Source organism: Dreissena polymorpha, chromosome 1 (assembly GCF_020536995.1).
Source record: "Dreissena polymorpha isolate Duluth1 chromosome 1, UMN_Dpol_1.0, whole genome shotgun sequence".
NCBI classification, from domain to species: domain Eukaryota; kingdom Metazoa; phylum Mollusca; class Bivalvia; order Myida; family Dreissenidae; genus Dreissena; species Dreissena polymorpha.
In genome coordinates this window covers 107,693,681-107,744,170 of record NC_068355.1, presented here as the reverse complement: position 1 = coordinate 107,744,170, position 50,490 = coordinate 107,693,681, and the positions used below count along the sequence as shown (strand labels likewise).

The following is a 50,490-nucleotide window of genomic DNA, read 5'->3' as shown; positions in this document are numbered from 1 at the left end:
TGAATCACCGCTTATTTGCTACAAATATAGTAAACCTGTAAGAAGTATCGTTTTTAGTTATAATTCTATTTCCACAGATATAAATGTAATAAGAAATTTTCCTACATTATGTGACTGTTCTAGTTCCAAATATATATAAGGTCCAGTTGGATATGTTACTACTGGGGACCTTAATATCATTCAAAATAAAAACCTTAGAAATTTACTACGCAGAGGCCCTAAGTACAGACTGCCTATTCCTGTTGATTTTGATGACTGCATTAAGAAAATCGTAACATCCTTACAGGATTATTGCACTAAATGGTGCAGGAAGGAAAATGCTGAAATTACTGCACTCAATGATTGGAAAACAAAAATATTTAGTATGGCCATGAATAAAATAATTTTTTATGATAAAATCCTTTGGCCCTACCACATTCACCTAAATTTAATAAACAAAATCTCTGTAAATTGCTTAAAGACTTAAAATCTAAATTCGTCATAGTTCCTGCTGATAAGGCTGCTAATAATGTTATAATAATATGATGAGTGTTTTATGTTCAAACTATTTCACAAGAACTTTCACAAACTACATCATATTGTGAGTACAATAAGCTACCTAATGAAATTATTACCGACCATATTGCCCAATGCAAAAATTAAATGTAATAGTCAATATTACTGACAAGAAATTGCCATCACTTTACTGGATACCTAAATTACATAAGACGCCATATAAAAGTCGTTTTATCACTAATTCAGTGTCTTGTACTACCAAACAATTATCAGTGTATCTTACATCTGCATTGAGTGCTATTAGATATCATATAGCTAAATTTTTGTAATAAAGTTTATGAAAATAGTTATATTAACCTATTTTGGTCAATAAAAAACTCCTTAGAAGTTATTGATAAAATTGAAAAGAAAAAATATAAGGTGTCACAGGTAAGTACGTATGATTTTTCTACACTATATACAACGCTTCCTCACGCTTTAATAAAATCCAAACTTGTTTCTTCGATTGAAAAAAAACTTTTGCTAGAGAAAAGTGTTTGTATCTAGCTTTAAACACTAAACCAGCTTTTTTTTACTAATCAGATATTAGATAATTACATCATTTGGACTGGTATTGACTTTTGTGCAACACTTACTTTTCTTCTGGATAACTTGTTTGTTGAATTTAATGGTAAAATATTTAAACAAATTATTGGCGTTCCTATGGGTATTGTGCGCCACTTATAGCTGACCTTTTTTATATTGTTATGAAAGCGACTTTATGTTAGAATTATCTAAAACTAAGCAAGTAGATTTGATTCATTGTTTTAACCTTACTAGTAGGTACATTGATGACATACTTAATTTAGATAATCCATTATTTGAACAATATATTCACAAAATCTACCCAAAAGAACTAGTCTTAAATAGATCGTGTATATCCCATACAGACGCTGCGTATTTAGACATACATTTAACTATTAATAATAATTTGATCAAAACTAGTTTATACTACAAAAGAGACGACTTTAACTTTGAAATTGTGAATTTTCCGTTCCTAGATGGCAACATCCCTAAAGGACCTTCCTATGGTATTTACATTTCGCAGTTGGTACGTTATGCCAGAGCATGTTCATGTATTAAAGATTTTAATGATCGTAATCTAATATTAACAAAAAAATTGCTAAAACAAGGCTTTTTGTATCATAACCTAAGAAGTAAATTCGCTAAATTTTACTCCAAGTATGATGATTTAATTTCAAAATATAATGTTTCTTTCAAATGGCATTTAAATAATGGAATTTCCCATCCATCATTTTATGGAGATGTTTTGAAGCGTGTCCGCAAATTAAAATATGTTAAACCAAATGTTCTTATTAAACTTTTCAATTTAATTAACTTGTTTTTATCAAAAGGATACGATGCTTATGTACTTAAAAACACGTGTTTGATGGTTTTCGACTCACTATATCTTTCTTCTCTTAAAATTTGGAATCATTAGTGATATTATAGGTATTTTTCACTATTGAACAAAATTGTGTCTTTGTGTCGTATGCACAAATCTGCATGAAAACTACATTTGGACTCACATCGTACATCAAATCATTTCTGTCGTCAGTTGTCAAAACACCTATATACTGTTTGATTTCAATAATGTCGCTTTAATGGAATTACCATTTTTATACATTTGATTCTTAATATTTAATCAACTAAACTTGTTTTATTAGTAGTTCAATTTTGCAGTAGCCCCCCATTAATAGTTTTATTATTACTTTACAGTACTGCCCCTGGATTTTGTTCACGTTATTGTGTCTTCGCTTGTCAATTACGTCATAACTCTTTTTCTGTTCCTGGGTACATGGATTTTTTGACGTCATACGATCAACTTTCCAGTTGTAATCTACATGCACAGGTCATTGGGTTTATAACGTTCAATTTTATTTACATTTTCTCTCTGATAGGCGTTTCTTGTTTGATTTAATTATTATTATTTTATTTTTTAGCAGTCACATAAACAACTAAGCAATGTAATAAGGAATTTTTACACCCATTAATGCTGCTTCTTCCAGTTTTTGTCGCGATGATTATCTGAAATATTTACTTAATGATGCTATATTCTTAAATCTTTCTATAAAGAAAGAATGTAGTTGACACTTGTTTGTAGTTTCATTTGATCGTTCGTCAAAAAGTTGTAACTCTGTTGCTCTGGTATCTTCAATACCATTGAGTAATTAAATTGTAATTAAATTGAATGCGTTTTAATTCACTTTTATTATTGTTTAATTTGAGTTACAATGCTATGACGTTATATTGTATGTACACTTAAATGTATTATGAATATTGCTTGGCCAAGTATGAGGTTGAGCGCTCTATAACCGGTTTAAACCCCTCAAGGCGGTGACCCCAGATTTATTCATATTTTGTGTTTATGTTGGTTTGTATTGTGCTGTTTTGTACTGTTTGGGCAATTGGTCACTTGCCTTAAAGGGATCTTTTCACGCTTTGGTAAATTGACAAAATTGAAAAAAGTTGTTTCAGTTTCGCAAATTTTCGTTTTTGTTATGATATTTGTGAGGAAACAGTAATACTGAACAATTACCATGCTCTAATATAGCCATTATATGCATCTTTTGACGATTTTAAAACCTAAAAATTATAAAGCGTTGCAACGCGTAACGATTGAATAATTTGGAGAGTTCTGTTTTTGTCGTTAAATTTTGTGAAACTACGAAGATTGCTTATATAATGTATAAAATACGTTAAGAATGTGTACTCGGCGGACTAGCTCAGTAGGCTAAAGCGTTTTTACTTCAGGACTCTGGCAGGACTCCAGGGGTCACTGGTTCGAAACCTGCTCCGGGCAATGTTCTTTTCCATTTTTAATTTTATTCTTGATTTTTTACTGGAGCTTTTACGATCCAATGTTTACATTTATCAATATAAAGCATTTAATGAATAAGTTAAAAAATGCCAAAATCTGTGAAAAGGCCCCTTTAAATAAAGGACCAACTAATAGTTTATAATGAGAATTCAATACTGCTCCAGCAGCTGGAGTTTCACTTCTTTATATTTTTTATATCGGACATTACTTTGTTTTAATTTACCTACTCGTAGCACAGTTCATTTACTTTTGTTTAGTTTAAGACCCGATGTCATTCCGTAAAGGGTTAGTGACTCTATTAGGTTATGGAAAGAATCGTAATTGTCGTTTAAGAAATAAGTTGCATCGTCAGCAAATAGGGACTGTTTGATATCTTCATCAGGTTGTAGTGATATGCTTTTTATGTGTTTATTTGATTGGATGTGATGTGATAGATACTCGATGCAAATAATAAATAGCGATGAAGAGAGTGGACATCCTTGTCGAACCCCTCGTTCGATGTTAAAACTGTTTGAAAAGAAGCCATTGTTAATGATTATACTGTTAATCTTGGTATAGAATAGTTTGACCCATTGAATGAGAATTTCACCAAAGTTCATATTTTCTAAGCAAGATAACATAAATGAATGATCAAGCGAATCGAATGCCTTTTCAATGATCAAGCGAATCGAATGCCTTTTCAAAGTCTGCATAGAATATTAGACCAGGATTGTTTGAATTGTTGAAATAGTTTATGCATTCTTGGATAAGACGAACGTTTTCACCAATGTAACGTCCTTTTATGAAACCAGATTGAAATTTTGAAATGATTGATGGTAATATTTTTTTTAATTCTGTTTGCTATACTTTTAGTTGCAATTTTATAGGTCACATAACCCCAAACCGGAACTCCTGTTTACAGGGTTACATGCAGTCAATTTGATATATAGCACACATTGTTCAGTGAATGTTGCCTAGGATTTGTAAATAGAATGCAAATGGTACGTTTTGGTATCAATTTGAAGGTATATTTGTAAGCAATAAGATAAAGAGCCATTTTTGTGCTCTACTTTTTCTGTTGATGGTTCCCGGCTTTGAAAGTAGGTCATACTATTTGAGTAAAAATGGTCGCCTCCACATGTGTCAAAACTGGTGTGCCTATTCTAAGGTAAATATTTTGAGTTACAACACATAGAATTTGATGGCATGCATTTTTTTTAAAGATTATGAATTTATCTTTCCAATGATGTATGATGATATAGTGTTGAAACGCTTGGTCATGGTAAAAATTGATATCGAACATCAACTACTTTATGTAATATAGAAGGAAATTAATTGCGCATGCGTAACCTTTAAGAACTTCCGACCAAGTAAGTCGTCTGCCAGAATTTTGATAATTGACCATCACAAACTCTCTGTATTGCAAAACATAACTGCCAGATGTCATTTTGACCCAAATTAGGGCTGTTTGCAATTGGGCTGTAGCGCTTGGGGTAATAAGGGGGGTAAATGCTGGAAAATCACACCGAAACCTGTTCCGGAGACATATTCTAAGACTACTTAAACACTCGGTATTGTTTTTCAGTGACATTTTGACATTAATTTGCATCAATCTCAAAAATGAACCTTATGCATTTCTTTATTTCATCTGTATTTATTATTATTGTTTACTTTTTGAACATTTTACTGTTAAAAATGCCCGCCAATTTTGGACCGACACTGCTGTTTGCCTTCGCCTTCAACCCCGTCAGGCAATTCTACTCAGAATAAATTTTAATAACACTACTTTGCCTTATTTTTCCTGTTTGGATATCTTGCTGAGTTCAAGCAAAATCAAGTGTTCAGCTGAAAACACAAAAATGATAATAATATTATGCTTTCTTTGCTGGAGGAATGTTGTTGTTATAGACCCCGCATGAAAAACACCAGGGAATCTGTATTTAAGTGACCTCATTATCACTATATTTATGCGTAAACCTAAGCGTGCATTTGTAGGCGGTGTCGAAATGGGTCAATAGCTCTGTCTGAACTGTCGTCCAATTGGTTTACAGGTCCGGCTGAAGTGACAGGCCATCAATATAAAGAAGTGAAACTCCAGCTGCTGGAGCGGTATTGAATTTTCATTAAAAACAATTAGTTGGTCCTTTATTTAAGGCAAGTGACCGATTGCCCAAAACTGTACAGCATGACTGATTCGGAGACAGCCCTCAACACTCGCCCAGTCGTGTCGAGAGGATCGGTGTCTTTGTAGGTTAGTACACCGTTATTTTCAATTAAATCTATTGTAAAATGATTTCTTTAAAATCTTGGCACACTTTTGTCCCCAAAATTAGGAAAATTTGGTGTTTTACATTTACTGCAGCTCTGAAACAACATTTTAAGGCGATAACTTTGCCAGTGTGCCCGACAATGTGATTCCGGCGTGGTGACTTATCCCGTTGCAGCAAATAAAGCAACAAAGACTATTGAAAGCTTACTCTAATTGTATCCCACTTACATAAGTTGGCACCGTTATTGGTAAATGTGCACAAAAAAAACTTTTTTTCTCAGATTACACGGAATTGAGCACCCGGGCCAGACTGACACTTTCCGGAGCCTGTCCGAGACGGAACTCGAGCCTAGGAATCATAGGTTCAGGTGTGGCAAAAGACTCAAAGCTCATGTCTGACGATGACTTTTTTTGAGTCAGCAATTCAATTGTGTTGTTTTTTCATGCAAGTAAGCCCTTTTGTTGAGTCAAATGACATCAGAAATGCTGCTTCTACATGGATTTTACCTAAAATGTTCCAAAAAAAAGTTTGTTCGAAACCTGTTCAAAACCTGCTTTGATGCACAAATATTGCCATTGATTATTTTTTTTCACTTATTCAGTCATCTGTTACATCAACTTTGCCTATTAGAATCGAAAGTGATGACTTGTATGGAGTCTAAGTGCTGCATGTATGATGTAACCAAGTTTGGCTTTTCTACCATAATTCTTGACGCGAAACGCTGTTACGCATGACGCTTTCAACGGCAATTTTTATGAATAAATATGTGTGTCATTGTACCGGAACTTTGTGATCTTTCTCAAAACAGATTATACCTGTGGGGAAAATGCCTTTAATTCAAATTTGAAGGGGTTGGGTTCTCTTAAAGGTCACATAACCCCAAACCGGAACTCCTGTTTACAGGGTTACATGCAGTCAATTTGATATATAGCACACATTGTTCAGTGAATGCTGCCTAGGATTTGTAAAATAGAATGCAAATGGTACGTTTTGGTATTAATTTGAAGGTATATTTGTAAGCAATAAGAAAAAGAGCCATTTTTGTGCTCTACTTTTTCTGTTTATGGTTCCCGGCTTTGAAAGTAGGTCATACTATTTGAGTAAAAATGGTCGCCTCCACATGTGTCAAAACTGGTGTGCCTATTCTAAGGTAAATATTTTGAGTTACAACACATGATGGCATGCATTTTTTTCAAAAGATTATGAATTTATCTTTCCAATGATGTATGATGATATAGTGTTGAAACGCTTGGTCATGGTAAAAATTGATATCGAACATCAACTATTTTATATGTAATATAGAAGGAAATTAATTGCGCATGCGTAACCTTTATAATCATTGTTTAGTAAACTAATCGGGCGCCAGTTTGATAAGGATTCTAAGTTTTTTCCAGGTTTTGGAATAAGTGATATAATACCTTGTTTTTGTAGCGTAGTTAAGTTTTCGTTGTTAAATGAATAGTTAAGTGAATTAATTAGATGTGTTTTTATATCATTCCAGAATATTTTATAAAATTCGATTGTGATGCCATCAGATCCTGGGCTTTTGTTATTTTGCATTTCTTTTAGGGCTAATCCACATTCATATTCATTAAGCAATCCGTCGTACAGTTGTTTTTCCTCTTGGTTTAAAGCGTGATGTGTATTTTTAAAAAGGGTGTTATCTTCAACATTTTTTCGTTTATAGAGGGTTTCGAAAAATAAACGTTGTTCTTCTAGTATTTGAGTTATGTTTGTTATTTCTTTGCCATTGACTACTAATTTGTGTACAGTTTTTTGTTCGCTTCTACGTTTTTCAATGTTTGCGAAGTATTTTGTATTTTTTTCATTGTGTTCAACATGCTGTGCACGCGCTCTTAGTATTATTCCATTAAGATGTGTATGATAGATTCCATCTAATATTTATTTTTTTATGTTTTTTCATTTTCAATGTCGGTGGTATCATTTGTGTTTGTTTGATGCAATTGTTTTTCAAGTGTTTCAATGGTTTTGATGGTTTCAATTTCAAGTTTGTGTGTTTCTTTTTGTTTAAATGATGTGTATCTAATTGTTGTGTTACGTATATTTCCTTTAATTACTTCCCATTAGGTGTTTGGGTTTGCATCTTTATTATTTTGAACTGTATTTAATATTTCCTGTTTTATTTGTGTTTGATATTTTGTATCCAATAAGATGCTGTTGTTAATTTTAAAGTATCCTGAGCCTCTTTCAGGTTGTATATTGTGCAGTTTAATTTCAACTAGAGAGTGGTCAGTCATAAATCCTGGTTTTATGTTACATGTGTCAATAATGTTGCAAAGTGACTCAGATATTAAAAAATAGTTTAATCTACAAAATATTGTTGGTTTTGTGTTTGAGTGCCAGGTGAATTTGCTTTCGTTCAGATATACTGTACGCCAGATGTCTATCATATTGTAGTTTTCAATTATGTTATTTAAAATGTTTCTATTTTTAGGACGAGTATAAAGGTTTCCCTTCTTTTTATCTATTAATGGGTTAAGGACAGTGTTGAAATCACAACCGACTATAATGTTTTTATCTTGGTTATTAATTATAAAGGATTGTAATGTTTCGTAAAAAGTGGAATCATCAATGTTAGGGCCGTAAACGTTGATTAATGTTAATTGTGTTTCGTGTATTTTGATATCTATACTTGCTTGTCTGCCAATTATTATTTCGTTAAAGTTTTCGACTGTGATCCCTATATTATTTTTATCAGAAAGGCAATGCCTTGTTTATTAGTATGTTGTCCACTAAGATAGATGTCTCTGTCCCATTCATCTTTTAAGGTTTGTGCTAAAGTATGTGTCAAGTGACTTTCTTGTAGTAGGCATATACTTTTTTTTCGTCTAACCATTTGAAGATTTTAATGCGTTTATCTTTATTGTGTAGTCCTTTTACATTCAGAGTGCAGAATTTAATCATTTAAAGAGAGTGAAGTTGTGTAAATATTATTGTGTGGGTTTGTCCAGTAAGTTTCTATTTTAAAACATGTCCAGTAGGTTTCTCTTATAGGACATAAGACGTCCATACCTACATACAAAAATAGAAAACAAAAATTAGAGATACAAAAATATGAATATTCCATAAACATGAAGAAGTGAAAAGAAATAATCACAAAAGTGAGAAGAAAACACAATAAAAAACTTATCCCCAGTAGAGACATACAAAAAAAGAGAATAAAATACAACATGTGAATATACAAAAACAGGCAAATGTGCTAATGCAAGGTAAATTGCCCTAAGTATAAGACATAAATTATATGTATCTAATGTTCAATTATATACAATGATTTCTCAGATGCATACGTATAACTAATTGGAATGATAATTTTTAGCAATTCATTATTGATTTACGTTATTTTATTGTATTAGTTATATTTATTATAAATTCGTATATACATTCCTATACACACATATATATACTTATATGTGCAATTATTTTAAAAATAATTATTTATTTAAACATTATGATGCTTTTAACTATTAGAGTTGGTTCAGTACACCGCCTTTTAAAATGACATTACTTTGATGTTACTACCCCGTGTACATTTATTCTCGGGGACCACAGAAAAGTTTCGAAGGTTAACAGTATATCTGTACATAAAACCACAATTTCTTTCCTTAATAACATTTGAGATTAATACCTTAAAATCATACGGTACAAAAAAACGGAATGCTCGTGCAAGAACTTCTGCTCGCCGTGAATGAAACATGGTTTCGTCATTTGTCATGTTTAATATTGCACAAAAACAAAATGTTTGGAAAAGTGTAAGATAAAGATACCGGGTAACTGATGAAAATGCTGATCGAGATCTCTATTTTACGAGCGTTATTTTACATAATTTACATGATACAATCTTTACATTATCCATTCGTATTATAAACGATTACATTTTCGTTGCAACACCATATATATATATATATATATATAATAGTATTCTCATTTACTGCAGTCAATACACAATTCATTTGATATTCATCCAAACAAACAGGCATTGAAAATTTAACACAAACATACAATGTAAACAAGAACATTTAAACATACATTTTAACAAGAACATAACAGCAGGTAAAATAGTACGATAAATTGCCCTTCATATTAGACAATACGGTGTGGTTGCTAAGTAATTCAATATGTAAAAAAGAAATATATAATTATAAACATAAGCAAGTGTAGTAGTAATCATTTCCACTTGTCTGTCTATAGAAAGTTTTATTCGTAAGGCTTTTAAAACAATTTTACTTTCAGAGGCTATTGAATAACAACAGAATGCAAATATTGGTATAAAAATTAACAAACACAAAAAAAAACTTTTTACAATTGCTTTAATAGCTGAGACTATAAAGTAGCACTCCTTTAATCAATTTAAAACTAACAACAATTACAAATGAGCCGTGTAAAACAAGAGCAGCAATGTTTTGAGACAGAAAAATATGTACCATTGATTTAAACTTGCAGAAACAAACAAAAAACAACGAGTTGAGTGTGTTTTATCATCCGAAATGATACAGATAAATATGTACACTTAATTTTAGCTCGTAAAAATAGTCTATATGCAAGAGTTGAGCATGTATTTTATGATTCTGAATGAAAGATACATATTATACCGGGCACACATTTCATGACAATCAAAAATGCCATTCTGAATTTAACTATGCAATAAAATACTGATCAATTAATTATCTACCATCGGTCTATGCTGAAAAATTACTCAAGTATGGCATGTCCACTCTCTGTTAAACTGCAGAGTACAGTTATTCACGGAGACCATGAGAAGCTTTAGAAAATCATGTGTGTTTTTATAAAGAGTGACCTTTAGATAAAGATCACTGGTCTATGAATTAAAGGTACATTTACTCGTAATAACACTTACTGATCCACGAAAAAAACATGTTTGTATGTCTAAGAAATGAATTAGTGTAAAATATAAGTATAGCAAAATATTCAAACAATTGGATTGTTTTTTAAGAGTGTGTGAGATAAGATGTAAGATCTTTTTATTTGGTACATCTAATAATTCATTTTAGAGCTTAAACATATCATGCATTAAAAAAGTTAACAGATATTAAACGAAATATAAGAGTTGAGGTAATATCAAATCAGTATAAAATGTAGTAACTACATTGATCACATTATGTCATATGATATAATTAAATATTGTCTACATAATTATTAATAAATTAGTAGAAGCATGCAGCAGATAAGTTGACAGACATATGTGATATTATAAGCTATTTTAATGAAATGGTATTTTACAAATTTGTGTACAGTTTAATCCCATAGTATTTATGTATATCAAACGGCAACCAATTCGTTTTTATGTTAAAAACAACTCAATGATTAATACTTAAAAGGAGATTATATAGTACAAATTGATTAGTGTGTAACATACCGAATAATACTTTAACGGAGATTATATAGTATAAATTGAATAGTGTGTAACATACCGGTTGAGATATGCACAAAAAATAATTTCCACAGTTTGTAGCTACAGTAACTCTTGTTGTCACCACACTACATACTGCTTCCCGTCTTGAGCTTCCTGTTGCGGTTTCGGAAATCACTTATGGTGTTGTCTACATTGTCGAAAATGTCAAACTTTATCCGTTCATCGGAGGTGGTTTGCCCGAAAACCGATCCGTTAAAGAACCATGCGCTCTTTATATCAGGGTGTAGAAGCAGCCTACTGATCAGTCCTTGATTGCGCTTCGTGACATCATCTACTAGCCTGAATCCTTTCGTTTTCATAGGTGTTCGTTTTTTCATTATGGACGATTTTGCATTGTTGTTTCGCAGCTTAATTATGACGGGTCGAATTGCACCCTTTTTGGTAGGAATGCGGTGTATTGCGATGATATCTTCTCGCTTTAGTTCGACGTCTGCTGTTGTCCTTAAGATGTTGGATACAGTTTGCGTTAGACTGGTTTCTGTTTCATTGGATGATTCTATGATGTTTAGTATTTTAACGTTGTTTTTTCTTGAATACTGCTCGTTGTAATTTGCCAGCTTAAGTGCTTCTCTATTTGTATCATACAATTTTCCGACTTGTGTTTCCAGCTCAGTTATTGATTTTGTGGTACTGCTCTTAAGCTCAACAATCGTTTGCTTTAGCTGCCCAATTTCGAATTCAAGACCCGCTATTTGTTCTTTAAATGTATTTGTTCTATTCTTTACTTCATTTTCAATCCGTTTGAGCATTGATTCTTCAATCTTTTTCATTATTGTGGAAACGGTGTTTTTTCTCAATTCTTCTATTTCTTCCCTTTTTAACATGCTTTTGAGATCCTCCCTCAATTCACTTATTCCATTTGTCATAGCTTCTAGCTGTGTATGAATGTTTGTCAGCTCTTCCATGCTTGTGTTACTGCTGTTATTTGAATCAGCACACTGCTTCTTGGTGGCTGGTTTTGTTTGAGGCTTTTGTCCTTTGAAATTTAAATGAGCTTGGTCTGATTTACCGTTAACACTCATATTGAAGTATTGTGATATTTAATCCAATCAGTATTTAAATAAGGGCACACAATTGCACAGGTAGTGTTTTTAATCTGTACAGCTATTTTATAAGTCCACAATGTCCACTGTGTATAAGGGTCTTCTCAATGTGCTTATAAAATCCAGTTTTTCAACACATCTGAATACTAATTTTCACTAAATATCACTATTAATGTCTTCTTTTTTAAATAACTATTTCATCCCATGTGTTACAGACATGATTACTTAATGTTTAGAATCAAACTGAACTATTTTCTGCCACTATTTTATAATTTAAAGAGCAATTTAAACAGGAGCTCTAATCAGCCTAACATCACTGATCAAAGCGACCTTGACCTTCTATTTGTGACTATTTGTAGCTTGTGCTTGATCTGTTTCGTGAGCCCACAATACCACGAAGAGGGTGCATAATCTAAATGGCATTGTATTAAAGAATTACATAACTTATTCTAAGACTTTTATTTAAGAAAGCACTTTGTCTATATAAAAAATTAGGTCTAGAGTTAACCTTCTTGACGATATTATTTACAATAGAAGTACCAGACAAATCAGCATCCAAAATCGAACCAAGATATTTTACATGCGACTGAGATTTTATAACATGATCATTACATTGTATATTAAAATTGTCCACCTAAGGGAGTTTACGTTTCGAACCAAAAAGAATACACCCTGTTTTGCCTACATGGAGGGATAGCTTATTGTTTATTAACCACTAACTACTGGACTCGAGCTCTTTGCCTAAAACTTGACTAATGGTACTAGGATCTTTAGGTGAATACAAAATTGCACTATCATCAGCATAGAGTATTAGTTTACAATTCGATGATATACTTGTTTTCGTATCATTAATGTAGGTCAAAAACAAGAGAGGACCCAGTATACTCCCTTGGGGGACTCCACACACAACCGATTCGAAATCCGATTTAGCGGCATTAACATGCACAGACTGCGTCCTATCAGTTAGGTACGAGCGAAACCACTCCACATCAACTTAAACACATTTGAAAGCACTAACAAGAATTAACAAAATATTGCCCATGTGGATCTATCAGAAATGCCAGTTTGTGGGCAAAACATAGATTTTTTGATAAATCAATAATGTTTTAATCATATGCTTAAATAGGCGGATAAATCGGATAACGGACATTAGCTCTCTAGAACGTTATCCCCTAGGACGTACGCAACTAGATCATTTGCCCCTATGAGTAAATTGGCGATATTATCACAGCGATATTTGAACAGTACAAATATCGTGCGTCGCCGCGACTGTCGCGCAAAATATCGAGTATCGCTTCGTGTGTCCAGTGTCGAGGTCTGAAATTAGACCGCGATACATGAGATTCGGGTAAAATGGGCGATATTTGAATAATAAAATATCGTGCGTCGCTTCGTGTGTCTAGTGTCGCCCTTTGAACGCGAGACACGACACACGAAGTGATACACGATATTTTTCGCGACAGTCGCGGCGACGCACGATATTTTTCGCGACAGTCGCGGTGACGCACGATATTTTTCGCGACAGTTGCGGCGATGCACGCTAGTTTGCGCGACAATCGCGGCGACGCACGATATATTTAACACGATATATCGCCTTTCGGGCTACCTATACAAGGGCGATATATCGTGTTTAATATATCGTGCGTCGCCGCGACTGTCGCGCAAAATAGCGTGCGTCGACGCGACTGTCGCAAAAAATATCGTGCCTTGCCGCGACTGTCGCGAAAAATATCGTGTATCACTTCGTGTGTCTAGTGTCGCCCTTGATGAAAGAAGGGCGAGATTATATATGGCACTATATACATGTATCCGGATTCCGTAGGAGTAAACCCTCAATGCTTTGTATAAACCGATCCAAGCATTTTATCTCAGTCGTTTTTATTATGTTCCTAGTTGGTTTTCTGTTATAAAAGAAATAGATACGAACAAGAATATCTTTCGTGGCATTGTTTAAAGTTTGCTATATTTTATATAACCCATGTTATGATGATCGAGCAACTAATAAAATGCAATTCCCATTATTTATCATATTATAGTATAATGTACCTCTAGTGTCACTCATGCCTTTTTCCTTTAAAATTTTATGTTATACAATTTAAGTACAAAAAGGCTTTTCATAAATATATTTACGACAACGTTCGTGGATTATGTACGTCGCAATCAACACAGTCTAATACATGTACGTCAATGTACGGCTTGTAACGGCAGTTATTGTAAACGATTCCGTACAAGATGGCTGCCAAACAGGGCATGATTGACAGTTTTGTCAAAATAACTGGCGCAGATGAAAATAGAGCCAAATTTTACCTAGAGTCTTCTGCTTGGAATTTAGAGGTATTTATATGTTAGCACATGCACTTTTGATAACTCATTAGAATTTAGATGCTGCACAAATTTATCCACCGGTGTACAACTTAGTCTCAAGCCAGTCAAGGGAGTGGGTGGGGTATAAAGTTGTTGTTTTTATTCGGCGTAGCTGTATTTAACTTTTAAGCCAGCTTTTCACCTTACCCGCATACATGCCATACGTCCCGATCTCGGCGGGACAGTCCCGCTTTTGGGCCCTTTGTCCCGCCGTCCCGATATGAGATGATTTGTCCCGACATTCGTAAAAAACAATGAAAGGTCTATAGTTTCCCAATAAAATTCGCTATTCAAGCTCTGTTTCGCTAACACTTAACCCCGCTAATCCCTTTATTGCCCCCAATTAACAATCCGATTCTACTTATCGTGTGTACCAGTGTTGTTTATGACACCTTATCAGCGATTTATCGGCTAATTATTGATTTCATCAGGCATTCACACCATGGTGGTCTTCAAGATAGTGGTCGCTTATTGCTATCATAGTTGTATTATAATGAAATAAATGTTGAAAATGTGTTTATGTTTGTATTTGTTTGAAACGGTTTACAAAACAATTGTTTTGTAAAATTAACTCTACATCATTAATGAGTCTTTTACATTCAATGTTTAGTTCATAAATAGCGGGATAATCCGAATGTGCAATATACCAAAATCGCAACAAACAGTCCATAAGTGATACCCATCCTGTCTAGTGTAATTGGGTGTAATTGTAATAAAAACAACGAGGTGCTATGCATGACAGTTTGACCCTACTCCAATTAAGCTAAAAACCACGAGGTGCTATGCATGACAGTTTGACCCTACTCCAATTAAGCCTCGACAATTGACAAGTAACAAATTGCGCATGGATACATGCTTAAAAAAACATTGCAACAAACAGTAAAAGTGGAACCCATCTTGTCTTGTGTTATTGTAATAAAAACAATGTGTTGTTATTCATGACAGTTTGACACTACCCCAATACAGCGCCTGACAAGTCACAATTCAGTTTAATCTGTGTATATAAGAAGACAACAAAATATGATTATTAACATTATAGAAAAATAATTCGAGTAAAGCATCCATAGACTTCTTTTGTCCTTTTGTTTTGTTGGTGTAAAAACGGTTGAGGCGTTGTTGAGAGTTAAAATGAACACAAAGACGGTTTGCTTCCACCAAAAACCTACCTCTGAAATGTGTACGGCCGCGCATTCCGTGTGTAACTGATGTTACTGTTCGGTAGATAGTTTACTGTTACCCGTACTTTCAGTGTACTGGATAGCCTCCCCTGCGTTAATGTTTGCCATTGAAATTAATATAATGAGTATTGTTGTCGTAATGTTCTAGATTTTGTACTCTAAAAAGATGAATATTATCCGCGTTGTTTGCTATTGTCTTATTTTATAAAACTGTTATTGTTATGTTTTAGATTCCATGCTTCATATGAGATGTTTTATGTCTTGAATAAAAGTATCAAGAGTATTGTTAGTAGTGCTGCAACAATACGCCAAAAACCGTATTGCAATATATTGTCAGTTCAAAAACCCGTATTGCAATATATCGCAATATATTGCTAACTTGTACCAAAATTATAACTTGCCAATTACCCAATAATCCCATAAATTCCAATTTTAAAGCAAATTCTGGTAAATATTTACTATAAATGTGCTCAAGAATAATAAGAAACACAAACATTCGCAAATTTTCTTAAGTATCAAATACATTTTTGCAATTGTTACTATTTAAAGATGTGATGAAATAACGTCCAACCGGGGCGTTTTTCCCACTGAACACGCGTAATTCAGCTGACGTGATGTTCCCGTTTTTATACAACACAACATACACCCATACTTTCCATGCGACGTTCTACATGTCTGTATAATTTTCGCGCGCTTTTTATTGAGACAAAGGATAAAGCACTTTTTATTTGACGCTATAATTTTTTATTGTCGCGTTAGCATTCAAATTTGGAAGCGTGTTTCCGAAATTCGGATTACAAATAATGCTCTAATCAGAATCGAACGAAACATTTACAGCTGTGCGCAATTAATTCAACGATAATCTGTTCAAAAGCATCAAATGAATGCTCCCATGTAACAACGCTACTCCGTATAATACACTTTTTAGAATGCTTTTTTTACGTAAAAAATAATTTACACTGCTTTGTTTTGTTTACCTTTTTATCATTATTTCGGATGGCTTTTCTGGACGAAATGTGAATGAATTTTTGTAAAATTTTCGTACCGGTATGATGAAAATCATATCGCAATACAATATGCGGATTGCGTATTGCGATATATACCGATATACCAGTATATTGTTGCAGCCCTAATTGTAAGTACTATACTGACTACAGTAAAGGTGGAATGATAGATCGTTTTAGGTGTCCCGCTTTTGGGTCAAATGTCCCGACAATATTTTATGGAATGTCCCGCTTTGGACCTAAAAATTTATGGCATGTATGCTTACCCGACCTTTGTAAGTGTCCAATAAAATTCAAATAAAATTTCCCTGGGCTAGGTACGAATGAATACACTTCATTTATTCCATTGGCTGATTTGAGTATACCACCAGAACATTGAAAACATATCCGCGTCATTGTAACACTGTTTTACTGCATGAAACAATTTAATCTCTGATGAAAAGGCTTTATAGATAGAACAGTTTTACACTCAATTCTCGACATCAATACAGTTTGTGCGTGCACCTTTTATTTTCAGAGAATTACCAGCGCAAAAGCGTTTATACTTAAAGGCTATGTTCTCATATTTAGTACTTACTTCCATATTCCTGTTAACATGTTGACATGTAAAAGTATAAAGAGCAGTGGAAGCGAGGCCTCACTTTAATGCATTGCATTTCAACCCACGAGGTATCGGGTCAATTCACGGCCAGTGTGTGAATGCCAGAGTTTATATACAGGTCATCATCGGAGTTCGCGGCCAGTAAAATAATCGTTATATAATAAAGACGCTATCCATGAACTAGGTGACCTGGAATTTTCTTTAGACCAGAAATATGTTAAATGAAGATATTCAGCAAAATAATTATGGGGATCCAGACATAAGCCCCCCAGGACAAAACCCCCCCAATGAAAAAATGAACATTTGGACAATTGCCCCCCTGTAGAAATGACAGGTAGAATATAAGCCCCCCAGTGCTTATTTTGCATCTGGACATTTGCCCCCCAGTGCTTATTTTAGAAGTGGACATTTGCCCCCCAGTGCCTAATTCTAAATGACATTACTCGATTGAGCAGATAATCATGTCCAGTTATCACCACCTTTTAATCCTTTTTATTGATTAAATACAGAAGCCTTTAATTTTCATTAACAAGTATATTTTCAAAGCCACATGTCACACCTTTAACAAGCTGATAATCCTTTTGATTGATTAATTAAAAAACAATTCAAATTCTTTAAGATGTTTGTTTTACCTAAGATTAGGCAATTGAAGTGAGTTTCTGGACCTTTTTTATTTCGAATTATAATGATCCAAGTTTCTATGATTATATATTTAGGAGATATGAAATAATACTGAATCCAAATACAGAGATATACTAATCTAATGGAAACAACATATGATATTAGCACTGGGGGGCTAATGTCCACTTCTAAAATAAGCATTGGGGGGCAAATATCCAGATGCAAAATAAGCACTGGGGGGCTTATATCCTACCCGTCATTTCTACTGGGGGGCAATTGTCCAAATGTTCATTTTTTCATTGGGGGGGGTTTGTCCTGGGGGGCTTATGTCCTACAATCTAATTATGGTATGTCAATAATAGATTTTTAATGTGTTTTCAACAATACAATGATAAATATTATTTTTGATTAATTTAACAATAATTATTCCACCATATTGACTAATGTATTAAGCATGAGCGCAATGATTCTCGATACTGTTCATAATCGAATCAAATAGCAATGCCCGACAAACCACTATAACAGGTTTGTTCGAAGAACGCGCCTATAAATACGGATACTTCGCGTGTGTCGGGTTGACTCATATGTTTTAATTTCACTTTCATTCTTCTTTTGGTTTTCTGTTTTGTATCTATAAGTTTATGACCAGCAATATGTAATAATGTAAAATAAAACTCCGCGTAACATCCCGTACTGCGTGTGATGCAGCTAAGAACTGCACAGAAAAAGACATTCGCTATCCATGATCTCATTCATTAAACTATCAACGCCGTATATCTTTTTAAAAGATATTTCTTGTTTGTATTCTCCAATTACCTTTAGTCGAGTGTTAACCCTTTCCCACTCAGTGGCAAAGTGAAAATGGCTATCTGCAAACAGAATCAGTGCGCTTCACTAAACAGACGTTGTTCGAGACATATTGATAAAAATAATGAATAAACTTAATAAAACATGTTAAATTTACCTGAACGGCAACATACGGACGTTATCCTTTGCAGTTCGCATGCACCCTTATAAATACGACAATGTTTCAACACACTATTCTTGTTGACATTTTTATGTTGAAATTTGAAACAGTTTTTCTGTGTCGAATATTCAATATCGTTATCGACTTTAATAGGCTCCATCACATAACACGACGTGCAAAATATTGGTGCACTGTGACCTAACCAATATTGGGTAAATTTTCCAATATGGCAGATACAGCGTACGAAAGAAAAACTAAGTCAATAAAAAGCAATTATTTCTTGATTTAATGGTGCCATCTGGATGAGTTTGTGGTTTAGACAGGTAAACATTAATAAGTTCTTGCAGTTTCAGTGTTCCTTAACTCTTGCATGGTTGATAACATTTTGCACCCATGGACAAGAGAGAGCGCATTGCAACTCTCAGCTTTATCTGAGAGTTGAATTATTGCAACTAGCGCAGTGGTCTGTAATTTATGTGCAAGTTTAATGAAGAGTACCGAAAAAAATGCACGGAATGGGCATGAATTTGGATTATTTCAGTTGAAGTAAGATTTTAAAATGCAATTAAACTTTTTTTTGTTATTTCAGTAGTTTCTGTACAGGGCCCTCAATCTTTCAAATCTGCGGCGAATTACGGTCGCAGTCCCCCACCTGAAAAGTATACTTTTTCCCCTTTTGGGGTGAAAAATTCCCCCAGAAAATTTTTTTTTTTTTTTTTTTTTAGAAAAATGTGTTTCATGATTATTATATCTCAATTCTATTTCAATTAAATCTTGTCAAACATACTAAATTATGAAAAAAGAAATTGATATAGTGCAAACATGTACAAATGTAATAATAGAGAGAGTAAGTAAAATAATCCCCCCAAAAGGAAAACGCCACGAAAATTCTCCCTCAAGAGGGTAGCGACCTGCTTCCCCTAAAATGGATTTAAGGGCCCTGCTGTAATTATTTTCAAGCGTAGTAATGTTAGTAAAACAAAATACTCTGAGCGCATGCTTGAGAGGTCATCACGAGAGCCGCGTTCTTAATGTAAACAAAGTGATGGAAACTAGGTCATGCTCGAAGTAAAGGGAATTGTACGATATGTTTAAATTTAAGAACTCATTTATCAGAGCTTGATAACTAACTTATACAGATTGGTGTTCACAGGGAACCCTGCCTATTAAAATTAGAGCAAAATCATGGGAAAAACTGGTGTCCCTCACCAAAATTTTGGGGTCTTGGATTCCCTGGACACTGTTAGTGTTGAGGCCTGTTTATGCGTCAGTCTCAGTGTTTTTTCCATAACTTTGGCTGATAATTGGCTCCCATTGGATTGAGAAAAATCGCCTTGTTTGACTGAAATCACAGATGCTTGATGGCAATTACTCAATGATCGACTATCCGTTGTGACTTAATTTTAGTGACCCGTTGTTTATTATAACACACTAAATCAATAAAAATCAGCATTTATACCAAATATCAGTGAACATATAACTGTTTTCAAGGTTAAGGGAGTTATTATGAAAAACTTTCAATGTGACTACTTGGTGTACTCCAAGACTATTTCAAACATGTAGTTCAATGCTTCGTCTAATCAATGCATAAGAAAACGTAAACCATTGTCTGCTCTGGAGTTTCTATAAAATTGTAATTTTAATTGAACAATGTAAATGAGCATCTGAAATGCGCCTGGTAAAGCGATACAACTCTTAAACATTATGCAAACATTACCTCTAAGAGTTGTCTTTCTTATGCCAATGGATCATACTGCCAGTTAGTCTGACCAACATTAAATGGAAAGTGCCATGCATAATAAAAACAAATTGACATGTAAGATGGACCGGAAGATTCAAGACGAATTTCACATTGCAGCGACACTATGATAGACAGATACAGAGGAAACAGTGTAGTAAACCGTTCATAAACCAGCTGAAAGAGAAGAGTACAGATAATAATAAGCGATTTTATGGCAGATCCATTTACTGAATGGTGTACTCCCTTATTAAGCGAAAAATTACCAGTTTTAAATCTAGTTGCCTGTTACATAATGCATTTATTGTAACATGTAAATTTTATCTAGCCCAACCATATACATAAATGAATTTCTACTAAAATTATAGTTCCATTTCACAGTCGTGCTCTTGTTTAACATTAAGATTGCATTTGTTAAACTGGGCCTTTCAGACTTAGTTTTATTTTCACTTTAACTTTCTTACAGAGCTAACAGAATAATGTCGATCCAAGTTAAGTAAATAAAATTAAATATATAATGAAATATATTAAAATGTAGTGCACCTGGTTTATCTTTTAGATGGCAATGGCAAGTTTTTATGAGGGTGATCCAGATGATGATGATGATCTTGTGGCTGTAGGACAGTCTATCAATGCACACACAGGACAGTCCATCAGTCCACACAGAGGGCAGTCCATAAGTCCACTCATAGGGCAGTCCATCAGTCCACACACAGGACAGTCTGGTACCCCAGCTAGCAGTCAGGGTAGGCAGGACACATCTAAAGGGGGCACAAAGCGTAGCAGCAACACAGGGAACTCAAGGTATAGCTTATTGAGTAATCATTCAATATTTTGTGTTACCTTTAATAGAGCTTGAATTAAAAAATGACATTAAACAGCAGCTTGCCAAAAGAAAGAAAATTTGGATGGAGCATATAAACCCTTTACATGTTTACAGATTACCGACCATATTATATACATGACTACAATCAGAATTGAGCCTTAGTTTGTGAAAATCTGGCTCATTGAATGTGCATAAAGTGCCTTTTTGCCTTAAAAAAAATCATTTCAATCAAAGTGGAAAAGGTTGTTCATGATAAGCCTGTGCAGACTGCACAGGCTTATCTGGGACAACACTTAAAGCACATGCAATAAGCCTGGTTTTCCAAAATCACCACTCAATGCATACCATTCTTAATAGTTGTGTTATATAGAGAATACTATGTTAGTGTGATTGTGTACTTAAGTTTATTCCACGAGTGAAGAAAGGTTTACATGGCGAGGCTTGCCGAGCCTTGTAAGCCTTTCTGAGATGAGTTGGATAAATTTAAGTACATAATCACACTAACATAGTATTCTATTTATCCTACAATATATTTTTTATTTAATTTATTCCTGATGCAAGTAAAATAGTAGTTTCAAATTGATAAAATAAAAGCAAAAAAACACATTAAGTTTACTGAGTCTAACATTGCGTAGTAATATTAATTGTGATCTTTCCCGTTTACGGAACTCGAAATAGTCCTTAAGAATTCCACGCAAAAGAAGAGAAACGAGACAAAATATCGCTTTACACCGCGATTCAATTTTAATCAGCATTCCAAATGTAACACACTCAAGTAGAACACAGACGGTTGTGTTCAAACTACAATTCTTGTTTAACTACTGTAAAATACCAAAAACAAACATAACTGCCATTTGAAATTTACAAAATGTGTAGACACCTGCGTGAAGCATGATTCAGCATTTATCCCCGCCGATATTGTTAATTTTAGTCTATAAACAACTCTTCTTTTTACACACTTTTAACTTACTGACATACAAAGTAAAACATCTACTGGTTATTGTTCTACTCACCGAAGTTGTGTAAAAACCATGTTTATTTTCGTAAAGTTTAATTTGCTTCCATGATGAGTTAAAATTCTGAACACATTTCTTGATCGCAATCCATCTTTTCCATTTTAAAGCACTGGATGTAAGCAGGCAATTCTTTGTGGATAGACATTTTTTTTAATCGACTGACAAAGGAACGACTTATTCATCAAAGAAATTATCCTTTTAATTCAATGTAGATTTCCTTCAAAAAGTTAAAGAACAATTCACTGACACTTTTCTTAAATTTAATCCATCAATTGTTCAACAAAACATCGCGTTATTCGAGTACATTCGACATTTTAACGAAATCGAAAATGGAGTCTCACCAGTTTCATTCCAGTTTTATATCCCAACACTGTTATTCACATTCATAATAAAAATGATAATAATCCATCGTAAACACACACAATAATAGTTTGATACTTAAAAAATATTTAATTGTTAAATAAAAACCCTCCAAGTCCGAATTTATGTTGTGCTTAAATCCAAAGCATCTAGCTAGTTTTATCATTTAAATTATGTCACACGAGATACGTCGTAAATTGCGTAATCAATTGAATGAAAATAAAAGTACGGAAAGCTGGTTCTTCATAAATTTTAGTGAAGAACCAAAATAGTATTATAGTAAGAACTCAAAACCTGTGCCCATCTATAATTTAGTATAAAAGTAAGATATATATTATAGACATTAATACACGGCTGAGCCGGGTGGGGCAGTGATAATCGGCCCCAGGTTGCAAACCAGAGTTATGCCCCCTGCGGGCTGATTATCACTGCTCAGCCCATCTCAGCCGTGTATTATCCTCTAAATAATCCATTGTAAACACACACACTCGTTAACTCGTTAAACGACTGCGTACCCAATGACCTGAATGACGCAATCAGGGGTGAAAGGCCAAAAAAAGTAGTCCCTATGTACATGTTCTAAAACTAACCGTGGAGAAAACCGTATCTAAAAATAACCGTGGAGAAAACCTTATCTTTTCTTTATGAGTTGTATTTGTTCTATAAAATCATTTAGCTGTAGGATAAAAATAAGTATTATCTGATAATGCACTTGCACTGTGTGCCAGGTTTGCCACCATTGGTTCCATGAATGCAGGAGTGGATGAAGATGAGTCCAGTGAGGAGGAGGGCCAGGCGTTCTACGCAGGAGGTTCTGAACATAGGTTGGTACCTATTTTTATTGAAACAATGAATACATACATGTATATGTGTACGATGTTTTCAGGAAAAACAGCACCTGTACAATTGGCATCCTGTTTTTATGCATTCCTGGACAATTGGCTGCCCATAAATTTGTTGACCGGGACATTTGGCACCCGATTTAATTTTAAATCCTTACAATTTGCACTTTATATAAGGTGAACATTACAGCCTGAAGCACCTTGTTGGACATATAAGTTTAGAGCGCTAATTGGTTTGGTAAAAGAGATCATTAATAAATCTCGTATGTCATACAAACTGTGTTTTCAAACTAATTAAAGTGTGGATTGATTAAAAATTATTAAATGTTTCTTCGCCTTTAATCAAATGCTATTTGTCTGGTTCAACAATTTAAGTGGATGCTGATTGTCCTAGTCGACAAATTTACCAGGTGCCAGTTGTCTGAGAATGCACAAAAATGCAGAGTGCCGATTGTCCGGATTCCATTTGTCCTTCAATCGTCTACCTTGTATTGTCTCCATAAGTAATTACAAAATGCAAGTAGTTTATGCTTTTAAGTTAGCATGCATTATGGAATTAAATTGAGCTGAAATTAAAGTAAGTTCTTTTCGTCCTGGAACGAGCAATTTGTGTATAATTTCTCTAAAAGTATCAAATGTGTTTAAAGTTTTTTTGTTATGTCCCCCACCACTTAAGTGGGGGACATATTGTTTTTGCCCTGTCTGTTGATTTGTGTGTTTGTTTGTGTGTTTGTTTGTTTGCCCCAACTTTAACATTTGCACTAACATTTGCAATATTCAAGATAGCAACTTGATATTTGGCATGCATGTGTATCTCATGGATCTGCACATTTTGAGTGGTGAAAGGTCAAGGTCATCCTTCAAGGTCAAAGGTCAAATATATGGGTCAAAATAGCTCATTTAATGAATACTTTGCAATATTGAAGATAGCAACTTGATATTTGACACGCATGTGCATCTCATGGAGCTGCACATTTTGAGTGGTGAAAGGTCAAGGTCATCCTTCAAGGTCAAAGGTCAAATATATAGCTTCAAAGCAGGGCAAAAGGGGACATAGTGTTTCTGACAAACACATATCTTGTTGTTTTTTTTTATTAAATCACAACAAGTCTGTCTGTCTGTCTGTCTGTCTGTCTGTCTGTCTGTCTGTCTCTGTCTGTGTGTCTGTCTCTGTGTGTCTGTCTGTGTGTCTGTCTGTTGTCTGTCTGTCTGACTGTCTGTGTGTCTGTCGGTCTGTGTGTCTGTCGGTCTGTGTGTCTGTGTGTCTGTCTGTCTGTCTGTCTGTCTGTCTGTCTGTCATAGCAACTTGAGATTTACCATGCATGTGTATCTCATGGAGCTGCTCATTTTGAATGGTTAAAAGTCAAGGTCATCTTTCAAGGTCAAAGGTCAAATATCATTGTATTTTTATGCCCCTGGATCGAATTATCGGGGGTATACTGTGAAACCATTTATTTTCGACAGCACAAAATTTCGTCATTTTTATAAAAATGACGATTTTGTCAGCACTTAAATTCGCCGATTACTGATTTTGATTTTTTTTTCAAAATGCGTCAGTCAATATCCGATTTGTGTGTAATACATATTCGCGATCAATCGCAGTTCAAAAAATCGCGGTACGAATGCGGGAACACACTTGAGAATCACTGCAGGAGGTGGGGCCTGTTTGTCACATGCCAATTAACTAGTCTTTTGTTATCAAGGGACAGTAATGTACCCTCTTAATGTATGCCATTCACACGTTCATTGTTATGATTAGCGGACAAGTGGGATCGAATAACCGTTAACGAGTGTTTGTAACAACGAAACCAATTGCCAATTAGTCTTATTCTATCAAATAGCAAATCAAACTAGTCATGTTTGTTTATTTTCTTGGGTATGTGTTCTAGTTGGTATGATTTTTATTAAAATGCTGTCAATACCGTTTAAAAACTGTTTGTGTTATACGACAGAGGTTCCAGATTGTTAAGTGTTTTTTTTACAAATAAAATGCTTTTTTATTCTGATATCAACATGAAAATTATAAACTCTGTTTGTGTGTTTGTTCTTAAAAAGTAAACTACCGGTATATAAATCAATAATGTCAATAATTTAAAAATAAATAAATTGATACATATAAAATAGTAATAAGTGTGGTTAAACGCAAACAATCAAACAACAAACAGCAACTAAAATATTCTTTATTAATTTGTGATAAATACGCATGTTGATCACACATCGTTATCTTTTCATTTGGTTTATTGTCTTTCATCGGCATTTGCTGCGTGATGGCTAATATGCAACACCCCTGAAAAACACAATGCACCTAATGGGTAATAAAGTTATAAACAATTAGCGCTAATTCATTACCATTCTACATAAACAAAGTCAACGCATTCGATACAGCTGTACTGCACACGCGTTTTAAAGAAGTGTAACGTGTCAGTTAAGTACCTTGTGTAATCAACATCCCTTTGTGTCAAAACCGGATTAATCTTGATTACGAAACAGCAGTGAATGTGTGCATGGATTATGTTGGAATTTAATGCCTCATGTCTACAGTAAAGTTTTAAAATATTGTTCAACTTAGTGTTTGTTTTTGTTCAAACATAGAGCATGATTGTTCGTTAGGATCTTAAATTCGCGGATCGGTCGACTGACGAAATTTATGAAAATTAATGCCTGACGATTAATAATGGTTTCACAGTATTGTTTTTGGCCTGTCTGTCATTTTGTCTGTCATTCTGTCCCAAAACTTTAACCTTGGTTTAAGTTTTGCAATAACAAGGTTAATGTTTTGCAATAACTTTTTCATTCTTGAAGATAGCAACTTGATATTTGGCATGCATGTTTATCTCATGGAGCTGCACATTTTGATTGGTGAAAGGTCAAGGTCATTCTTCAAGGTCAAAGGTCAAATATATGGCTTCAAAGCGGCGCAGTAGAGGGCATTGTGTTTCTGACAAACACATCTCTTGTTCTTTCCTAAAACTTTAACCTTTGTTAAAGTTTTATCATAACTTTTTTAATATTGAACACAGCAACTTCTTATTTGGCATGCATGTGTATCTTGTGGAGCTGCACATTTTGAGTGGTGAAAGGTCAAGGTCATTCTTCAAGGTCAAAGGTCAAAAATTATAAAAAAAATCATTTCTCCATTCAATCTCTTACTTACTTCTTGTGGAGCTGCACATTTTGAATGGTGAAAGGTCAAAGTCAAGGTCATCCTTCAAGGTCAAAGGTAAAAAAAAAATCAAAGAGGCGCATTAAGGGTCATTGTGTTTCTGACAAACACATCTCTTGTTACTTTTAAAGAAATAGTTTAACTGATTTCTTAGTATTATGAGTGGATAAGTAAACTGAATTGTTTAAATGTCATTAACATTTGTGGAAGTGCCACTAAAGATGTCCAGGTAACTGTCACAATTGTCAGGTTCAAAACTAACTTAAATGAAGCTTTAAAAGATGAGCAAATTTTGTAATTTGGACACTTGTCACACATGTCTGATAGGAAATTGTGGTGGTGTTACACATCATAATAAGGTGGTAGTTCAATATGTTTTAGATACCAAACCATTTAATGTTGTTGTAACTATTCTTTGATGTGCTATTTGTGACACTCAATTTTAATTTACCAAAGTGTTTGTATGTTCATTTGTTTTGTCTTTGTCATGAATTTTCTGTTTATGTTATTTCAGTGGACAGCAAGTTTTGGGACCTAAGAAAAAGAAACATGTTGTCGAAGATTTGTTTAAATCAGCTAGAGAGTAAGTATGGTAAGCTTAGCTTTTTTTCTGAGCAAGGTTTTTTTTGGGGGAGCATATAGTCGCCGCTTCGTCTGTCCGTGTGTCCTTCCGTCCGTGCACAATTTTTGTCCGGGCTATTTCTCAGCAACTAATGACCGGAATTCAATGAAACTTTATGGGAAGCTTCACTACCAAGAGATGTGCATATTATCAGCTGTTTCTGGTCGGATGATTTTTAGCTCATCTATTTAAAAAAAAAAGAGCTATTGTCATCACCTTGGCGTTGGCGTCCGGTTAAGTTTTGAGTTTAGGTCCATTTTTCTCATAAAGTTTCAATGCTATTGCATTCAAACTTGGTACACTTACTTACTATCATGAGGGGACTTGGCAGGCAAAGTTAGATAACTCTGGCGTGCATTTTGACAGAATTATGTGCCCTTTTAATACTTAGAAAATTGAAAATTTTGGTTAAGTTTTGTGTTTAGGTCCATTTTTAGCTCATCTATATTTGAAAAAAAAAAAATGTGCTATTGTCATCACCTTGGCGTCGGCGTCGGCGTTGGCGTCCGGTTAAGTTTTGCGTTTAGGTCCACTTTTCTCAGAAAGTATCAATGCTATTGCATTCAAACTTGGTACACTTACTTACTATCATGAGGCAACTGGGCAGGCAAAGTCACATAACTCTGGCGTGCATTTTGACAGAATTATGTGCCCTTTTTATACTTAGAAAATTGAAAATTTTGGTTAAGTTTTGCGTTTAGGTCCACTTTTCTCAGAAAGTATCAATGCTATTGCATTCAAACTTGGTACACTTACTTACTATCATCAGGGGACTGGGCAGGCAAAGTTAGATAACTCTGGTGTGCATTTTGACAGAATTATGTGCCCTTTTTATACTTAGAAAATTGAAAATTTTGGTTAAGTTTTGTGTTTAGGTCTACTTTATTCCTACAGTATCAAAGCTATTGCTTTCATACTTGCAACACTTACTAACTATCATAAGGTGACTGTGCAGGCAAAGTTATGTAACTCTGACTGGCATTTTGACGGAATAATGGGCCCTTTATACTTAGAAAATTGAAAATTTGGTTAAGTTTTGTGTTTGGTCCACTTTACCCCTAAAGTATCATAGATATTGCTTTCATACTTGGAACACTCGCAAACTATCATAAGGGGACAGTAAAGGACAAGTTGCATAACTCTGGTTGTCATTTTTACGGAATTATGGCCCTTTTTTGACTAAGTAACTTTGAATATATGGTTAAATTTTGTGTTTAGATCCACTTTACTTCTAGAGTATCAAGGCTATTGCTCTCAAACTTCAAATACTTTCATGCTATCATGAGGGTACTGTACCTTGCAAGTTGAATTTTACCTTGACCTTTGAATGACCTTGACTCTCAAGGTCAAATTATTAAATTTTGCTAAAATTGCCATAACTTCTTTATTTATGGTTAGATTTGATTGATACTTTGATAAAACAACTCTTACCTTACATACCACAATAGACTCCACCCAAATCATCCTCCAAGCCCCCCCCCCCCCCCCCCCGAATCTCCCTCCCCCATTTTTTTTTTCTTAAAGATCATCTTATAAATGACCACCACACCCTAACACTATACCCCCCTTAAAGAATCCCCCCCCCAAAAAAATGCATTTTTATTTGCATTTTTGAAAGAAAATGTAATAAATGACCACACCCCCACACTATACACCCCCCACTCCACCCCTCCTTCCTTTGTGATTGAAATTGAGATAGGTCCCTTCACCTTTAAAAAGAAAAATAGATGAGCGGTCTGCACCCGCAAGGCAGTGCTCTTGTTCACAGAGTTATGGCCCTTTGAAATTTTTCATTAACTGTACATATAGTGTAATTCTTGTCCCCCCAACTACTGACTGGAATTCAATGAAGCTTTATGGGAAGCTTAACTACCTTGAGGAGATGTGCATGTTATTTGTGGGTTCTGGTAAGATGATTTATTAAAAGAGTTATGGCCCTTTGAAATTTTTAAGTTGCTTAACCATCCATTGTATTATTTTGTACTAAGTTATGCCCCTCAAGATGTTTCCTTTTATCTGAATATATAGTGCAATATTGTGACAAAAAACCTTTGGGGAGCATCATCTGTCTCCGATGGTTTCTTGTCTTTATTATCCCCCGCCAGAGGCGGAGGGATATTGTTTTGGCGTTGTCCGTCCGTCCGGCTGTCCATCCGTCCGTCCGGCACCTTTGTGTCCGGAGCCATATCTTGGAAGTGCTTTGGCGGATTTCATTGAAACTTCGTTTGAGTATATATACAGTCAAAACTGACCTAACGGCCACCTGAATTTACCGGTCACCTGCAGACAACGGTCACTCTGGAATCCCCCCGACGAAAAACACTCTATATTACACCTGAATTTAACGGCCACCTGTCCATAACGGCCAACGGCCACTATATTCAACTCCGAAATTCATGTTTGAACTGAAATCAACGGTCACGCGTCAATCGTCTCGAGTCGCGAAAATTAAAAACACTGCACATGCTGTGTCCGTCTATTTTGCGGTTAAAGCGTTTGATAGCGGTAATTGCCTTTGATATTATAAAAGCGACCCGCTGCGAGTAAACAAATAATAAGGTGTTGAGAGGGTTTGTTTTCCCGGGATAATTGTGGGGGTTTCTTCAACAGAAAATATGTCAGAGTTTTTGACACGTTTAAAGTAATAATCGCTAATTAAATGACCGCTAATTAGTACATTTTACTTACAATATTGAGTATCGATTTAAAAGTAAAATTTTCGGATCATTCTTTAAAAGAGCTTTCTAGCGTTCACAACACTTTTGAAAGCAATCGGAATAATAAATCACGGAATAACAATGAGTGGTGGACGTAAGTTCCTCACATTAGAGGAGCGAGTCAAGTGTTTGAAACTGTTTCAACTTGGAAAAAGTTCGCGTGTTATAGCAAGTGAGCTCTGTGTTGGACGTACGCAAGTGCAGAGTGTGCTAAAGCATAAGCGAGAAATTATGTAGGAGTATGAATCGAATGCAAATGTGAGTTTGAAGCGTTGTCTTTTGTATGAGATTGTTGAATTAAAATGCTTTTTGTGTGATGTTTGCGTACGAATAAATTTTAACAAACTTTTTGCGTCTTTTTCTTATTAGAACGGTACAATATCTCCGTACTGTCGATTTATGAATGCGAATCCGCTTTTTAGACTTGTACGGGCGTGACGTCAACGGCACGTGGCAAGTTTTATTTATTGAATAATCAAGATGCATGAGTAAACAATTATACTAGCGTTGATAAAGTCATTGCTTTAGTTTAATAACAATATGAAATTAAATCAATCTATAAGATATTATTCTGTATTTTGTCAATGTACGTAAATTCTGTTATTTTGCTTAGTTAACGGCAATGAGCATTTGTTTAACACCGTATGCAAACGACTTGGCGGGGTAACGACGTAGCAATACTACCAACTGACAAACCATCTTAAAATTGTGATCCGAATTCAACGGTCACCTGTGGACAACGGTCACTTTGGTCATTTCCCTTGACTGACCGCTGAATTCAGGTTTGACTGTATGCATAAGAGGATGATGCACGCCAAATGGCATTGTACACCATCTGTTAAAAACAGAGTTATGGCCCTTTGTATCTTGAAAAAATGCTTTTTACTATAGGCACAATTGTGTCCGGAGCCATATCTTGGAAGTGCTTTGGCAGATTTCATTGAAACTTGGTATGAGTATATATATGCATAAGAGGATGATGCACGCCAAATGGCATTGTACACCATCTGTTAAAAACAGACTTATGGCCCTTTGTATCTTGAAAAAATGCTTTTTACTATAGGCACTTTTGTGTCCGGAGCCATATCTTGAAAGTACTTTGGCCGATTTCATTGAAACTTGGTATGAGTATATATATATATGCATAAGAGGATGATGCACGCCAAATGGCATTGTATAACATCTGTTTAAAACAGAGTTATGGCCCTTTGTATCTTGAAAAAATGCTTTTTACTATAGGCACTTTTGTGTCCGGAGCCATATCTTGGAAGTGCTATGGCGGATTTCATTGAAACTTGGTATGAGTACATATCCCCCGCCAGAGGCGGAGGGATATTGTTTTGGTGTTGTCCGGCTGTCTGTCCGGCTGTCCGTCCGTCACTTTTGTGTCCGGAGCCATATCTTGGAAGTGCTTTGGCGTATTACATTGAAACTTCGTATGAGTATAAATATGCATAAGAGGATGATTCACGCCAAATGGCATTGTACACCATCTGTTAAAACCAGAGTTATGGCCCTTTGTATCTTGCAAAAATGCTTTTTACTATAGGCACTTTTTTGTCCGGAGCCATATCTTGGAAGTGCTTTGGCGGATTTAATTGAAACTTGGTATGAGTTTCTATCCCCCGCCAGAGGCCAGAGGCCGAGGGATATTGTTTTGGCTTTGTCCGGCTGTCCGTCCGTCCATCACTTTTGTGTCCGGAGCATCTGTCCGATTTGCACCCATCCTCAAACAAAGCATATGTTGCGGGGGATATCAATTCTACGAATTTGCTTGTTAGATTTACTATGAAAACCTTTTCTCTGTTTTCTGTATAACAGCCATTCCTGTTCATATAAGCACACATACATTTGACAAAAAACTTCTTCAATGCTCATTGGTGGCAGTTGACAAATCATTAAAGGCAATGTTTCTAAATTGTTATTTATAAGCAAGGGATGTCTAGAATACTGCTAATGTGATGGAATTTTTATTTGAAATTTGATTGTTACAAAATACTTTTATAGCTGACAACAATTTACATTATGATTCTGGTGTTTGGTATTTATGGTATTCTTACACCTTCCCATTCTAATTGTACAATCTTCTTCAAAGAAAGCAGCTCTAATTGTACAATCTTCTTCAAAGAAATCAACTTACAGCAGTCATACTGAATGTCTGTCAGTGTGTGTCTGTCAAGCTATCCACATGTCCCTCCAATAATTCATGTTTCAGCCATAACTTTAACATACACATGTGTTGATGGCTTTGATTGAAAGTAACTTGTCACAAAAGTAAGCCATCATAAGAGGACACTTGTGTCTAAGTAACACCTGTCTGCCTACCTTTAAAGTAATGGTCTCACTTGTTTGTCCAATGTTCTCATCATACAACCTGAACAAATCTGTCTCCTCCAGAACTTTGCTATTTATTGAGGGATTCTAAAATAACTTGGCCTGAATGTTAACCATTATAAGTAGACTTGTGGGGTGTTATATCCATCTATCTAACACAAAGGACAAGTTTGCACTTAGCAGTCAAAGGTCAGTTTGACCTGTTTTAGTCATTACTTTGCCATATATTATTAACCTGGCACAAATTTAAACCCCAAAACCATCATTAGACACATTAGACAATGTTTCACATGTTTACCCTTAAAGCAGCAATGTTTCTTTTAGATAGTCAGCATCCTTCAAAAATGATATATATATATATATATTTATATATTTGTAGGTCAGTTAATAATTGAATTACTATGGTCCTCATATTTAAAGGGTTTAGTTTTGATTCAAGTTTTTAGTCCTTATATTCAGGTGAAAGAGAATGCAGACACTTAAACCTGTTAATGTTTATACAGATGTCTTTCAGTTTGTAGTGTATGACAAAGTATTTTACTCATTCAGTAGTGAGTATTGTATTACTGTTGGTGGCAATGTATTGTGCTCAGTAAGTATATGGTATTTCAGACACGGAGCGGAGGAGGTTGGCCAGGAGGCGCCCCAACCCCGTGCTGGGCCCGCTTTCAAGGGCTCTGGCTACAGATTGGGTGATACAGAGGGAGCATCCTCAGAACGCATACATGGGGAACCTGTCATGTTTCACAAGAAACAGGTTGATGTGCTATATCACAATCTTGTAACTTTGTTTACTGATCATAGCTGTGGAAATATGATTTACCTGTTATCATTGATTTTGAATGTTATACATTATTGGTTTGAGCTTCAAATGTTTTCAACTAAATCAATGAATTAAAGTATTTTTGATGGCCCCACTTGGTATTTTTCTTCAAAATGTACTGTTGTGTAGGTCATATCACTAAGGCCCGATTGCTCAAATTTTTAACGGAGAGTTAAGTTAACAGTCTTCTAATTTCAGACCCTAATAATATTAATTTAAAAATTATGTCATTATCAAACATACATCAATTATAAGAGAATCAAGATTATTTAAAATGAACTCATATATTTGAGGGTTAACAATTAAGTCCCATAATAACTTTGATCCAATAAATTATTGTCTGTTTGCTGAATTGGAATTTTAAGTTCTAATAAACCAGGCCCTGATGTTAAATCAAACTTAATCCTTGTTGTGGATTAACCAAGAAGTAAACTTTTTCACATCCTAACCAGGAGATTTTGTTCCCAGTTTCAGGTGGACTGCATAAATAGCCATACAATAGTGTGCTGGTGTTTGCAGGTGGCCTGTGTATATAGCCCTATAATAGTGTGCTGGTGTTTGCAGATGGCCCTATAATAGTGTGCTGGTTTTGCAGATGGACTGTGCCTATGACCCGATTATAGTTTGCTTGTGTTTGCAGGTGGACTGTGTTAATAGCCCTATAACAGTGTGCTGGTGTTTGCAGGTGGATTGTGTATATGGTCCTATAATAGTGTGCTGGTGTTAGCAGGTGGACTGTGTATATGGCCCTATAATAGTGTGCTGGTGTTTGCAGGTGGACTGTTTATATGAACCTATAAAAGTGTGCTGGTGTTTGCAGGTGGACTGTGTATATGGCCCTATAATAGTGTGCTGGTGTTTGCAGGTGGACTGTGTATATGAACCCATAAAAGTGTGCTGGTGTTTGCAGGTGGACTGTGTATATAGCCTATAATGATGTGTTGGTGTCTGCAGGTGGACTGTGTATCAAGCCTTTAATGATGTGTTGGTGTTTTCAGGTGGACTGTGTATAAAGCCTATAATGGTGTGTTGGTGTTTGCAGATTGACTGTGTGTTGAAGCTGTGGAAGGACGGGTTCAGTGTGGATGATGGACCTCTCAGAGACTTCCATGACCCAGCCAACAAGGAATTTCTGGCTGCCATATCAAATGGGTCTGTGTGCAAGTATCATCTGTTTTGTCTGATCACAATGAACTGCTGTTATTACCTGTAGATTAATATCTTCAACTATACATCTAAGCAATTATTTATCAGAAATAATTTTTTCAGAGCTTGAAATCATTCATAAACAATGTGTTTGTTTAGTGGTTACTTCTTCAGTTCTTACTGTCCAGACTTAGGCAGTGCGTGTGTGTTGCAGGGAGGTTCCCCAGGAGCTGATCCGTGCAGCCAGGGGGGGCGAGGTGAACCTGAACATGGAGGACCACAGGCAGGAACAGTATGTGAAACCCAAGGTGCCACTCAGAGCATTCACGGGCGAGGGACACACTCTCGGCAGGTAAGCAGCACAGCTCTCAAATCTCACACCTAGTATCAGGCAATTCTTGCAGATATGTAGACTAAGCACACATGTGCTGTTCTAGAGGAGTTCATTTTTACTTTTGAATAATATTGAACATTGATTTCCATATATTGAAATAATTTGAAATGTATAGATTATGGTAAGGGATAAGTCTTACATGTACAAGTTTGTTAGCTTAAGTCTGTTCTTAAATGTTTAAGTTCATCCTGACAATTTGTTGGATATTAATGGGCATAAAATATTGTGTATCTTGAAATACAATTAAAATGTTAAACATTGCTTAAAGTGTCCTTGCTTAAAGCACCAGTCTTGCATGTGCATTACCAGCCCTGCCCCAAACCTGGTAAGCCCAGTGAGGTCCAGCCCTGCTGCAGTCAGTGGACACACCTCCAGTCTGACTGTGGATGAATCCAGACCATCCACAACCATACAGATCAGATTAATGGACGGAACCAGGTTATTGCTTAGACTTACATTTAAATCAATTGTGTAATATATAACAAGATACTTCTAGCATATTAACAGAACAGAACAAATATTTTATTCACTTAAGCATATAACAGCTCATCGTGAGTAGTACAAAACATTCATACATTCATACATGCGTGAAAAAATACCGTAAATAAAGATAATAATAAATTACTCGTGAGAGTGTTGTGTGTTTATGTACACACTGAATTGAGCATTCATACTCAACTATATATATAAGCAAAAAAAAATACAAACTGAGGAAACAGCAAAAAAAAAAATCACATTTCATAATCATTAACAATCCAGTCAAATTGTTCAGCTGTATTCAAAATAAGTTTTGCTGAATAAGTTGGAAAATATTTTATTTGCAACATTTTATAACCGCCTAAACCTTAAAAATGTCAATTTATTCAAACAGGCAGAAGATTGTTTGGTAGGGTAGTTTCTCAGGAATGGCTTTAGGGAAATCACTTTAATGTATAACGTGTATCACCCATATTGAAATGACCTTATGTGCCAAGTTTGAAATGTGTCATAATTATGGGCCTTTTAACACTGTTAGCTTTATATACGGGTAATAGGTCATCAAACTAAGATATTGTCATCCATCTTCAAATGCAGATACCTTGAACTAAGACTCTTGCTAACACCCCCATGACAATTTATTCACTTGAATTTCAAGATAATTAAATTTCATCCATGAGTAGCTAGTATCTAAGCCTAGATTTAGATTGTATGCGGGTTGGGTGAGCTCCATCACATGGTAGTAATGAGTAGTAGTATACAGTAAATATAGAAAAAATGTTTTTAATATTGATTCAGGTCAATAACTTAAGATTTTTTCCTGTTTCAATGAAATTGATATGTAAATAAGTTATATCTTTACCTAAATAGGGTTTTATGTGACATACATGATGTTAATTTCAAAGTTGCTGTTAGAAAATTAAAGAAGAAGAATTCTGTCAAAAACACTCAAAAACAAATCAAGCTATTGTCTACCAACTAAAACATAGATGTGTTCCATCAAAACAAGCTATTGTCTACCAACTAAAACATAGATGTGTTCCATCAAAACTTCATTTGAAATTGCAGCTGGGGTAGGACAAAGTGAGCATTTCTAATGAAATTTGAGATAGAGATTGGTCATGGGATGGGTGTGATCAAGGTTAAAGGCACTGTTACTAAATGTATACAAATTGTCTCAGGTTATGATCTGGAGAACAATTTATGATTCATGCATATGTAAACTGTACACAACTTATGTTTGTACATGAGGCACATGGGCTCAAGTTCCACGGTCAAGGTTAATGTGAGTAAATACAGAAGAATACGTTTTGCTCAAAATCAAGGCTTATGTGTCTAGTAGTATAGTTTTTAAATTAGAAATACACTAAATTACTTGATAAGTAAAATAACTTTCCTGCTTTGCAAACAGTGTTGTTAAGCATAAAAGGCAGAAACTCTGACAACAACAAGAAAGCCAAGCGCACTGTCCTGCAACAGCTCATGTTAAGTTGGGAAGGGTATGGTCTATTGTGGGAATGGGTCATTATGAGTGGAACATTTACTGGACAGGTTTTATTCAGAGAAAAAACCTGCTCCCTTATTTTCATTTTTCGTAGCAATACGCGCTAGCAATGAGTTGTTTGTACCACCTGATCAGCTATTAAAAATTATTTACTTTGTCAGGCTCTATGCTATGTCTATGTTAGTTGATAGAAAACCATTAATTGTAACTGTTTTGTGGCTTATAAAAAAGCTGACTGCTTTTGTGTTTAATGTATCAAAGTTACTAATGTCTTGTGTATTAAACAAACTGTTATGAAGAAAAGCCTGTGCAAAAAATTGGACAAAATAAGTTACTAAGTTCAATACTGACAAATGCGCTTTTATCATTTACAGAAATTTAACTCCATTCGTGTTCCCATTTTCAGAAATGTATTTGTTTTTTCCGTCACTACAATTGAGCATACACATGTATGCTTACACATTGAGTTATCTGCTTACGCATGTTACCTACATTTTGATTGCACATCAATACCATGGAATCTTAAAGTAGGTAGAAAAAAAATATCACACAATTCACTTTACTGTATACCTTGGCAAAATTGTGAAAATTTGTGTTTAAGACGTGCGTGAACACATTTATTATTAATACTGAAATTGACAGAATTTGATTAAAAAATTGTGCTTGTGTGGATAATTCATTATAGACTGAATTAAATATTCTTTAAGGTTTCACACCACAACATGAAATCTTATTGTCCTGACAGTTATCACTTAATGCCTGGACATTTGCCGGAAAAAGTATTACATGAAATCAAATGTTTTTGTCACTTTTGTTTTTTATGAAAGTGCTAATTAACTTTTTCCTTTTGTTTTCAGATTAGTTCAGAAGTTCAATCTAACTCACAAAGTCAGTGATATTCGACGACATATTATCTCGTATCCTTGGTATTTAATCACATGAAGATTTGTTAACTTGGTAGAACAATTTTACAAATCAAAGCAGTGTTTGACACAATAATTTTTTCTGCAAAATGACTGGTAGAAATGGCTCAGGGACACCTAATTTTAATGCAGTCTCAGCCAAACATGGCCGGGCTGACGGTCATGTCCTGTAAAATTTTGTAAGGTCCGGCCTGTTGGTCAAATATACAGGACCGATTGTCTGGTAAAAAAAAAAGAGAACCAATTATTTGGTTTGTATAAGTTTGTTAACAACTCTGAAAGTTTTCTGAGGTACAAAAATAGCGATAGCGTCTTTATACACATGCTTTTCCGTACTAACGCTCTTTCTTCTGACAGAATTTTCCGAGGGTCCAATTTTTATGCATCTTACGAATGCGGGTCAGGACGGTTGAATCCACGACGGCCTAGTCACTTTTAAAACAAGATAATCATAAACCTGATTATTAAAATTTAAATGATACAGATATCAATTTGTGTGGTTGCAATAGCAATAGTAATGTATAATAATGATCATTGTCATTTGAACCGTTATTATCTTGGCTGTCAATGTCCATGCGTGAAAAAGGCTGGTTGTCGTTTACTGAGGCCGTTGTCGGTTTTGGCTGTATTGACCAGACTCATATCTGTCATGTGTGCTTAGCGTAGCGTAGGTAAACAAGTATCAGCTACTTGGTTGGAAAATGTTCTTAAGATATTACAAATGAGCGATTCCCGTTTATATTACCTGTTAACATTCTTTAAACATTAAAAAAAAATATGTTTTAACTTAACAAGACTAGTACCATGTATGGCGTGTATTATTATTTAACATCAGATACAAATGGGCGACCTTGAAATTAATAGCTTTTTAATCATTTATCATTTTATATCATAAACACCTTGATCCCAGCAATGATACCAAGTTATTTTACTATTATATTTTGTCGCCAGTAGGTCCTGTAAAAAAAAAGGAGGTCGTGTATTTCTAACCATTTAACAGGACCTACTGTCCTGTAAAAATTTGCCTAGTTTGGATTTGACTGTTAATGTATTATAATTTTATTGGCTGACCTATGAATCCTCCTAATGTGGTTTTCATCATGATAAATAATAGTACTTTATCATCCATATGACATAAAATTTTCTTAAGCTAACTTAAAAATTGCCAACTTTATGCAGTGTATATATGATGATATTGAATAGTCTGTGACGTTAATGTTGCAAAAATAAGAATTGCAGCCATGTGGATCAAAGTTTGTTCACCTTAATCAAATACAGTGTTGAAATTGCTGTAAATTTCTTTGAAAGATTTGAAAGAACTTTACACAAATGTAGAATTACTTGAGCAAATGGCTCAATTCAAGATCATTGATCGCAATTGAAGGTTGAGAAACAGTACTAATCTTTAAATATATTGTCCTTATTTTTTACCAAGCAGACTGTGGTAGTATTCATCACCTTCAGTAATAACCCTATCTCTCTTATTTTGATTTTCAATTAGGCAAATGGATTAAACTTACCTGTGTGGTGAGTTTTGTAGGGTATTTCCTTAACCCTGGTGTCAGATCCAGACCCGAGTATCATGCTACAAACTTCATCTTACAGACAACATTCCCTAATAGAGAGCTCACAAATGAATCAGAGACAATAGAGACAGCCAAACTTCAGAATGCTGTTGTAGTGCAGAGGATGAAATGAGCATCAGTGGACCATATGATGGACTGCTAGAACCAATGTTCAATCTAGTTTGAATATTGGGTACTTTATTTATTTAAGTGAATTAGCTGACCAGGTACCCCAGTAGAAATGGGAGACATATATGCTTCCAGTACAAAACAGGTTGTTTGACTTGTACAGGTGTGAATGAACAAACCAGCGTCTAATACCTACTGAGTTATCAAAAACTTGCGTTACTTTGTCTTTACTGCATAAGAATTACTGTCAGCAGGTTTGTTCGAGAATTATGCATGTCTAAAATCATCTCAGTTTTACCTGTGTTACATGACTTTTAGTATGCAGTATCATCATTGACTGCATTGTCTTTGTTTAATAGCCTTACCACTGCCACGAGGACTGTATATATGTCGGGTTGGCTGTTGTAATGTTATTGTTACAAATCAAATTTATGCAAAGTTAAAAGGAATTTTTCACAGATTGTCAAAATGCCCATTATCCAACTTTTTAAAGCAAGAAATGTCTTGATGTATATAATTGTTCAGATGGCTGAGTTGTTTAGGTATTAGCATTTAATACCACACTGGTTTGAACCCAGCTTGTGCTTAGATTTTTAGCTCACCTGTGCAGCATGTCGTCTTTTGTCCGTCGTCAGTTGTGCATTGTGCAGCGTCATCATTTGCCTTGTTAACACTAGAGGCCACATTTTTTGTCCGATCTTCATGTAATTTGGCCAGAAGATGTGTCGCAGTGATATCTTGGAAGAGTTCAAAAATGGTGCTGGTTAGTTGAAAAAATGGCCGCCAGGGGCGGGGCATTTTTCCTTATATGGCTATATAGGGCTGTAGTAAAACCTTGTTTACACTATAAAAGTCACATTTATACTCCAATCTTCATGAAACTTGGTTAGAAGATTTGTTTTAGGGATATCTTGATTAGTGAAAATGGTTCTTGTCTGTTGAAAAACAATGCTGCTAGGGGGGGGGGGGGTCATTTTTCCTTATATGGCTTTAGATAAATCTTGTTAACACTCTGGAGGACACACTTATTGTCCAATGGTCATGAAACTTGCTCAGAAGATTTGTTCCATCTTAGATGAGTTCATAAATGGTTCTGGTTGGTTGAAAAACATGGCTGCCAGGGGGTGGGACATTTTTCCTAATATGGCTATATAGTAGAAACCTGTAACACTCTCTATCTCATATTTATAGTCCAATCTTCATGAAACTTAGTGAGAACATTTATTTTAATGATATCTGGGATAAGATCCAAAATGGTGTCGATCTTTTGAAAAACATGGCTGCCAAGGGGCGGGTAATTTATCCTTATTTGGCTATAGTAAAACCTTGTTAGCACTCTAAAAGTTACATTTATAATTCACTCTCCAGGAAACTTGGTCAGAATATTTGTTTTTATTATATCTTGGGCTGCAAAGAACAGGTAATTTTGTTTGAAACTCAGGTGAGCGACTTTGGGTGTTTCAGCCCTCTTGTTTCTATTTTTTCCTAGATTATGTTTTTGACATTACTATGAAGCTTTACAGTTCAATAGTTAAAATTTAGTAATTTAAGGCAATTTCCGACACTCTTTAAATGCCCCAATCTTTGAACAAGTCCTTTCAACCAAATAATTAATATTGTAGATTGCATTGTGTTCTGCTTTCTCAAGTTAAATTCGTCAGTTCTGCAATAAATGCAGTTAAGAAGAAAGTGAATGTTGTTAAATATGGATTTTAATGCCAGATCCTTTGTTTCAGAATGTTAGTATTGAATCTTGCAAAGTTGCTGGCCAGGACCCGTATTCACCTAACAAATCTTAGACTAGGTCTAAACATAAAGAGTATTCTTTAAATTGAAATGTTCATTTTTTGTCTGAATTTTGTACATCTTTACATTTACCACCTCAATGAACATAGTTCTTTGTGGGAGCAGTGATCTAATGGTAGGACGCTGGCATAAGGATCGGGAGGTCCCGGGTTCGAATTCCCGAACTGACCACTGGAATTTCCTTGAGCAAGAAATTTATCCCACATCTGCTTCTCTCCTCCCAGGTGTATAAATGGGTACCTGTGAGTCAGGGAAAAAATGTTAAGCGCCTTTGAACGTACATACGATATGAAAAGGGCGCTATATAAATGTGGTTTAAAAAAAAAGAAATAAAGTAAAAGGAACATATTAATGAAATAATCACTAGTTGAAGCCTGTTTATATTCAAACACTTGTTGTATTTTACTTTGTTTTAAGTCAAATCTTTATAATTAAGTCTTCCAATTGGATGGTGAAAATGGGCCCTGTTGAGTCTATCAAAAACAAACTAGAAGGTCAAAATATGCGCCAAACAATAGAGCGAATTGGTCTACATGTACTTTGTGTGATTTTATGTTAAACACATACATGAAACAAATGATAATGATACTTAAACTCGTTTAAAAAAATTGTGCCGCTAAATACATGTAGGTAGAGTACTGGCTGCATCCTCACACACAACAGAATCTCTTTAGTGGTGCTTCCAAATAGATTGTAGACCTTAAAGTGTAAAGTTTTAAAATTATAACGACAATCTGTGAACAAGTCAATTAATATCAAGCTTATACAAACGTTGCAGAAAAGTTTTATCATATTTTCATTAGAATAGAATGAAATAATTAATAATGATATAGTGGGAAACTATTTATATATTTTTAAGTACCATCATATCTTTATTATTTTCTCCATGATTTCCGAGATCTTTTGCTCACTATTACTGTTATTTATGCTCCCATGAATTTGAATTTGAAATCCTCATTCAGGCTGTAGTCTTATTTTGTTTGGTAGTTTTGGTACTTCTTACAAATAGAGAAGTAAATTACTGCCATCATTCTGTTCATGCATAAAATCAAATCTGAGGCGACAGTTATTTAAGATTTATATGATAAAAAATGAGTGAAAGGCTCAGACGAGTGTGTCCTGGGGATGAACATCATGGTCCCACTGAAGATAAGTTGATCTTACACGTCTTCTTTACCATGACAGGCGGGTGACAGAGAAATTCAAGGAGGAACAGGCAAACTAATGAGTGTGTGGGCTCAGATAGTTGCTGTCTGTTGTGGAACATAAGTTTTAATATTACATGATTGGAACATGAATCTGTTATTTGTAAATGGCCAACTGATTCCCAAACAAAAAAGTAAAAGTGAAATTAAAATTCATGATTCTCTCATGTTTGAGCGCTTACAGGAACAAGCAAATTTGTTAAATTGATATCCCCCGCCAATATGCTTCTGGACACAAAAGTGTTATATTTGACACTCAAAAAAGCATTTTTTTCAAGATACAAAAGGCCATAACTCCGTTATTAACAGATGGTGCACAATGCCATTTGGCGTGCATCATCATCTTATCTATATATATACTCATACCAAGTTTCAATGAAAATCCGCCAAAGCACTTCCAAGATATGGCTCCGGACGGAAAGACGGAAGGACATCGCCAAAACAATATCCCTAAGCCTATGGCAGGGGATAATAATATTAAACTGGGGTACATTGAACGCCTATCATTATATTCATATTTGCTCAAAATGCAACAATGTTATGATGGTTTCTACGTTCACAAGCTTGGGTCTGAGTTTCCCAATGATGTTTACTTAATGTACCACTCCCACAGTAGTTGTATGAAGATTATGAACTAAATGTTTCAAGATCAGGTACAACAAGCATGATGTGCGAACCTCTTATGAATAGAGTCTGTTGGTATTTAATTACTGCTTATATTTAAAGTAAATTTGCATGATTCCATTTTACAGTTAGCTGCACCCATATGCTTGTCTCAAATAGAGATTTTTATACTGATCATAAAACAATCTGAATCGAAGTTGATCTCATCTGACCATGAATTGCTCAAGGTGAGCTATTGGGTCCAACCAATGTCCAATATTGTGCAGTATTTGTCGTCAACTTTAGTTCATTAACACCTCAGAGGCCAAATTCTTCAGCTGGTCAAAATGTTGGCAAAGTTTGAATATTGATCATTTGCGTCCTTAAACTAGGTCACCAGGTCTAAACTAAATAAAAACGTGTTACCTTTAGAGGCCACATTTATGACTCAATCTTGAAACCATGCCAGAATGTTAAATTAGACTAAATCTAAGCAGATTCAAAACTTTGTCAAGTGTTTAAAAATCTTAGGTCATCAGGTCAACTTATCTAGACTGAATTGGATTCTAGGTCAAGTGCGTCCAAAAAAATAGGTTACCAGGTCAAGTCCTACAAAAACAGGTCAAATCTTGGAACAAAAACCTTGTAAGCCCTCTTGAGGCCATATATTTTCATAAATCTTGATCACTGTCTATGGAATATTTATCTTTGCATTGTTTAAACAGTATTAATCTTGGTTACATGCTCCAATAACAAGTTCATCAGATCAAATCCTAGAAAAACCTTGTTACCACTATAGAGGTCACATACATGAAATAGAGTTAATGCCACTTGGTCAGAACTTTTATCATGACACTATCATTTATTAAATTTGGTGGTTAGGATGTTTTTATGTAGGGCAGTTTAAATTGTAATTCGTGTTTCAAGTGTTTCGTGAGGCATCATATCTCTCTTTTTTCAATATCATCATTAAAGTATTGGTGTTATGGAAATATAAAATTAAAAATAGTATAATTATGCAAAGTTTTAGGTAACTGTTGATTAAATGAAAAAGTATAAACAAAGGAAGACAAGTTAAAGCATCTGTATGATTTGATTGATGTTCCTGATCAATAATACATATTGCAAACAAAAATGTTCTATTTAGATAAGTTCAGTATTTTCTAACAAATTAATGACCCGAGTTTGGCTGCTAGGCACAAAATAAATAACTATATTTAAAATATAATCACCATTACCACCATGTGATTGTCTCAGAAGCATTGGTTATATAAAATCAGAGCTTTTTATTAGAATGGTGACTGTTAGCCCTTGCGTATACATGGACGCAATAATAAGACTTAAGATTGATTGCGGGAGTATATGTATTAAAGTTTTGAATTATTGTTAGTTTCATTGATCTGAATGTTTGAACGGCCGTTCTTGTCAGGTGTATGACTCGTGTAATGGATATTGCCTCTCTGTTCATTGTAATCTTTCTTGCACAATGAACGATCCAATATATTATTAAAATTGATATACCGCTAAATGTGCGTTATAGTTTCAGTGTGTGTTTTTTTGCTTTATTGCTTAATTGGACAATTTAATCAGTTGATTCCTTTAATAAGATCTTATCAAGACTTTTTTAGCTCACCTGAACACAACATGCTCATGGTGAACTTTTGTGATCGCTTTTTGTCCCGTTGTGCATTGTGTGGCGTCAACATTTGCCTTGTTAACTCTCTAAAGGCCACATTTATTGTCCAATCTTCATGAAATTTGGTCAGAAGATTGGTTTCAATGATATCTTGGATGAGTTCAAAAATGGTTACGTTTGCTTAAAAACATGGCTGCCAAGAGGCGGGGCTATTTTCCTTATATCGCTATATATGGCTAAAGTAAAACCTTGTTCACACTCTAGAGGCCATTTATTGTCTGATCTTCATAAAACTTGGTCAGAAGATTCATCCAATAATATCTTGGACGAATTCGAAAATGATGCCGGTTACATGGCCGCCAGGGGGCAGGGCATTTTTCCTTATATGGCTATAGTAAAACCTTGTTAACACTCTAGAGGCCACATTAATTTTCCGATCTTCATGAAACTTGCTCAAAAGATTTGTCCCACCGTTATCTTGGATGAGTTCAAAAATGATAACCTTTGCTTGAAAAACATGGCTGCCAAGGGGCGGGGCATTTTTCCTTATATGGCTATAGTAAAATCTTGTTAACACTATAGAGGCCACATTTATTGTGCAATCTTCATGAAACTTGGTCAGAAGATTCATCCCAATAATATCTTGGACGAGTTCGAAAATGATGCCAGTTGGTTGAAAAACATGGCCGCCAGGGGGTGGGGCATTTTTCCTTATATGGTTATAGTAAAACCTTGTTAACACTCTTAGAGGCCACATTTATTCGCCAATCTTGATGAAATATGGTCAGAAGATTTGTCTTAATGATATCTTGGATGAGTTCGAAAATGGTTACGTTGATTGAAAAATATGGCCGCCAAGGGGCGGGGCTTTTTTCCTTATATGGCTATATAAGGCTATAGTAAAATCCTATTAACACTCTAGAGGCCACCTTTATAGGCGATCTTCATGAAACTCGGTCAGAAGATTCATCCCAATAATATCTTGGAGGAGTTCAAAAATGATGCCGGTTGGTTGAAAAACATGGCTGCCAGGGAGCGGTGCATTTTTCCTTATATGGCTGTAGTAGCCACATTTATTTTCCGATCTTCGTGAAACTTGGTCAGAAGATGTGTCCCAATAATATCTTGTTATCTCAGGTGAGCGACTTTGGGCCGTTCAGGCCCTCTTGTTTGAATCGTGTTTTCAATTAAACCAACTGGTGCCCCAAATCTAGCAATATTCGTCTTTACTACTCTGCATTTCTTTGAACAGTTCTTGTTTAAAGTTTGCACCAAACTATCACATGGTCTTTATATTTTTAGAACAGAAAATCCATGGTATCTGTCCACTGTCGTTAATGAATTAACTACTAACTGGAATAATGTGCTTTCACAGTCATGGAAGCGAATAAAATACATTGATTTTGCAGGCAAAAGCGAGTAGTTATACGGATGTGAGTGTGATCATATTGCTGACGTACACATATGAAGCAAGTGAAATTCTAATAAACGTTTTGTTTGCAAAAACAAAACTTTAATCAATCAATGATTCTGTCGTCCGACCAAAGAATTAGTAATGACGCAAGAGCACAATTATACAGTTTTAAGTTTATTAATAAGTTCAATGTAAAAAAAATATATATACAAATGTAAACATAAAACTAGAGGAATGCTAATAAATTGGTAAAGCTATAAATGTTAATATAGCCCTTTAAAATTAAAGTAATGCAAATTGCTGTCAGTTTATTTGAAAATATCTGGTGGATATTTAAACAAGAGGGCCAAGATGGCCATGTTCGCTTACCTGAGAGGAGTGGGTTCATTCAATCATTGTAAAAATAAAACCAAGTGATCAAGTGTTTGAGCCAGATGAGTCAGATGCAATTATTACTTTGATTTGCATCAAGAAAATCATTCACTTAAATAACTCAAGTATAAGGTGAACAAGTTGTGTTTATGTCCCCCATTTATTATGCCCCCCTTCGAAGAAGAGGGGGTATATTGTTTTGCACATGTCGGTCCGTCCACCAGATGGTTTCCGAATGATAACTCAAGAACGCTTAGGCCTAGGATCATGAAACTTCATAGGTACATTGATCATGACTGGCAGATGACCCCTATTGATTTTCAGGTCACTATGTCAAAGGTCAAGGTCACAGTGACTCAAAATAATGAAATGGTTTCCGGATGATAACTCAAGAATGCTTATGCCTAGGATCATGAAACTTCATAGGTACATTGATCATGACTGGCAGATAACCCCTATTGATTTTCAGGTCACTTTGTCAAAGGTCAAGGTCACAGTGACTCAAAACAGTCAAACGGTCTCCGGATGATAACTAAAAAATGCCTACACCTAGGATCATGAAACTTCATAGGAACATTGATCAAGACTGGCAGATGACCCCTATTGATTTTCTGGTCACAAGGTCAAAGGTCAAGGTCACAGTGACTTAAGACAGTAAAATGGTTTCCGGATGATAACTCAAGAATGCTTACGCCTAGGATCATGAAACTTCATAGGAACATTGATCATGACTGGCAGATGACCCCTATTGATTATCAGGTCACTAGGTCAAAGGTCAAGGTCACAGTGACTCGAAACAGTAAAATGGTTTCTGGATGATAACTCAAGAATGCTTACGCCTAGGATCATGAAACTTTATAGGTAGATTGATCATGACTGGCAGATGACCCCTATTGATTTTCAGGTCACTAGGTCAAAGGTCAAGGTCACAGTGACTCAAAACAGTCAAACGGTGTCCGGATGATAACTAAAAAATGCCTACACCTAGGATCATGAAACTTCATAGGAACATTGATCATGACTGGCAGATGACCCCTATTGATTTTCTGGTCACTAGGTCAAAGGTCAAGGTCACAGTGACTTAAGACAGTAAAATGGTTTCTGGATGATAACTCAAGAATGCTTACGCCTAGGATCATGAAACTTCATAGGAACATTGATCATGACTGGCAGATGACCCCTATTTATTATCAGGTCACTAGGACAAAGGTCAAGGTCACAGTGACTCGAAACAGTAAAATGGTTTCTGGATGATAACTGAAGAATGCTTACGCCTAGGATCACGAAACTTCATAGGTACATTGATAATGACTGGCAGATGACCCCTATTGATTTTCAGGTCACTAGGTCAAAGGTAAAGGTCACAGTGACTCGAAATAGTAAAATGGTTTCCTGATGATAACTCAAGAATAATTAGGCCTAGGATCACGAAACTTCATAGGTACATTGATCATGACTGGCAGATGATCCCTATTGATTTTCAGGTCACTAGATCCAAGGTCACAGTGACAAAAAACGTATTCACACAATGGCTGCCACTACAACTGACAGCCCATATGGGGGCATGCATGTTTTACAAACAGTCCTTGTTTGACCTTTGACCTTGAAGTTTGACCTTGACCTTCCACCACTCAAAATGTGCAGCTCCATGAGATACACATGCATGCCAAATATCAAGTTGCTATCTTCAATATTGCAAAAGTGATGGCCAATGTTAAAGTTTGACGCAAGCCAACCAACAAATTTGACCTTGAAGGATGACCTTGACATTTCACCAAAAAAGTGCAGCTCAATGGGATCCACATTGTAACAGTATAGGCCTTTAATTGAATGCATGAGTCATACCCATTGCCTCACTGATATTTTATACATACAAGCCTCCACAGTTAACTCAGTCTATTGCTACTGCTCACCACATGCACGCGCATTACCAAGTTGCCTGATATTTTATTATGGATGTATAATAAACTTATTAACCATACGTTTAGTTTACCTCCCATTGAACTTCCAAATGATAAGGGCCCAGAGAAACAAAAACAATTTTCTAGTGAACCACTAATAACAACAACTATATCAGGTCGACAAGTTAAGCCACCTGAGCGGTTCAAAGACTATGTGCTTAACTTTGTAAATAGTTTGCTGTAATAAGTTGCATACTTTTGACATTACACATGCGTTACTTGTATTTTATTTATCATTTGCATGATTTCATGAAGCATATGCATATGCTTAAGCAAATAATAATGACTTCTAACTTTCTGGTACATTAAAGATCATGTCTATCTTTTGTAAAAGAGAAAGGATGTAACAGTATAGGCCTTTAATTGAATGCATGAGTCATACCCATTGCCTCACTGATAGTTTATACATACAAGCCTCCACAGTTAACTCAGTCTATTGCTAGCGCTCACCATATGCAAGCGCATTACCAAGTTGCCTGATATTTTATTATGGACGTATAATAAACTTATTAACCATACGTTTAGTTTATTAAGTACACCATAAACACACATGCATGCCAAATATCAAGTTGCTATCTTCAATATTGCAAAAGTTATGGCCAATGTTGAAGTTTGCCGCAAACCAACAAACCAATAGACAAGGCAAAAACAATATGTCCCCCAGTATAGATTAAAGCTTCTGAGTCCATTAAAGACAGTTATAGTTGATAGACGAATGGACAGATGGAAAAAAGAAAGTGAAAGGCATCAATCTCGTACGGTCTCTATCTACATGCTGCCTTTTGGAAGGCTTCACACACCAAGAAAGGGTTTGTACAAATCTTATGTAATCACAAAAAGGAGATAGTAAAGAACACAGAATGAAAACTGATCAAATTACGAATTTTTATTGAAGAAAATTGACTACTTGAACAAACGAGCTAGTATTGAAAACACTACAAGCTATTTTTAATTATGTTCCATAACTATCAACAAAAGAAAGTCCAGATACCCTAAAAAACAAACACAAACATGCGCGCACACACACATACAACTGTTTAATTTAAAATAATTTTCAAATAAAAAAATGTGACTTCTAGAGTATTCACAAGATTTCTCTATAGTCTTATAAGGAACCCCCCCCCCCCCTGGCGGCCATGTTTTTTGACCGATCGGGGCCATTTTGAACTCATCTGAGATATAAATAAAACCAATGTTTTCACCAAGTTTCATGATGATTGGGCAACAAATGTGACTTCTCGAGTGTTTACAACCTTTTTTTAAATATATAAATATATGGAAAATGCGCATCCCCCTTGCAGCCATTTTTTTCAACGGACCGGAACCATTTTCGAACTTAAATCTCGTATCTAGGAAACAAATGTTCTGACCAAATTTCATGAAAATTGGGCCGAAATTGTGACTTCTAAAGTGTTCACATGTTTTCACTATATACATATAGAGAAAACTGCCCCGCCCACTGGCGGCCATGTTTTTTGACCGATCTGGACTATTTTCGAACTCGTCCGAGATATCAATAAATCCAATGCTTTGACCAAGTTTCATGATAATTGGGCAAAAATGTGACTTCTTGACTGTTCACAAGCATTTTTTAACATATAAATACACGGAAAACTGCCCCGTCCCCCTGGCAGCCATGTTTTTCAACGGACCGGAATCATTTTTGAACTTAACCCACGTATCTAGGAAACACATGTTCTGACTAAATTTCACGAAGATTGGACCAAAAATGTGACTTCGTGAGTATTCACATGTTTTCACTATATACAAATAGAGAAAACTGCCCCGCCCCTGGTGGCCATGCTTTTTCACCGATCTGGACCATTTTTGAACTCGTCTGAGATATCAATAAAACTAATGTTTTGACCAAGTTTCATGAAAATTGTGACTTCTAGAGTGTTCATAAGGTTTCTCTATAGCCAATAAGGAAAACTGCCCCGCCCACTGGCGGCCATGTTTTTCAACTGACCGGAAACACTTTTGAACTCAACCAACATATCATTAAGACAAACATTTTGACGAAGTTACATGAAGATTTGACATGAAATGTGACTTCTACAGTGTTTCCAAGGATTTTCTT

The 50,490-nt window shown here is 35.2% G+C and overlaps 1 protein-coding gene across 1 annotated transcript; it reads left to right on the top strand.

The window, feature by feature from the left end:
- Positions 1–14,278: 14,278 nt before the first annotated feature.
- On the top strand, positions 14,279–41,102 carry LOC127843539 (NSFL1 cofactor p47-like). Its single transcript, XM_052373231.1, has 10 exons — positions 14,279–14,433; positions 21,132–21,376; positions 23,503–23,598; positions 27,294–27,362; positions 33,065–33,209; positions 34,318–34,427; positions 34,636–34,773; positions 35,125–35,253; positions 37,654–37,713; positions 39,285–41,102. The coding sequence occupies exons 1-10, from the start codon at positions 14,332–14,334 to the stop codon at positions 39,415–39,417; spliced, it is 1,227 nt and encodes a 408-aa protein (XP_052229191.1). The 5' UTR covers positions 14,279–14,331; the 3' UTR covers positions 39,418–41,102.
- The last annotated feature ends 9,388 nt before the right edge of the window (positions 41,103–50,490 follow it).

What these genes read in the sequence shown, in the direction of transcription:
- LOC127843539 (XM_052373231.1), top strand. Translation starts at nt 14,332, where the DNA reads ATGGCTGCCAAACAGGGCATGATTGACAGTTTTGTCAAAATAACTGGC. An exon ending in GCAGGAGGTTCTGAACATAG is followed by an intron (nt 23,599 to 27,293) that starts GTTGGTACCTAT and finishes ATGTTATTTCAG; the next exon opens with TGGACAGCAAGTTTTGGGAC. An exon ending in GAGGGACACACTCTCGGCAG is followed by an intron (nt 34,774 to 35,124) that starts GTAAGCAGCACA and finishes GTGCATTACCAG; the next exon opens with CCCTGCCCCAAACCTGGTAA.